At 32.3% G+C, this 64646-nt stretch overlaps 1 protein-coding gene across 1 annotated transcript; it reads right to left on the reverse strand.

The window, feature by feature from the left end:
- Positions 1–786: 786 nt before the first annotated feature.
- On the reverse strand, positions 787–48849 carry LOC143239442 (uncharacterized). Its single transcript, XM_076480500.1, has 12 exons — positions 48290–48849; positions 46050–46094; positions 43188–43422; positions 38906–38935; positions 29669–29768; positions 28609–28726; positions 26443–26566; positions 21204–21274; positions 16281–16329; positions 7977–8304; positions 4390–5008; positions 787–968 (listed from the first exon to the last, which is right to left on the reverse strand). The coding sequence occupies exons 3-12, from the start codon at positions 43207–43209 to the stop codon at positions 903–905; spliced, it is 1527 nt and encodes a 508-aa protein (XP_076336615.1). The 5' UTR covers positions 43210–43422; positions 46050–46094; positions 48290–48849; the 3' UTR covers positions 787–902.
- Between the last annotated feature and the right edge of the window lie 15797 nt (positions 48850–64646).

Below are 64646 nucleotides of genomic sequence, written 5' to 3' on the forward strand. Positions count from 1 at the left end.
ATACAGTCCAAGTTTTATCCACTTCTTTTACAAGCCCCAACACTTCCATAACTTAATTAACACGTCCGACAAGCTTAGAACTAGACTACGTATAATTATGATGTGTGGGCTTCATCTGTTCTAGAGCAATTAATCAGAAGTCAGCATTGTCTATACAAATATCTTGTGATTGTTGGACGGACAATTTCACTCACAACTGAAATCCGAAAACTGACTTAACAACTTGCAATGAACCGATTCACTTTATTTCCCGACAAATCTTAGCGTCAGAAATGAAAGTCCGAAGCTTTGACGTGAATGTACACAAGGCTGAATACATTATATTGGTGTTATTTCGAATATGCAAATTAGCAAAGTACAACAGTAGATGTAAAGTTGCGGTAGAACGCCATTAATCAAAACTATATTTGGACACTGTTCGGTCCGGGTGATACCACTTTGATAAGTGTAAACGAGTCTTGTGTCTTTTGCTACCAGTGAATGGACGAAAAAATAAAAATCCAAAGTGGTAAACAGCATGTCGTGAAACACTTGAAAGGGATATGTGACAAATGTTGGATCCTGCGTCACGAGAGAGTTCGGGACCAGGAGATTGGATGTAAAGGTCAAGATGTATTATAAATATTATCACGTCAACGTTTTGTACCTTTTGTACCACACAAAACTACCAGTTGTGTGTGGATTTTAATATTTCAGTGGGGTATGGGTTTACTAAGATAATAGTTCCATCAAAGCTGGTGTTCAACTGTTGCTTACTTCAAATAACTGGAGAAACGAAACAGGTATTCATGATGGTTCATACAAAGATAAACTTGGTAAAGTAGCTCAACGCAGTGCTACTGATTTGTATACAATCAGACTATTGAAACAGGTGCTAAGAACAGTCATCCTTACATGGTAATTCAGTTAGAGCCTTTTTCGCAATGTAAACCACATTGCACGACTGCTGTCGAGGTGATCGTACATGACTAAACGTGGTGACAGACTTAAGAACATGGTAAGACTCAAAAATCATCTTAAAGTAACACAATATCTCCGTACCTTTTTTTTTTTACACAAGTTAACACCTGTTGCAAATTACAAACAGAGAGAACAACAAAAGAGAAACTGCAATTCGAACCAGCGATTTATCAGAAATATGTATAACTGTTCACTTACCAATACTTAATATTCTTTAAAAGATAATGTCATCTTGGAGGTTTATAATTTAATGACTAATTGTATTGGACTGTTAACTGGAAAAGTGCATTGTAAAATGTGTGTTATGTTTGTTTTAATTACAATCACAAACTAAAAAGTGGTAAGTTGCATTCAGTAATAGTTAAATAGTTAAAGATATAATTATATGCTCGAAAGTGCGGTTATTTTAACTACAAATATGGAACTAGAAAACGTTATATTGAGTGATAATTTACTTGTGAAAAAAAATCTATGTTACAAGTTCAATAAACTATAACTGTGAGGTTTGATTTGGTTTGTTTTAAATTTCGCGCAAAACTACAAGAGGTTTATCTCCGTTAGCCGTCTCTAATTTTGCAGTGTAACACTAGAGGGAAGACAGCTAGTCATCACCACTCACTGCCAACTCTTGGGTTACTCTTTTACCAATTAATAGTGGGATTGAACGTAACATTATAACGTACTCACGGCTGAAAGGGCGAGCATGTTTGGTGTGACGGGGATTTGAACCCGCGACCCTCGGATTACTAGTGGAGTGCCTTAACCAGCTGGCCATGCCGGGCCAACCATGAGGTAGAAAGTGCTTTGTTTTAATTCAACTCAAGTTCTAAGAATGAACTAGAATATATTAGGTTGTCATCAGTTGAGTTATATCTGCATTGTTGAGCATAACCTACACCAGTGCTCAACAGAAATGCACATTTATTTAACAACGAACATTCATTATAAAATACAATGTTTTGTTAATAAGGGGGAGGTCTATGAGAGAAGTTAAAAAGTTTGAAAATTTTCTCTCTATCATGACAAATTTAAAAATCTACAATTAAGAGAAGTATATGTGGTTTGATGCAGCCACTGCCTGAAGTGTTATACTATTTTTAGTACAAATCTTATAATTTTCATAGTAGTAATTAAAAATAATTTATTTTAAAGTGGGTAATAACTTTAAAAACAATCAAATTTAATTTGGTCTGTTTCAAACCAATTCTTTTCATCTGTTATATTTTTTCTGCATATTCTACATAATATTAATAAGAGACGTCCACATAAGGACACAGAACTATTTCAGGATTTCTCATAGAGCTCAAGAGCAACAGTTCTGTGGTTTCTTTTCTGAGTAATTAAAACATTACCAGTAACAGAACTTGAGAGCTACACCAAGCTCAAATTTCCAGAATTATTTCTTTGTAATCTTTGTTTTCTTTATATCATCTAGAAAGCTCACAACAGTACCTGTCTCTGACACTAGAGAGACTTAGATATTACTGCTCATTCCTGTACATTTACATTGAAATTCTTAACCTGAATGCAACAAATAGCTACTTCTTATCTCCATATATTTTTGAATATAACATTCAGTGCTAACATTTAGTTTTTGATGAAAGTGATGCAAGATATTAAAGCAAAATGTGAGAGCAATAATACGTGGTATACAAAATTAAAATGTAATGCTAATATTTTTTATAAACTGTTATGCATCATTACGTGTATTTTTAAAAACATTTAGTAATAAGTTTTTGTTATCAGTGTGCTATTTTTCAGATACAGGTTAAGAATTATCATTATAGGAAACATAAAATCTAACCTTGCAAAATGATAAAACATTATTTCAAATGCTGAAAGACAGGTAACATATCTAATCAAAAACTGTTTTTAACGAAATGCTACAACAATTAAGGCTAGTCAACCTAGAGTATGTAATTACAAGACAATTTAGTTTTACTGTCATGAAACATTACTTCAGAATATGCAAGGTTGGTTGACAGTTTATTAATACAGTAGCTTTATTTCAATAGGCAGGTAAACAACAGAAATTTAGAATTCCTGCCTCATACAAAAAAAACAAGCAACAAGCATACACAACATGTTTTTTATACACAATCAACAACAGGTTGTTGTGGTTCTTATGACCTAATTACTTTATCATTATGAATGTGACTTCAGTAGAGTTTTGATATTAATTCTTGTTGATGTCTAGATACACCTTTTCATAGTACCAATCATAAAGTATTTCCACTCTATATAAATACTGATAGGTTTGAGTTCCTCACCCAGAACTGAGTCATTTGTTCCAAATTAATAATCTGCAATAAACACATACTGATAGGTTTGAGTTCCTCACCCAGAACTGAGTCTTTTGTTCCAAATTAATAATCTGCTATAAACACATAAATTCTAAAAAGAATTTGGAGTTATAAAGTGGATAAGATGAGGAACTTGGGCCTAACTGTAGGTAACACATAGAACATACTAAAATGCAGCTAGCTGCAAGCCAACCACAGATCAAAGGATCTGGGAGCTGACCAACAATAATACAAGTGACTACTTTACCACTTTCTTTTGAGCATCTAGCTGCCATACCTTTCATCCTATATCTCTGACATTAAGATCTGCCAGTATCATCAGTTTCAATACAGTTCAGTTGACCCAAAAAAGTTTCCATCTTGTCAAACTCTTAACTTGTTTGATGTTTGATTTGCTTTCTATCAGCCTCTTACTCCCCCTAGTTACACATCTGACTTCTGAAGCCCACTTAATGATACACACTGCAACCCATTGAAGCTTTATATGACTTTTGAGAAAAACAGCTTTGTTGTACTTTGAGATACAGAATACAGTTTCAATTCCTAGATACTGTGGTTCTATTTAGCATTCCACATAATATTATATACAACTTACTTTCAACTCTTTGTATGGTAAATTCTGTAGGAAAGAGTTCATTTAGAACAAAAGTATTGTGATAATTATTATAGATTCTTAATGTTAACAAATTATAATACTGATGTAATTTATATAGTTTACCTGCACTCCCCAAAACATTATGGGAGTAATACATGTAGTAGGTGTATGGAGTTATTAGTACTTGGCACCAACACTATCAATGAACGTATACCTAAATTAGTATATAACTATATAATAAAGATTATATGTGAAAGAAGTGGTGGGTATATACAGCCACTGAGTGTTAATACCCAACATCAACAGTAACAGAGTTTATTTTAACTGATGTTCAACAATGTTTTTCAGTTGAAGATAGACAAATAATAATTATTCTTTCATCTGTTAAAGGGTATGAATCCAACAGATGAGGGAATATACATACATATATATACTTGCTAAATGATAAATTATTATATTCTCTTTATATTTAGCACCAATTCAATGGAATAATTGTCACAAATGTGAGATTAAGAATCTCGCTAATCTTACCTCATTAAGCTGGTCGATGATTTTATGAAATGCTGTTAACCACCGAACTTTAGCCTTTGACATCATTTCTCCTTCAGGCCTAGAATCAGTCTCTATAAGAGTTATATTATCTGTATCTTCTTGTTCCTCCTCCTCCTCAGGAGACACTTCATCTGGCTCTTCAAGTGTTCCTGGAGAAGAGTGCTCAGGAATGAAAGGTTGCTCAACAGAACTCCATTGTTCAGGGACAGGAGAACCACTTTCCTTTGTCTCAAAAGAATGGAATTCTTGATCCCAAGAAGGCCGAGAGGAATCATTCATCACTCCTCGCCATTCTGGAACGTTAGCACTTTCTGCACTGTCCTGTCTGTAAGCATCCGAGCTGTCTGGACTATGGTAACCTACTTCAGGTTCTTCATACAGTTCATTCAATATTTCCTGGTCAAACCCACCCTGTCGCTCCAAGCTCTTCCTCCGACCTATGTCTCTAGGTGTGTTAGGAACTACATCATCTGTACTTCTGTCATATTCATTATATACAAGGTGGTCATCTGCATCAAATGAAAAACTCTGGTCACTTTCATAATCAGGACCATTACTGTACCCATACATTCCCCACCTTCGTGATGCTGAAGGAGAACTAAAGGAAAGAAAACATTAACAAACATGACTTAGGAAATCGATCACACAAACACACACAATAGAAAATTGGTTTATTTCCCTGTGTAATACATTTAATACATAAAATATACTACTTTTGTATTCTTCAATAGTGCACAAACCTTACTCAAATTGAATTACAAAGGAGGACATCCTTAAAGAAAGAGAAATCCTTGCAGTTTTATCACAAGTACATTAAACAGCAGGCAAAGTATATTATTAACAAAAAATTACATCCATTTAATCATAAATGTTAGTGTTCAACATTTAAGATCTATTTCATTTTTTTAAAGAAACACCTTAACTGGGTTTGTCTTCTCAAGACCAGGAATACATCTCAGTGTTTGTTCACATCAAAATTTTGTTTGTTGTTAGTTGTCTCCTTAGGATCTTAGGTCCTTGAAGAATTTGTTTAAAGGAAGTCCTTAGTCATTATTATACATCTCTTGTATAATTTTTTAATGTAATCTTTTCTTAGTATATTGCAATACATTTTCATTAAATCAGGAGTTGAGTGTTTTAATTACAAGACATTATGCTTACTAGATGAAGGGAAAAGATGTTTTAGGAAAAGGTAAGAAAAATTATGAAAGAATTTATTTGTTTCCTGCAGGTAAATTACCTGTATTTAACATGTACCAAGAAAATACTACCTAAACTTGGAGTAAACAACAGAAAATACATTCCTAACTATGAGCAAAGTTAAAACATGCATTTGTTAAACATTTTAAAGCCAGAAAGTGAAGGTGAAAAAAAATCTCTACAATTTCATCTGATTGTGAATCAAAGCAGGTACTAATACATTTATATATACATATTTACTAAATACATAGATAAACAAGTACAAGAAAACAGTAGCAAAACACCATATTGAACTAGGTTGCAGAGACAAGTCATTCAGATACACCAGTAATAACAGAAGCCATAAATGATATAATCATCTCTAGAATGGTTCTCATGGTTCCATTTGTTTTAAAGAAGACAAAAGCCATAGAACTGATCTTCTGGTTATGACCTTAACCCTGCCATGTAATAGATATGGTTTTACTATGTTCAAGTTAAAAAATCACAACAGTACATACACAAAAACCTGTGTATGTTACACCTCAAACTGGTAGGAAGTAGTTCAAAAACCAAAACTGAAAAATCCAAATTTAAGAACACAGAAAAATGGATCAGAGCTACACTGCTCTAATAAAACAGGTAGGTGACTGATTGCATACACAGTTGGTTTAATCAGTTATTAGCAATCTTTTACAGAGTTTCAATAGCAACAGTTACAGAAACATTTAACAATATTCTGACTAGTGACTCCTAGAAGCTTAATACCTCCATTTTGTTACTATGTTGCAATATATAGATGTTTTGATCTTAAGAGTTTAGGATTTTCATCTGAAAACAATAACAAGAATTTGACAAAACAAAATATAATGCTATTGGTACTAAATGGGAAGTTTTTACAGCACTATATTCTATTTTTTATATCTGATAATATAAACTACAATTTGTCACTGAAATTATTTAATAATGCATATTCTTTGTAATAAAGATATCATTGATGGATTGAAAATTAAACAGGATTATTTTCAAAATATATTTTAATTTAGAAAATAAGAAAGAACAGGTGCTTCATGAAATAAGGCCATAAATAAAGACCATGTTTGGATCAAGTTAGTGCCATAATCATGTACAAAGATTGTAAGTAACATGACAAAACTAACATTTCTTTGGCCCTACTCTTAACCTCTACTACCAAATCTTAGTTTCTTTGATATCGGAGAACATTTCAACTCAGTCAGCAACAATGTATCATTAGCCTTGTACAGATTCATTAAAATACTGCTTACAATGTATACAGGGTTTCATCATGGGTAGTCTATAGATGGGTTCAAAATGTCAACAAGCAAGGAGATAATTTTAATGCAGCTCTGATAATAAAACATGCTTGCATTAAAATCTTTAACAAGATTAATAGCAAAGAGCAGAAACCTTATATCATCAAAGATTACAATAGTTAAAAAGAAAACAAGTTGCTCTTTTTGCTTAATATTTGATCTGATTTTCTTCAGAATCAACCAAACCCAACTAGCCCTTTCTTTTAAAATCTTCTCTGTTTAACTTTCTTATATGAACTTAAAAAAAATCTCATTTGCTCATATGGCAAATAAGAAAACATGTTTTACAATTAACATTTTCCTTTTTTTAAGGTAACAGAATACATACTGTTCGTGAGCAGTTCACCAATTACTTATTTCTTTTCAGTATGATATCACACATGCTAGGTATAATAAAAATCATGGGTTCCCTTCTTTATGGTAAATAAACTGCAAAGACAAACTGTTACTGTTAGTTAATTCCTGGCAATATTTTACCAAACTTTTTCTGCAAGTTGCACCAAAACATGTGTCCATAACACAGCAAGTTTATATATAAAAAAACAATGTTGATCTTAGAATGTGTCAGTCAATTATTGGGAACACTAAGACTATATGATGAAGTTAATTTTTGTATACCAGAATTATAGGAAAACAGATCTTGAAATTTATTACCTTTACAGCATTTACACTTGCTCGTACTAAAATGGTCATGGAAAATTAAAAACAACAAAAAGTGGTGGGCTCTGTATGTTCAATGTAGTGGTATAACTTTATAATACAGATTTGCATGGACGTAATACTTGAAATAAGTGTCATTCTTCCATCTTAAGGTATAGATTCAGGAATTTCATGTATAGTTAAGCTCATTTCTCTGAAATAAATGTATTGAATTTTCTGGTAAATATTAACATGTCTTTTTTCTTTTATAATACAAAACAAATATTTTACTCATATAATGTAAATGTTATGGGTTTTGCATACATCAATTAACATATATCTGTTTTGTTTTTTCAATAACAGTACTCTAATAATACAACACACTTGATAGAGCTTGTAGAAAAAGTATTTTACCTATTTCTCTCCTTCTGCATATAGCGTTCTGGTGGTCTGCTGTTGTAATACAGAGGATCTGATTCTGAATCACTTCCCTTCATCCAAATATCTCCACCTTTAGATTGGGATACTCTTTCATCATACATATCTTCATCATAGTTGTCTAGCTCATAAGAGCCTTCACGGTCAAAAGAAAAGTCATCACACTGAGAAGCTCTCCGGACTAAATTAGAAGCACCACCAAACTGAGAAGCTGAACTGTTGGGGTGGTGAATTGAGGCACTTGGGTGTTGGTTAGCAGGGTATCCCACATCACTAGTGTAGTCACTGTCCTCAGATACAGTAGCTGGAAAATTGACCTACTATTAATGTCATTGTCCGAGATACATGTAAACAGCTACAATATAAAGTCAATATTGTACTCTGTATTCTTAAGTATATTCAGCATTCTTAACAATATTACCAGGAGTGTATCCTACAATAATAAAAAAATTCTTGTGTTCAGATAAAAAAAAAGTTAATAGATTAAACATACAAAGATAATGAGGTGCCATGTATATACAGTATGTTACATCAGTTTTCACTGCTTCCAGATAAACATAAGGCTAATATTATGTCATACATTACTTGCTACTTTATTATCATCAGATATATTGAACCAACAAGTAAACAGAAAGCTATAAGTGTATCCTGAGTTAATGGTGCATTCAAAAACTTCAAATCAAAGTAAAATAAGCTTATTGTTTTCAACCACAGTTAGTAGATAGTTTATTTATATAAAATCAGTAAAATATGTTATGCATTAGTGTAGACATATTCCATATAGTGTACTGCACAAAAGTGTTAGGATAAACTTAAAACTTAGATTTCTGGGCTTTCTTCAAAGAACAATGGAAGATAAATCACAGATGAAACATCAACATTTCAGCAATCTTCATACTTTGTACAACAGAAAGTTACAGCAAATATTTTGTGTCCCCATTTAAATAACTGTAGACAGTTTTTCAGGAATTGTTGCAATATATTCCTTTGGGAATTTACTCCAAATGCAATACACTCCCATAAAGTTTCTTTGGAAGTAATCTCCAATTCATCAAGTTTATTTTAGAGCTCTGTGGGGTCAATGCTTAACTTAAATGACTCCATCAGTTCTCTCTTAGGATGAGTGTTTGGGGGTCATTATTTTATTGGTAGTAGAGTCCTTTACCAATAATATGCAAACCACTGGGTATACCATGAAAGATCAGTACCTGATGGTACTTGTGCTGTCACATTATTCCATCTATTTTACAAATATATCCTGTTGCCTCAAGAGCAAACCATCACACTGCCTCCTCAATGCTTCATAGTAGGGTACCATGCATTGAGGTTAAGTATCTTTCAATGAATGTGCAATTTATGCTTTCAACCAAATATTTCATATTTGAGCTTATCTGTCCATAACACCCTTATCCAATTATTAACAATACAGTTTTAGAACTTTTAAGCAAGTTTCAGTCTTGTGACAATATTTGCACATGGAAGTAAAGATTTTTCAACTGCTATACAACCAGATATTTCATTCTCATTGAGTCTTCTCAATACTGTAGATCTGGACACTTCTGTCATTTGGTATACAGTTGTTTATCTCATGCTTGAGATCAATAGCAGTCTTTCTTCTGTCACAAAGGCTACATAAACAAAGATAATTAACATCGCTATCATTGAGTTTGTGTTCTGCCTCTTTCCTTCTTATTTTCAGATTTACCTGTCTTGGTCTAGCAATCTATGGCATACTTGATAGTGTTTGTGGAGTATTTCAAGTCTGAAAGTCCAACCAGCATCATGTCAAGTTTTTATGCAAACTTCCTACTCTATTGACAATTCTGTACACTTTTGGGACCATGACATGAAAACAAAACTTAATATAAAGTGTTAAACACTGTCTTTATCAAGATTCATTTGTGGAGTGTTATGAAATTGATTTTTTTCTATCATATAATGGTGCCATGTGCTAGCTCCTTACTGGCCAATTTCTGTATAATTAAAACAATGCATGGGATGACAGTTACTTCAATCCTAAATTTAATCAATATTTTCATTCAAGCAGAACCTTTATGACATACCCTTGGTACAAGTATCTGGGAATTCTGCAGAATGATAAGCATTCTCACCCAGGACCATTCAATTGTCAACAGGGATTAGTGGAGCATTACTATAATGTTGAAATTTACTTCATGTAGTGGCATGGAAGAATTAGCCCAATAGAATGAAAAGAATGACAAAATATTCTCTTGTCCTAACACTTTTCCACAGTGTTGTATATGGAAAGAAGTCTACGTACAGTTAAAGCAATACCCAAATCACTTACTGTTGCATTCGCCTTTAGTGAGAAAAGAAATATTCAACAAAATTTGGCAGAAATATCCTACAAACTTGGTATAATCCCTGTCTTAAGGAAGAAGTGTATGAAATTGTTAATACAGTATCCTGTATTCTTTGTTCTAAGAAAGGCATTTGTTATTTTTACAACCTGAAAGTATTTTATCACACATACAAGGTAAACAGCTGGGATAGAGACCTCTAGGTACAGACATATTCATGGTTGGTTTAAATCTACTGACTAATATTAACTGAATAGTGTGATTGACTGTTATGGTTTTTAAGACTACCACACTTGAAGATGTGACATGTGTTTAGTAATATGTTCCAGCTAAATCTTCCTCCCATAGCCCAAAATGCTAAGTACCAGGCTAAGTTAAGCCCATCTTAAAAGAAAACAAACAAAAGTTGAAAAAATAAACAAATTAATACACTGTCTCATATCTTTAATATAATTTCTCGTAATAAATAATAATTGGAAAATAGAACATAAAATAACAGGGTATCCAAAATCCTCAGCATTATTCTTAAAACTAAGAAAGAGAAGAAGAGACTTTTCAAAAAGATAAACCAAAATAGTAAAGTTCTCATAACTTTAGTGTAATTATTGCTTTAAGAAAAAGTAGTATATGTTGTCTTTAGAAAAACACATAACTGAAAAACACTAACACAGGAGTATCCAATAATTTTAGTATAAATTTCTATTTTGGGTGGGGAGAAGGATTGGGGGTTGTTAGTACAAAACAGTAAAGTGTCACATATTTTTAGGGTAATTTCTACACTAAATGTAAAGCAAAATTATCATGATACTTGATATCAATAGTGTATATACTGCCCACCAATACATTAGCTGTACAAAAATTACCATTTTGCCATTAATGATAGATAGATAGTGTAGAAATTATTCATTGATTCACAAGATGAGAAAAGTCACATAGATAACAGAGAAAAGTAAAGTATAAATACATTATTTTCATGATATTCATAGAATTATACCCAAGTATTACATACATATTTATGGTGTAAAATACGTATAGTCTACTTATGCATTTGGGTGCTAATGAGAAAAGAAAAATTAACTGACACTCATACAGATAACATACATTGAATATAACTGGCCTAATATTCATGATAAAGATCACTCAGTTGCTCTGAAGTTACATATATAAAATTTGATGGAACAGGATAAAAAAAAGATGTTTATTAAAATTTGATTCTGAATAGAAAGAGTGATCACAGACTCAAGGAATATTAATTTATATAGCTCTTTAATGCACCGACCTAGATATGCAGCATCTGATAATAGTTATAACAGTGGTATTCAGTGTTTAAAAACAATTACATAATGGCTACCAGATTATATGACAGACTGAAATAACCAGACTCTTAAACCCTGATGAAGTTTCCATGTGTGTAAACCTTGGTGAATGTAATTATGAAAACACGTACTGTATTAAAAAGAAATCTTCAAGTCCAAAATTTTTAAGCTTGAGACTGGTTGAGCCTCTTTATTCAAAACCTGGAATACTTTTATATAATTGAAGAACCCACTTAAGTTTTATTACTGTGATAAGGTTAATTTTATTAACCATTTTTAATGAGATATATACATTTCCACAACCCTTTCTTTTGGTGTGTGTGTAAGGGGTTGTAAGAAAACAGCTTTGTAATTTACATGTACATAAACCTTGGATTAGCTAAAACAACCGATTCTTTATGTCACAAGGATAAAATAAAGTTTCTTTTCATAAGAAACACCTTATTGATCTTTATTGAAACTTTAATATGTCAATACACTTTAAAAAGAACTTAATATATTACAATACCACGTTTAATATAAAATATTATGCACAAGGTATGAACACCAACATAAACATTTAAACAGTGCAAAGAAGTTCTTAATGGAAATGCTTTAACCAGTACTGTTGGTTACATTTAGCAGGATTATTACCATTGTTATACCATCCACAAGCATCTAAAACAAGATATTCCAAGAATTCCCTTACCTATCAAGTTGCCTAATACCAGTAGATAAGAAAAGCAAATGGAAAAAGAAATTATATAAGATGATACATAACATCTAACCAAATATTAATTAAGTTGTATTTTAGAACTTGAATCTTCATTATAGTGTATTGTCTCTCAGGTTATACGTCTTGTTGAATGCAGTAAGACTGTTACGTATACTGTATACAATCACGAAATTTGGAGAGTGGGAACAAAATATGAGGCAATGGAAAATATCTTAGACAGTTGATGAGTTGTTCATTTTTAAAATCTTAACTATGGTTAATATGAATACAGCTCATATAACAGAGACTACTGACAAATAGGCTGAAGCAGCATTTCAATCAGACTAGTTCTACTTAAAATTAATGTCAAAATGTCATAAGACACAACCACTAAAATATACAAAAGAAATTACTGGCATTATTACTAAAACATGACATCAGAAGAAGATAATATGTTATATGTACAATTTGACTGCTGGAAGACAAAGTAACTGAAAAAGCCAGTATCAGTTGCATCATATTAAATAAAATTATGTCTATGTTTATGAAAGTATAAAGATACAAAAAGTTTAAGTAGTTGGTAATTAGAAGTATTTCAATACACACAAACACATGTATACTAACGTACAAAGATGATTTAACTCAAAAATATATAACAAAAAACAAACAAATCATTTGCATAGCTGCAATATTCATCTAGAGCAGGGGTTCTTAACCAGGGGTGCGAAGATGATTCCCAAGGGGTGCGAGGATGCCCATGAATAATTAAAGCAAATCTATATTTTTACATAAGAGTATGCTTTATATTTCTCCTAAGAAGAAACATTTTTGCTTCAGCAGTGTTCCGAGATAAAGTTAAACCTAAACCTGATTTCCTAATGAAGTGGTAAAGTTGCATCAGATTCCAATACAGGGTAAACAAACGGGTATGTCATTTGGATAGACGAGTAAGGGACGCGTACAGGACACGTGCGCAACACGGAAAGAGAGGGAGGTTATCATCACGTCTCAGTCCACACCACCCATCCATGCCATCAACACGTGAGTTATGGTCTCCCTGTTTCAATGTTATTTTTTTTTCTGATGCATAACAGTAGGGTGGAAGATTGGTTATGTATTATTTCAGATTTTGCTTTCTACACATTTATTTAAATGAGCGATGGGTTGTTTACATAACATACATCATCACTGTAGCAGTGTAGCCGTTACAATATTTTCATAGAATGTATTGTCATGCCTACAAATCTACTGATTAAACCAAGTATCTCAGTCTCTCCATCACATATTTTAGAGATAATTCATAAAAAAAAAAGAAAACACCTACACATGAATGTGTTTCTTTTCCAGATTTGTCTGCAGTATGTCGAAGAAACGAAAGTGGAATGACGAATATGTCAAGTTTGGTTTCACCTGTACTACAGAGAAGGATGGGACACAACGTCCACAGTGTATCCTGTGCAGCACACTCTTCTCCAATGCGAACTTGAAGCCACCAAAGCTTGATGAACATTTCAAGAACAAACATGGTGGCAGGGATGCAGGAAATGACATTGTGACATTAAGGGTCAAAAGAGCTAGGTTTGATCAGGTTGGCACATTGCCGACTTATGGATTTTCGCCAACAGAGAAACCTTTACTGCGTGCTTCTTATGAAGTTGCATACCAGATTGATAAATCAAAGAAACCCCATACAATTGGTGAGGAACTGATCAAGCCATGTGCCCTTGAAATGGCAAAGATTGTTCTTGGCAAGGAAGCTGAGAAGAAACTCCAACAAGTGTCTTTGTCAAATGATGTAATCCATAACCGAATCATCGACATGAGTGTTGACATACTGGAACAAGTTGTAGCTGACATCAAGGCTAGTCCAGTTAAGATTAGCCTACAAGTGGATGAATCAACAGATGTATCCAACTGTTGTCAGCTATTGGCAGTAGTTCGTTACGTGAAGGAGAAAAAAGTGGAAGAAAGTTTCCTTTTCTGTCAGTCCTTAAAGACAACTGCACAAGCTATAGATGTGCTTAACAAAATACAAGAATTTTTCTCAAGAAACGAACTTCACCTTGACAAAATTGGTTCAATATGTACAGATGGTGCACCAGCAATGCTGGGCAATCGTTCTGGGTTTGCTGCATTAATGAGGAAAGAAGTTCCTAATCTGAAAATCACTCACTGCTTTCTTCATCGTCACTCTCTTGCAGCAAAGACATTGTCCCCAGATCTCAAGAAAACTCTGGATATTTGTGTCAAGGTTGTAAACTTTATTTGCAGCCGAGCTTTGAATCATCGATTGTTTCAGTCACTTTGTGAGGAAATGGGTCAGGAACACACTGTTCTTTTGTACCACACTGAAGTGAGGTGGTTGTTACGTGGTCGTGTGCTGTTTCGTGTGTTTGAACTGAGAGGAGAAATTCATCAGTTTCTCCGTGAAAGGGTACAAGAACTGGCTATATATTTCAAAGAACCTACTTTTGTTCAGATGCTTGCCTATTTGGCTGATGTGTTTTTAGCTCTCAATGAACTCAATCTCTCTCTGCAAGGAAGGGGACTCAACATTGTGACTGCAAGTGCGAAATTGGCTGCATTCAAAGAAAAACTTGTCTTGTGGATAAAGCGTGTGAAGATGGGGAATTTGGCAAATTTCCCCTGCCTGGAAGAGACAGTCACAGAAAATTCTACCCTGCATCCAGACTTTGTTGCAAAAGTTGTTGAACATATGCAGATGCTGCTGCACTTCATTTGAGGGTTACTTCTTGTGTGGAGAGCTGCAAACCTATGACAACTGGATCCTGAATCCTTTCATGCAGAATTTGGAAGATGTCAGCGGCATCAAGGAAGATCTCATCGACCTTAGACACAATCATGAAATCCAAATGGAGTTCACCAATAGTCAGCTGGAACACTTCTGGGCTTCTCAGCTGGAAGCATACCCTGCATTAGCGAAGAAAGCTCTTGAAGTGCTGGTACCATTTGCAACTACTTACTTGTGTGAACAAGGATTTTCTTGTCTACTTCACATCCAAACAAAATGCAGAAATTGGCTGAATTCTGAACATGACATGCGAGTGGCACTCAGTACAAAGATGCCAAGATTTGATGCCATCATAGAGAAAAAACAGCAGCAACGAAGTCACTAAGTTTACTGTGCATTACAGGCTAAATAAAAACATCATTGACAAAATTGAAATTAATTTTTCATTATGTACCCTGAATTTTTGTCTTGAAAAAAGGTATGCTGTATGTATGAAGATTAAAAAAAAATTTTTGATTACATCAACTTTGTATTTTTAGCTTTTTTTATATTTAAGTTTCCAGGGGGTGCGAGAAATGATTACTGATTTGAAAGGGGTGCAAACACTGAAAAACGTTAAGAACCACTGATCTAGAGGAAGTGTAACAAATGTTCTCTAAAATATTTTCTCAGTATACATGTTATTAAATTTTATCTGTAAAATATATAGAAAAAATATTAATTACTTTTAATCTTTTATCAGACTTAATAATACACTTGAAACCTGGATCTCTTACAATTAATATCTGATGGGTGGTTATTGATTTATACAATTACAGTTTATTAAAATTCACTTACATTAAATCTTTACGGTCCATAACTGCTAGGCTTTTTTCGTTAAGCTGCGATCTCAGTGTATCAAACATTCCATTAGAAGTGAGATTTTATCTTTATTAACCATATTCTAGTTGTGCATTTTTTTTCTTTTAAGTAACAGAATTATGTACAAAGACTGGTGAACTATAATTGTTTAACTGTAACTATATTTTTATTATTGTTAAATACAATGTACAGGTAACCAATTTTCATAAACTGGATATATACACTGCATTAAACAATTTGCACATTTTGTAATTTTTTTTGTCATAAATAGTATCCAATTGATAGTAGCCAGACACTATTTTAATGATACAGTGTTTAACAAAATACTTTACTCACAGTTGAGCTGATATGAAACTTGAGGCTGGTGTTCTCTCATCGCTTCAAGCTAGAAATACACAAGAATTTCTACTGCAAGAAGAATTTCTAACAACTCAAAGGAAAATACTAAATGTTCTTTTTCACTTCAGAAAAAGCCATTAGAGAGACAGAAAAGAAAGAATTTCAAACATATTCTTAAAATATGTTTACACGTGTTCTTCAATCAATTAAAATCATATCAAAATGTTAAACAGAGACAGTTTATGATCAATTTTTAAATATGGTCAAGAATACTGACTGAAGAGCAGGAAATACTCAAAATCGCTAGTAAATAACAAATCATAAAGCTGTACATTAAATTAAAGAACTCTAGAACATGTGCAGCAAATAACTTCTCTAAATAAAATGAGTTTAACATCTTCAGTATTCAATATTTAAGTAACTTGGCACACAGCATAAAGGCATTCCAAAGACAACTCAAGTAAACTGAAGTAAGCATTAGTATATATCATGATATCCATTACAAAAATATGTGTAGTTCATGTAGAGGATAACAGAAATATTTTGTATAAACTGCCAATATCAAGTCAGTGAAGTAAAATCACACAATGTCTACATTAAATATTAATGTTTCCTTGAGCCATCACAAAACAGTGAATCAAACTGAAATACTACACTTGAAGTCATCAATTTAACCCATTTGACTTTGGTGTTTTAAGTACATGTGGTTTTGCTTATTTTAAATTTTGCAAAAAGCTATATGAGGGATATCTATGCTAACTGTCCCTAATGTAGCAATGTAAGACTAGAGGAAAAGAAACTAGCCTTCACCACCCACTGCCAACTTTTGGGGCTACTCTTTTACCAGTGAATAATGGTATTGACTGTTACATAATAAAACCCCCATGGCTGAAAGGGTGAGCATGTTTGATGTGATGGGAATTTGAACCAGCACTCTTGGATTACAAGGCAAGTACCTCAACCACCTAGCCATGCCAGACCTAAATAGGCATGGAAATTTTGTAAGCTGTACACTTGCATTAAAATGCCAGAGATGGATCATATCATATATGGCAAATCAGCAGTTAATGGGTTAAGGATGCACAATTAACATGAAGCTCTGAAACAAACCTTATACATACACATGTCTGTTTTATTCAATAAATTTTTAACAGCTGAATGATTTTACAAATATATATCTAGATTTCCCATAAACCATAAGGAAAATGAAACATCATATAAAATATATCACTACAGTACACATTTTCAATAATACCCTTGCTATGAAAAACTTATTCATCAAACAAAATTTAACAACTGCCCAATATTCACGGTTATGCACGGTATGTTTCCAAAACATTCAAAAATAAAATTAGGTGTATATGTAAAAGTTACATCAATAAGCACAGTAAATATCCATACTCTAGACATACAAGTTTTATGTAATCAATTATATACAAAGAATTAAGACTAAAATTCTTATAAACCTTCAAAAACAATCATTACTGCATTCTGTCCTAATAATGTCAAAAAACGCATAAGTAAACAAACTGTATTCAACAAACATGTATTTATTCTACCAAACATACTGTAAAACCTTGAGAAAATTCAAAGTAAGTTCTAGACACACACATGGATTCCATCTTACTCATGGTACAAACCTGAACTAAATTCAAATTGTATTCAACAAACATTAGTACATTCCATCCCATTTATGACAAACCTAAGGGAAACACGAGAAACTATAACTCACAGGATGCATTAAGTCCATGAAACTTAACAAGAATACAGTGTCTATCCAGCTCCCACTGATAACATGGGCTTATATGCAAAGTCAAAGAATAAGGGGTTGGTAATATGTCGTGTAATTTTCTAGGAATTTAATAATCATAAGACAAATTATAGGACATACAGGTGTGCTATAGATTTTGTTCTATTCTTTTCTTATTATTAGCATGTTGGTGATGGGCTTGGTATAATGTACAAGTGTGTATACAAATTTGCACATATTAAGTAGTTATACTGTAACGTATGATGAAGGACGTTTATCTTTAAACAATTTGTTAGACTTTAAATACAAATTTCAAGTTTTTTAACACAAAAATTAGATTCTTTAAATTAAGTATTTTTGATAAAGATTTGTTTGCAAAAATATCAAGTCTGTTTTGTTAGTAGTCCAAGTACAAAGTGATTTTCACGTTATGGTTAAAAACTATTCTGTCCCAAATATTATTTGTGTAATCTCTAAAACCTTCTAAGTACATTTCACATGTTTCTGTTCATTAAGACTATATTTTACATGTTATATTCTATACTCTAACTATGTGGAGTCTGTAAGTTTGACAGAGCTCACAACCAAAATAAAAAATTGGGTATTGAATATGAATTATGCTATTTTCATTCTAGAATAACAACAGATTATAACACGAAAATACAAATGTTTAGTATATATAGCTAGTCTCATAATATTGTATATTTATACATATTTATTATGTTTCTCTTCCAATTGTGCCTAACTAATATTACATAATCTGTATTGACACAGTGCATGTGCAATCACGTTACCATATTTAATAATATAAAGCACTTTTAGTCTTCACAAAGTGTCCCCATCTTTGCTGTGTTTTAGCAGAATAGTATTTTGCAAAATACAGTCACATTTCAATTATTTTACATGTACACACACACGGGGGTAAACAAAGGAAAAAAAAGTCCCCCTTGAAAATGTTGTTAATTTGCTATATCTTTTATTAAATAACAGAAAAATATATAAAACTATATGCTTTTTGAATGTACTTGATGATATGAAACTCTAATTTTAACTCTGTCTTTCATAAATACCTAAACTTTCCATAATTTTAGTTACATTTTCTCATAAAAAGTGTTGTGCATCTGCTGTAGCTTCTTAGATATTCTTATTGCAATTAGCCTACAAAATGATCAAACAAGTTTCTCCAAAATTGTGGAGTTATTAAACGATATCTTATAAATAAAACAAATTGATGTTATAGAATGGTTAAGTCAATCACCTGATATTAGTCAGAGTGAAAATTTATGGACTGAGTTAAACCAAATAACAAAAATCACAAACTAAACACGAAAGATGAGTTTTTTGAAGTATTCAAAGAAAAATGGCAGTCAATCACTCAGGAAAATCTGCACAAACTCACTGAAGTACGCCACATCGATGTGAAGCAGTACTGAAGTCCAAGGGAATGCTGACCAAACACTAACATGTGAAACTGGTTTGTGTTATCTTGAGTTTCATTGCTTTGTTTGATTGTAGCAGAGAAACTTGTTTGATAATTTTATAAGCTAAATGGAATAGGATCTAATAAACTACAGCAGGTGCACAACACTTTTTGTGAGAAAATGTTACTGAAATCATGAAAAGTTCATGTATTTATGAAAGCCAGTATTAATATGAGGATTTGAAATAACACTTGAACAGATTTTACTGAGTGCATTCTAAAAACATGTAGCTTTATATATTTTTCTGTTATCTAATAAAAGATAAAACAAATTAACAATATTTAAGTGGAGCCACATTTTGCCCTTCCCCTGTAGATTATTACTATTTAGTAATAGTTTATTACTATTATTTTTTCAAAATATAAAACAGTAAATAGAGAATTAAAGCAAACAACTGTCTCTTCTAGCTGACCTTTGTATTTGGTTGCTGCTTGACATAGGTTGCTAAGCTTTTTAAAATTTCGCATGTAGAGGATATGATACAAAATTTTTTTTTGGGTATTATATGCAGATATAATAATAAAAAAAATCATAAGTTACTATATGAATACCTAAGAATTTCACTAATAACTTACCAAGCTTAGTAACTAAGCCGTACCTAGGTCTAAAATAATATGAAATTTTGAGCAGACTAAAGACAGCTCACTTACTTGAAACCTTGGTTTGCAAGAACAAAATGGCTTTTAACACATTAAAATTGCTGAGAAAAATCACAAAGAAGACATTCTAAGCTGTTGATTGATTATTCACATGTCATATATTGAAGTAAGTGTATATAATGTACAATTTCCAAAAATGGAAAGAAGTGTACAGGGCCCATTGTGTTTGATTCAGCATGTAAGCCATATCTCAGCAAAATTAAGATACGAAGTTCTGATTTTATATTCTAGCTTGATAATATTAGTAATTTGAGATCCTAATTTGTACAAAACTACAGATTTGTTATTTTGACATCACAAACATCTAATTTTAAACAGTGCTGCATTCAACATGTCATGTGACTCACTAAAATATGTATTTACATTTGTTCTTTTAATATTTACTTTGAAATTAAGAAATAAACAAACTAACACTAACATTTGTAACCTACGTTTTGACATCAAACTTACTGATACAGATACATAAAATAGTATTACAATACAATTTTGAATGGAAGTCAACAAACAATGACATGGCCTTCGGCTCATAACCTGTGGCAACTGGTTTATAGTATTGAAAATAGTTAAAAAGACATACAAGTTAGAAAAATATTCAGGTGGCACACAGACTCTTCATTTAACAGTTGTGGACCAGAAATACCTCACAGCCTGTGCAAGCACTTGCTGTCTTTACTCAGCTTGTTTATTGAAAAGTTGCCCCTCCAGTAAAGTGAAACTATGTGACAAACTAATGTATTTCTTCCTAGTTGCAACATAAATCTGAAGTATACTGCTTAGAAAACATTAATACATTATATTTATACCATCACATGCAACAAAAATTTGAAATGAATTAACAATGTTTATAGCAAACAGTGTATTACCCCATAATCATTACAAAAACACTTAACAGTAATCATGCTCAACAAAAATTAGCATGTTATTGACACTAACACACATCACAAAATATTTATATATACAAAAAAATGTTTATAACATTTGTGTGAATTTCAGATAAGAAACAACTAAAACACAATTTAACAAGATGTACCTTTTCATCCATTAACCGATTTAGAATTTCTAGTTTATGCTGAAGCTCAGGAGAATCAGTGCCTTCTAAGTCTGTAAAAAAACAAAGAAACATTAATTTATGTAGAAAATGTTTACTGTAATAATCATTTTAGGATAGGTAAACAATTAAGATGCATCCAGGTGAATGACTAAACCTAAAATCCACACAGAACATTTTAAAAATATAGATGTTGTCTTAAGAAATAAGAATACAAAAACATTTGAGGAGGAAGTTCAGATGGGACAGTCTTTCATGAACTAATTAAAATGGGGCTAAATTCTTACATTCTAAAAAGTATAGTTTGTGCAGTAAATCATATCAGAGAGTTTTAACGGTACAGGTTGTTTCAATCTAATGAGAATCTGAACACAAAAACAGTATGCATTATGACTATATTTTAACAGATTCTAACAAATGAAAATCTGAATAAATTTTGATGTATTAACCACAAAATGATTTTCTATTGCTGAGAACTTATTGCTTAACCCATTGACAGCTGATTTGCCATAACGAGTATGGTCTACCTCGGGCATCTGAATGTGAGTGTGCCATATACAATGTATAGGTTGCAAAATTTCTGTGTATGTTTGAAGAAGATAGTCGTGAAAGAGTTAAGAAAACATTATGTAAATAAGTTTGTGACAGTTGTACTCCAAGTTTGTTCACTTGTTTTAAACCAGAAAGCCACACAATGAGCTATTTGCAATCTGCTCACCATGGGTATTAGAAATCAACTTTTTGGGTTTAAGCCCTCTTACTATTAAGCTACCCAGGTTGGATGGTGTAGGTCCCAAGAAATGTTAGCTTAAGCAACCCCAAAGCTAAAAACATTTTGCACGTTATATAATTTGTTATAGAAAAATTACAAATAAATGTTAGATGGTACAACTTACTGCAAGACAATAATTTTGTTTGTTTTGAATTTCTCACAAAGCTACACGAGGACCATCTTCGCTAGCAGTCCCAATTTAGCAGTGTAAGACTAGAGGGAAGGCAGCTAGTCATAACCACCCACCACCAACTCTTGGGCTACTCTTTTACCAACAAATAGTGGGATTGACTGTCACATTATAACACCCAACAGCTGAAAAGTGAGCATGTAGAGTGTGACAGGGATTCAAACCTGCAACCTTCAGATTATGAGTTGAGTGCCTCAACCACTTGGCCATGCTGGGCCAAGCTAATAAGGATGTGATCAAATTTTAAGCATAAGAAAAGCAACTTCTTATGAATTAGAATATGTGAATAAATTCTAACAAAGTGTTTAGCAAGTACAGTTTGTTATAAACTGAAAATAATGTAGTCTGTCAAGTTAAAGAGTGCAATATGTCCCTGCAATAAATACTGGGCTTGTAATTTGTTGCTTAGGAATATTTTATCAATGTTTGTAGACCTAACATTAATTTATGCTTCAATGTCGTATGAAAGTGGAATGGTTATTATTGCATCTACCATTTTTTGTCATCTACAAACACAATTTTTGCACCAAAACAATACGAGCATAAACACTTTGATGCATTATTCATTATTCAATGTTAACGTTGTAACTGACTTTTTTGTGAGTAGAATGCATGCAGTTAGTGAAATAACACATACAAAATGTATTTATGCTATCAAATAAACATGAGTGAGGTGCTACGTGTATATAATATGCTAATGGCAGATAAACAGTGAACTACAACAACATTCCTTCAAACAAGTTAAAGTAAACTGGCTTATGTATCATGTCTTTATATTATATTGAATGCATTTTAGAATCTCACCATTAGTGATATAAAAAGAAAGTAATATTAATTGAAATAAAATGAGAGCTACTGTGTTTATAATTATGCATTTTAATAAACTAATAGACTCTTCATTAAGAGATTATCAACTTGTACCAACTAACTCTTAAAATGATATTAAGTTATTCGTGATGACGAGAAACCCAGTTGAAGTGAAAATATATCTCAGGATAGCTGTTATGGGTATTAACACTTTTACAAATAATCCAGAAAACAACATTTCGACCTTCTTACGTCATCCTCAGGTCGAAACATTGTTCTCTGCTTTATTAGTAAAAGTGTTAACATACATACAAGCTGTCCTGAGATATATTGACATTAGGTTAATATAATTGCATTGTCAAAATTTTCATATTTTAATGGCAATAATGAAAGAAGCAATCACTCTTGCAAATGAATTTCCCAGAGAATGATTTTGAGCTGTTACAAATTATTTATAGACACAAGTGACTGAGAATGCAACTATTAAGATTTCACCATCATTTATAGATGAACAACTGTACACAATACACACTAATAATACTTACTTCAAAATATTTCTTTTAGATATTGGTAAATGGTATGAAGAAGAATATCCATTTTTCACAGTGGTACAAAATTACAAACTACATGTCAATACTGTATGGCTGGACTCATGCCAGTCAGAGTTAAAAGATACAGCTTCTTACAAATTAAATAAAGAATGCAGCTAAATTACAACATAGCCTAGAAGATAAAACTTTTTTTTGCATCTGAATTATTACAAGCTATTTAATTACAATTTTTGGTTTGTAAAGTATTACTCCAGGTTTTTTGTTTTTGAAAATTTTAAAGCCAAAGTTGTTATTTTTTAGAAACCTAGAACTGTACAGACAGTGATAACTTTGTAGGTATGGTAATGACTCTGAAGTTGGATCTTTTTTTTATTAAGGAATATCCAAAGATATTTAAAGAATGTAACTCTTGTTTACAAAATGTGGCATGAACAGGTGATAATTTTAAAGAATCAAAAGTGAATTCAAATAAAAAGACTTCCCTTCACAAATTACTGTATCAATCTTCCTGTCCTTCCCTCATCATTTGTGTCATAAATGTATATTAGCAAACATTTTCTGTTACAGTACTCAAAATAATTAAGATACTCTGTTCCTTTTTTTTCAAATATTCTAGCCATGAAAAGGTACTATTGTTACTATTAAATAATGCCCTTTTCAATTTGAGTTCATTTTTATGTAATAACAAGTGCCAATTCCTAATCATTTCAGTGATATATAAGGGGAACACACTGCTTTCTCATTTAGCAGTCTCAACAAAAACGGTATGTGCAAACAGATCTAGAATGAAAAACATGACAGAAGGCAACAAAAACACTTCCATGATACAATTGCAAGAGAATGGCTTGGAGCTTGTCAAACACAAGTTAATGCAGAGTAGCTACAAGTCTCATAAAGAGTAGTTAGCAGGATGTGGACTCCCCTGCAGAACATCAAATCAGTTGTCCAGAGAACTGTAGAAGATAAATATTTACCAAGAACTTCACAAGAAGATCTTTGACAATATGATCTCAGTGCAATCAGCAGCCCTCAGTCAAGCAGCAGTTCAAAAAAGCAACTGGGAGAGAAATCAGAAAGCAAATGATTAGAAACAGGCTTTGTCGGACTGGATATTATGCCAGACATTAAATAGCACTGTTTTCCTCTAATCTATTACTACATTATCTTCAGTGATGTCAAGAACACATTGACTGGTTTAAGAGCGTGTGGGTGAATGTCTTGTTCACAGATAAATCATACTTCATACTCAACCATGTGTAAATATTTGGGAGTGGCTGAGATCAGAACTTGTGCTAATTTTCATGGGAGAAAGACACAAAACAACAATGGTGACATACTGATCTTGGAATAGACTTGTTCTGAAGGATACACTAATGTTCTTGTGTTATGAATGCCACACAATAAAGCAATGCAACTCTTACAGCCAAGAGCAATTGGTTAGAGGTTTCTCCCAAAAGACAACACATACCTATATTATGCATAACTGGTTACCTGTGAGAAAAAAAACAAATTAACTGATCACGAGAAAGCTCACCAGTTAGAATCTGGATGAGCATGTATATGGGGTTTTAAAATACATATGACAACATGAATACTTATCCTTACAGATTTGGTGAACAGGAAGAAACTCTTGATGGAAAAAGTGGAGTATATTATTCCAACAATTAATTGATTCATTCATTTTAAGTATGCAGTATCAATATCTATACAAGACATGAAGGAACTCAAGGAAATCACGTCTTATTAACAAACATTTCTTTTTTTATATTTGATTAGGCTATAGTCTTTGGTATCAAACAAGTATTTGTGGACATTGACATATGCATGTAACCACATAACTCACCATAGGGTGCATGTTTGATATTAAAATTAACTCACTGGCATCATTGATATTATTTAATAATGATAGTTGCACCTTGTCAAACCTAGAATATTGTAAATTCTGTTAAGCAGTATACAAACTTGAATTTAAATTTAATTCTAAAACTCATGAATTATAATAACATACATTTGGAGAGGCAATCATATACAAAATGCAGAGTACTGGTCTGTTATCTTATTGCATACACCAGTACTTAATATTAGGGTTGTTATATAAGATCAACAGCTAATAGTGCTATTGGCAGTGAAAGTACTGTTGTCATAGGGATGTTTGTCTCTTGGTATAAAACTTCAATGTAAAACAGTATGTCCACAGTTTTTGAACTGTCCATGTCACCTAGGCTTTCAAAGTGTTACTGCAGATCACACAGAAAGAATATTCTGTAATACACACAAAACAATGATTCTATTAAGTGGCCAAATTGGAATCACCCTGATAAAAACAAAGTAATCTATCCATATTATAAGTGATGATAACACACAATAAATCAAGAAAAGGTGATAAAAAATCTTATATATTATTTTCTTGTAAATATTAGGGTGGGGTGATCAGAAAACAAAAACAAGAGGAAATCCTTAATAGTTCCAGCACTTAAAATTCTCTTCAACAGGATTAAATTAATCTATGGGGCTTTTTTTTTTCCTTTTAATTAGATATATATTTCTGTGCACCATCAATATCAAGCATCGGACTTGTATGTACCAGGTTCAATTTTATAACTCCTAGACAGGATTAAAATCTATATACAAGACTTTTGACTTGGTTAAGGTACACATACAGTAAGTTAACTGTAGAAGATACAACAGAATGTAACTAATTTAATCACACAGTAATTCCACTGATATTTTCTTTTTCCTTGTCTCCACAACATTCAAACACTCACTATCTGTTATTACTGTACAGATATATTATTTAATGTGTACAAGCAGTTCAGAGGATCCATAACAACCAACATGTAATGATGTGTATGAGCAAACCTTTTCATTCTATTTTCAAAACATTGATTAAAAAGCACTTACCAAATGGAAGCTCAAAGTGAGCTTCTACCAAAATGCTGTGCCCAGTTGGTGTTTTTGTGCCAATTATATCACCTTCATTCATCACCAGCTCTGCATCCAAAGATAGCCACTGGCCTTCCCCTACCTAAAACCATTCACCCAATCAGAAACAGTGAACAATGCACATGTACACTCCTAACAAAGATATTTACAGGACAGAGAAGAAATTCAACAATGCATGTTACATATATTCACCAGATCAAACATATTCCTAAACATGTTTATTAAACATTCTAATATGAAACAAGTGTTTGTATCACCTATGCATCAAATTGAAAAATGCATTCCAGTATTGATAATGGTGAGTGCTGAATCAGCTTAGTACAAAGTTTTTGCAGAAGATTATATTAAGTGAATTATTTACAGTCATTAATATTTATTTGATGAGGTCTCATGTTGGAATAACATGTGAACTCTCAGCAACAATCCTGTAATGTTTCATGTGGGAGGCTAGTTTGATCTAGGTATGCCATGCTTTACCACAGATGTTGCAGGTTTACTCATTTATTGGCAGTGGTATTAAAGATACATTAGCTGTTTAGTATCTTGAAACCTTCATTGTATACAGTTTGCCACTTTGTGCAAGAGGCCAACTCCTCCCCACATACTTTAAGTTATACTGTATACTAATAGGGTCTTAATAACAACATATTTTTAGCATTTGGGGGTTTCTGGTGTTACCTTTTACCTGTTTTCATCTGGCTATACAGCAGAGCTTTAGAAATTAGTTGGTTATTCATGTAAATCAAATGCTCTAAACTGCACTTTTATAATTAAGTTTTCCAGGCCAGTGACCGAGCATCTCTGTAGAACCTAGATGCTTGGCATTTTGCTTTGTCATTTAACACTGCAGATTTGGTATACACTTACAAACAATAAATACTACTTACAATGACTGTTAAATGATACTGGTAACATGTTTGTTAATAAAAACTGAGCTGTATGAGGAAAACAATTTCATATAACAATTCATACATATAAAGTTTCCCGACCTTTACCTGTAACTCATAAGTAAATTAATACACTTATTAGCCCTAAAATTACTGATGGAACCATAATGACATCATCAACTTTTTAAACATTTCTTAAGCTAGTTAGGCACCAATTTGATTGTACATTGATGAATTTGTTACTTATAGGATCTCCTATGCATATTACATATAAAATAAGGGATTTTCTTTAATTTTTAGTCAGTTCTTTATAATTAGAAGTATATATAGGAACAAATATTAATCAGTATGAGACAGCATAGGGACCCCACTGGTAGTAAATGGTACATAAACAAGTCAATTTTAGGGTTAAAGTCATAGACCTCCATACAGATAAATTCTAAAATTTGTAATACTTCAGATTATTAAGCCTAATTTTACAACTTAATCTTCTAGACTATTTTAACAACAAGATACGGATGCATAACTATAACTAATCTTTTTATAAGTTACTCACTTCAGTTAGTATGTAGCAATTATAAACGTTTGGAAAAAATGTTAACATCCTTTTTTTCTCTGACCTTGAATTATGTAGTTAGCTTAAGTAAGCTATCCTAAACAATTATGGTTTAGAGTTTAGTTTATGTTTAGGTTAAATTTCCATTTTGTCATTACAGAATTAAGAACCTTTACACAAAACTATGAAGGTCTAACTTGAGAAGTGAGGTCTAATCTCACAAAGTGAATATTAATTGCAATTTACCAAATGTATTTATTTTCAGGTTAAACAAAACCTGAGTCTAAATACATGAGCTCTGAAATAAACTGAAAACTTTGCACTGACAATTTTTAATACTTCAAATTAATCAGTGAAAAACCAAACATTAGGTATTTTCCAAAATTATTATTTTTATTACATTAGAATATGAAGAGTTCCTTACAGAATGAATAGCTAATGTATTAGTTAAAACTTGTTGGTTTAAAGCAGGTGTACAGTCAGTGGACAGGAACTTCATGAACTGAAGCATACTGTTGGGTTAAAGTTCGTTGACAAACCTTAAGTTTAATATCATACAATATACACATTCACACAACTTATTTTTGGTATTTATCTCTGAATGAATGCAGTTAGCACAAAAAAGGTTAGAGCGAATGTGAACAAAACCCATCACAAAACAGTTGGGTGTTAGTTACTCACTTCATTTGAATACTGAACACTCATAAGAGGGAGCCACTGACTTCCCATAAGTTTGTCCCACAGCATTCCTTTGTTCCAGACTTCAATAATCAATCCTGTGTCCATCCGATTGGTTTCACTAAAATAAAATGAAGGTAAAATATGTTACAGTAATCTGAAAGATATACTCCTACAATACTTTTGCCCCTCTGATATAAATATCTGGTAAGCTATCAGTCATATATCTTTATATGTGCATGTCTACCAAACAACTATCAAAGCTACTATTACAAAACTAATTCACTGATTACACTTAACATGACATATGGTAGAAAAAGTTTGCTTCCACAGATCCAGCATACATATGTAATAAATGCAGTTACATGGAACAGAGAAAGTCTGAAAATGGCAAAATCTTATTTTACCATGAAAGTTAAAATACAACTGTAGCAAATAACATATCTTACAAGAATTTTACTAAAAATATACACCATTTGAATTTGTTTGCTTGGCTTATGTTGAAATATACTTACATGTAGAAACTAAAACTTTATGTATATTTTCAGTCCCTCATCATATGAATAAGAATTGAGTAATTAATTTGACTCCTTTGATCTGCATTACAGAATGATTCATTTGAAATATTTTTATTAGATCTCAAAATTTATCTTGATTTTTCAATAACATGTAAATGAGTACTTGGCTCCAAAGGATTAAACTAGCAAGTTTTTTTTTTTTTTCTGGGTAACCGATTTGCAGATGAGAGATGCAACATTGCTGAGATTGCATATTATGCACAGTTACATGAGTAGATCAGTTCAAACATTAAAACTTCACATAATTCATTTTTGTTGGTAATATTTTTCAGTTTCTAATACACACACATATATCCTACAAAAAAGTTCTTCAAAGATACTCGAAATAGACTCTCCTATGAAGCTTTGGCCATAAAAGTTGTCTTTTTGAACCATAAGGACATTTTAAACAAGCTCTCTCATATTTTAAGGTTTCATATAGATATTCAACACATAAATATTATAAGTACCTCATTATACATGATAATTATAGAAAAAATTCTTACAACATGAAATCTTGCTCCCAGCTGGGATTATTTCCCTTGACTGCAACAGTTGTTGATTTCACATTCTGTAGCTTTAAAGTCACATAGCTATTATACTGACCTGTTGAAGGAAACAGACACAAGTTATCTAATGTTATATATTAAGTACATACAACCTTCAATGCCTGTACACGTGTATTGCGTGTTTGTAAGAAAATGTTCAGTATAGATAATACCATCTAGTTTTCTTTTAGATGTATATCAATAGACAATCAATCATTCAGTGACATTGTATCCCACATTAACAGAATGTTAATCTCGAATACATGTCTAAAGATAACTAACTACCTGTACACTACACAAAATGTGGGCCATTCTTTGTTATACATTCAGCCCAGATCCCACATATGTATAACATTTGTTACACTACAAATTCCACATAACACACAAAATACAATTGTAACAAATATATCTGAAAAACAGTTTCAAAGAGAAACATCACCACAAACACAAATGTATGCAAATGAGATTCTCTTGTAGATTATTCTTACAGGAATATTTGTACAGGAAGAGAAATAATTTTGCAATAATAAACAAACCACAACATTTTACACACATTACTAATTTTGTATACATCCCTAAACACAAACATGTCCTATCTTTTTAGTAACATTAAAGTAAGCCTAAAGAAACATTATTAAAAGTGAAATTCTGAAAAAGGTACACATTTAAGTAAGTTTACAGTGAATTTTCCTAATAAAGATTTATCACTATAGTAAAACTGTCTGGAAATACACAACTTAAGTCAAAACAAACATTGGTTTTAACTTGAAACTGTATTAAAGTAAAATATATGCTTACAAGATTTTAAAATGAATGTACAAGTAATTCAGATTTGACAAACAACTCAGGAATTTACACACATTGTTTAGAAAAAATATACAAAAGTTTCAGTATGTCATGATAAGAAATTTGGAATAACTTCAAGAAACAGAACATAAAGTTCAAATCTAGTTTAGGTTCCAATATTTTAATATTAAACACTGTGCACATTTGTTTAATGAATATCAATATATGTGTGTGTATGTCTAACATATTAAAAGGCAAGTCAACAATAACAACGTGCATGTTTAATATATTTACAATTACAGTGAAACTTCTTTTGAGTGCATTTGATAACAGTTAAAGGTATACATTTCTTTCTCTCTTAAGCAATATCCATTTCTGCTCTTGTTCTGTAATCTAGGAATACTTTTCATCACATATCAGTAAACAATGGTGAAATTAAAAACCACATATCAGTGAAAGTATATGCACTTTACTGTTGTTTGAAACAGAAAAAAGTAAAAAATTTATAATAATAAAAGAGCCTGTGAGTGTTATGGCTACAAAAGGAAAAAACACAGATTCAAAACCTTGCATGTGTACTAAGGGAATTCTAAGGGTGTGCACCTGGGTATAATTTTTTTCAATTTCACTCAAAAATTTGGGACAATTTTTTTTTTGCTCTGTAGTCCTCAAGCCCCATAATTCTGCTATCTGAAGGTCAATAGAAATTTAAAAATTATACCCAGGTGCACACATATTCTTATGTTTATGTTTTTCCTCCCATCTTTGTGTTTTTAAAAAAAGTATTTGTCAGAAAGCCTCCATGTATTGTTCATTCAGTAAATAAGAATTAGAAAAACAGTTAAATCGAAATAAATTTGAGAAATGGCAACAAACAACCTGAAGAAAAACGTGAAACAGAGAATAGTGGAGAATGAAAAGAATTCCAATAAAATCACAGGAAGGAGGAAAACAAACCTGAGAAGCTAAATTAAACTACTAGGTTTTAAAATGAGTTAAAACAAATTAACTTCATAAAATGGTCTGTTTTGTTTTGAATATTGTGCAAAGCTACATGAGGGCTATCTGCACTAACCATCCATAATTTAGCAGTGTAAGACTAGAGGGAAGGTTGTCATCACCCATTGCCAACTGATGGGCAACTCGTTTACTAACGAATAGTGGAATTGACCATCACATTATAATGTCCCCATGACTGAAAGGGCAAGCATGTTTGGTGTGACAGGGATTCAAGCCTGCGACCCTCAGATTACGAGATGAGTGCCTCAACCACTTGGCCATACCAGGCCCTCACAAAATGGCAACAAACAAATCAATTAAACTGGCACACTGTGGTAGCTACAGAAGTAGTTAAGATAACGGAGATACTTGAATGGTACACTGATGTCTCTGTGAATCAATGAAAGGACCTTACAATCCAATAGCAGAGCATGGGTATTTTATGCTAGTATGTAAAATTCATGTAGGTATATGGCATGCATACAGAATACATTATTCTGTATCTAATAAAAGGATTTCCAATTTATAAGAAATAACTCAACAGTTTAATGAAATGTGGCAGCAAGAGGTATATAAAAAGTAAACTCGGGTACTGCTACACCTTACGTGTGATGATAAACCTTGCCTTTATTAAATAAAAAACATGAACAAAGTCCAAAGAAATTAAAAATAAATTTATCATCAATAGAAAGAATAATGACATGGCATACATGCTGAGGGTACAATTTAAATAATATACAATAAAAACAATGGACAAATCAGTATTTTAAGTAGAAAGACCAATATTTATGACGTAATGCAACTGGGGGGAGACATATCAATTTCACACACTTTCACAAAAACAGACAGATAAAGAACAATTTATAAACTTAATGAAAAATTTTATTAAACAATGGAATACACTATGTTTCAACAAAGCACTGGTCTGATTTCATGTATGTTCAGTACTAAACAATATCAGGTTTATATCTCATTACAAAGATTAAATACACAGGAATTGAATGTGACAGAAATGGTGACTACAGGTTATATATAAAGGACAAGTCTGGTGAAGTGTATGGACCTTGCCAAATGCAGCTGATGTTGCTATGGTCATTATCACATTATCACAAACTGTTTGCTAAACCATGATAGTGACCCTAGCAGCATTAGCCATATTTGGCAAGATCTACTCACTGTTTAGACATTTGACCTGTGTTTGTTGTTTTGTAATGTTACATAAATATTGGGTTGCTTAGTACTGATCATACCTAAAGACAGATCAATGTCCTGTTGAAATAATATAGTATATTCCACCAAACTTTTCTTTATGCTTATAGATTATTGTTTGCCTACTTATTATACTAGCATAATGTACTTTCTTATACAAGTTTCATACACTACTGTTTAAAGTCCAACAAATATATTTCTAAAATATTTTTACAGTTAAATTTGATAAAATGTTGTCTCAGAGCTCAGAAAACAATTTTTTTTTCAAAAGCAATTACAACATATATTTAATGTAACACTTGTTTTCAAGCTGTGATATACCAAGTGTTTTACATAAATAATAAGCAATATGATAATTAAATATTTTGTTAAATCAAAGACAAGTATTTTTGTCACTAGAGGTACTACAACTCACTTCCACAGAAAGGTTTTGTACCTTTGTATCTCAAGTAGAAAGTAAAAACAAGATATATTTGCAATATTTTCATTCTATGTCAGGTTTCAAGTAAGAGAAGTTAAAATAACAAAAACATAAATATTATACATATTGCAACATTCAAAATATTAAATTGTATAAACACAATTCCATTTCCAAATACTTAATAACTTCACTATATTTATTTAAGGTTTCATGAAAACAGTTCAGTGTTAATAAGAATACCCATTACGTTCCAAGTAGCAACCAACCAGAACATCTTGCAAAAGCAACACTTAAAAGGAAACAGCTTTGTATTTTAATGTTACTTGAAACAGTTTGTTGGATCTTTTTATTTGTGGTTTCAACAATGACAATGTTACCAAGCAATTGTTTTGAAGAAGTTTTAAGACTTTTCTAAGCCCCAACACCTACATTATGTATATAACTTCACTAGTACTTTCTTGGTAAATACAAGTTAAACAGACCTGAATTCCTTCTGCACAACCTACATTTAACATGTGTTTACCCTAGAACTTTTCTTCAAGTACAATACAACTGTACATGCTTGAACTCCACCTACATACAATGTAACCATCCTATATGTTAGTTTGCAGTTTATTTTACTACCATACACATTATATGTTTTATTGGCATCAACCTGATTCTACACCTGCAATGCATGCATGTGTTCAAATTGGCAAGTCTCTAAGGATAAGGAAGTGACAACTTAAAAGGTATGTCATTTATTCCAAAAGTTAATTATACACAGGAGACAAAAGTTCCTGTATGTACATATCATTAACATATGAAGCAAGAAATGGTTAACCTACTAATATGATAGTTTTTTCACAAGCTGTTCAGGAAATGACCATAATATTTGAAAACATCATAAACTACAAGAATATCACCTGAGTCAGAAACTAAAGTAAAATATAAATACAAGAACCTACACAGCAATCATAAGTCACAAAACCTTCTAAGAATAATAGCATCTAATCACACATTTCAACAGATACAAATGTGACAAACTGGTATACTTCATGCAAATGCATCATTTTCACAATTAATTACAAGTAACAGCACCAATATCCAGTATTGTAATGTTAAAAAGTATATGCTACAATTTATGAAGCACAAAACCTGTTGAAACATCACATATTTAACTCCAAATTACCTCAAACACATACAGAATGTCAAACTACAAAATCTTTCTAACAATGTAACCCACAGCAAGGTATCTCCTGACCATGTAATATTTACAGCAATATCAGAATACTACATTGATCAAAGGATTGAACTTCTCCATATTTTTTGCAAAACTCAATTACACCAACTACCTCTATCCCTAAGAAAACATGTATTGAAATATGAAATATTTACCTTTTCTTTCAATAATACTTCTGAAAATGCATGAGAACTATTTAGTACCAAGATGAAAAAATTAGCACTCTCCATCTTCTATAAGATATGATAAATATCCTCTTATCTGAAAGGGGAGCTATCAAAGAACTTTCCAAAAACAAAAATATCATCATCCAACCAGACAAAGGAAATGGAGTTGGTATCTTCATCAAAACTATGTTAAGCAAATACCTGACATTCTTAACAACCATAATAAGTTCAAACATATAAAAAAAATAACCCACACTTTACAACTTGAAGGGAAAACCTACAGAATTCTTTGAAACTTAAACAAAAAAAATATCACTTCCGATAGTGTTAACAATAATTTATATCTTACACACTCCCAACCTAGAACATTATATGGTCTGCCAAAAGTTCACCCCCCACACACCTATACATTTTGCCTTAGGCACTCACAGTTATAATGTAGCTAAATTCATTGTTCCATTCTTATAACCTGTTGCTAAGAGCAAATTTACAATTGACTCCTTTCGATTTTTGCAAGAAATCATCTTCATCAAAATCATTTGACTAGCTTTGATATTGCTCTGTTTTTATTACTAATATTCCCTGGGAAAACCATTAATATCACACTGCCAAATCTCTTTCCTAAAAACACTCTTATTAATGGACTTTCTAAATCTGATTTCAAATCTATGCTTGGACTTTCTTCTAATCTTTAATAATACCCTTTATAAGCAGATAGATGACATAGTTATCGGTTCCCTGCTGGGTCCTACACTGTCATCACGAATAGAACTGGACTGACAACTGTCCTTTAAACTTCAAGCCTGTTCTCTAAAGAGGGTACATTTGATAACATTTTTCTTATTTACTGATGTGTAGATCATATTCAATACTTTCTTGACTATCTCAATTTACACCACCCCTCTATGCAGTTCACTAATGAAATTGAGACAAATCACTCTATTTCCTCTTTGGATGTTCTTGTTAACCATGATGTTAATGGCTTTTCAACTCCTGTAAAACACCTTTACTTCTCTTTTAACTCAGTTTGACAGTTTTATATCCTTCTCTTTCAATTGCAATCTCATTCTCTGTCTATTAAATAAAGCCTAAAATCTTGCCTCATACTGTCACGCTTTTCACAAATAAATTACTTTCATACAAAACATTATCTTTTGAAACAGCAACCACATGCATTTATTGGAGAAAATAACTTACTTTCTCTTAGTTAATTTGTTGTTAAACTACCTAGGATACCTATTTTACCCTAACTTCCCTTACACAGCTACTTACCATATCTCAGGAGACAAACTTCCTTATCACAAAACAGTTTTAAATTTAAAAGTTATTCAACACTTAATTGACCTGAAAGTTTTTAAGAAACTGAATTTCAAATTCAAAATTTTTCATCTTCAAAGATCATTTGCTGACTGCCCATTGTTCACATCTGGTCTACTTATACACACATGCAGGGACTGTAAGGCCTCCTATATTGGTGAACCCAAACATCACCTTAAAATACGAACATGTGGATACATGTGCATATCTATAAAAACTGGAAGGATGGTTACAACTCCTCCAAACTCTGTTACCTATTAGCACAGCCTTAACACCTGACTCTAAAATTATCTTAACAGCCAAACATGATACTGAACTCCTTATAAAAGAAACATTATACATAAAAACTCTCCTTCCTTCCCTAAAGAAGAATAAGCAATCTTCACCAGATTTAAAATTATTTTAACTAAATCAGTTGTGCCTCATTTGTGTTTTCCTTACTTATATTTGTTTATTCAAACTGTTTATTCTCATGTATATATTTCCATTATAGTTACAAATATTGTTTGTTTTTACCTCTAGATTACTGATGGTGGAATTTAATAAATGTTTCCAATTATCATGTTGGTGTTTTATCATTAATAAAGAGTTACAGTAAAAAAGCTAGCTATTCCTAATTAACGTTTCACTCTTAAGCAAGTTTATATTGAATAATAGGCTTGTCTATTTCTACACACATAAAATCACATTACTACTTAATGTGACTTAGAAAAAATATTTTTTAAATTTTTGAAGACCATAGTAGGCATGTTACTGATATTTCTTAATTAGCTTGTCTCTATATTTCCAATGTGAGAGGGCCCATAATGTTGTACATCCCTTTTTATATTAAATACTGGATCACCCATAAAACTGCCCACTTATAAAAATCAGTATATATAATTGTTTGACTCAAAACTGAACCATTTCTTAAAAGATTTAAGAATTTAATAGTCACATGGCATCTTTAAGTAACTCGAGCACAAAAAGACTGTAGTTTCCCTATGTTATTTAGGTTTTTCTAATAGCGCCCATTGTGTGAAGTAGAGCATGCTTCTGTTTTTTGTAACGAGATTTAATGTTCTTTAGAATATTTGTTTCATATATTTGGAATTAGTTTAAATCATGTTATAATGAGCTTTTAAAAGTAAAAAAAAATCATTTTATTTGAAATACAAAAGTTCATAAAACAAAATCAAGCACACTTTTCTAAATCTATAAGCACCAAAAAAACAAACAAGTTAAACAGTATATTTGCAAAGTTATTTTTGATTTTCTGTAAATATGAATTGAAAGAAAGACTTGTATGCACTTCACGTTATTAAAACTGACAATACAGTACATGTACCTACACAAATTCCAAGCACGTTTATCTATAAAAAACTTGAAAAACTTAGTAGTTTAGCAACCTATTCTCAAAATTTAATTTTTTTTAATATTGCAATATATTAGGAATTTAATCTTACCTAGATTAATTGTAGAATTAATACAATTAATTATTAATTGCAATATATTAAGAACTTAATCTTACCTAGATGTAATTTCCCTTCCTAAGGCACATCATAATCAGTCAGCTTTGTTCTTATACTTTGTAATACATCACCTAAATCTCAAACTTTGCTTTACAAGAGCAAGTCTTTTCTTAAAACAATTACTGAGCTTTCACAATGATATCTGTATTAGATACTCTGTAACCTCTACTAAATGTATTGTTAAAAGCTATAATTTTCCAAATTATAAAAGAAAATATCATTATGCATTTCAAACAAGCATTAAAAATTGTATACTTTACTAGAGTCTAACTGTTTTACTTAGCAGTTGGTAATGTAATACACTTCTATAACATTTTATGTCAAATAGTGGTTTAGATCTTTCTTGTTCAAGATCTGTTTTTATTATAACTCCAATAATTCCTCGTAACCCTTTCAATGCTGCAAAGCAAATCTTTCCTCAAAAACTATAATTATTTACTGTTCAATTCACTACCAAAATACCTTGTTATATTCAATTTACTGTTTAAGTTTCTTCAAATGTATCAAAGGTTATTCTAAATAAGCTTCACAAATGCCTTTTGTGTTAAAATATATTTTATCATAAATTTAAAGACAGAAAAGTGAACCAAATGACAAAAAATACATATATCACTTCTTTCATAAACACCCATGAAAGACAAATGTATTACAATATTATCTACAATTTTATTTTCTTTGAATAAGATTAAAATCTCCCCAAATATCAAGTACATAAGTCAAAACAATCCCCCTCACATCATTCAATATAACTCACAATACAGGTGTACTAATAATAGCATATTCTACAACCTTACAGACTACTTACTCGTACAAACTCTACATGTCAATGCCCTTCACATATCAATGTTTTGCAGTTCGTTCACACACACACACCTGCTGTGTGGGTCGATACATTTTGTTCAATAAACTTTAACAGTTTACCTAGAATGTTTCATGTCATTACGTTTCTCAAACAAAAACCAGACACCATATACAAACACTGGGTATATATCAAAACTTTTAATATATATTTTCACTAAACAAACTGAAAAATGACAAAATTTGTAGATTTTACATTGATTAGAAAAATTATACAGATTCCTGTAATGTTGTGTAAACTACCAAAAGAAAATTCACAGAAACTTGAACAAATTAATGCTCAAAAGATATTTTGAAATTGTCCAGATTAATTAATGCCATATATTTTCATTAACAACAAAAAAACAGACATAACTGAAGAAAGTAATATGTAATATTGTATAAAACAAACAATTCTGAAACCTTGGTGACTGTGAGAAAAGTGATTCATGTGGGTCAGTAATGATCTTAATTGTAAGAAACTCAAGATAGTACTCCTTGCTTTGAAAATATTAGATGGTTAAATAACATACGAGTTATGAAACAAAATTGTCCTACCCAGATTAAAAAACATTTGTGAGAATTTTAAGGCTTCTTACTTTCACCAGGTATTTAAATATAGGCATATATGTAAGGGTGACAATTTAACTACTTTTATATTAGTTTTCAAATATTTCAGAAGATGTAGCTCTAAGCATTCAAACAACTATAACAAAATTTCCTTACCACCGTATCCTGCTAACCTTGCTCTTCGTACTAGAAAGAAAAAGAACTTTATTTTAATAAAACACACACACACACACACACGTAAGTATCACACTTGCACAAACAATAGTGGGAAATGAAACAGAATAAGAAATTAGATGAATCACAGAGTAAGAAACTGAATAGTCCAAGTACTTTTGAAAACTGTCATTTAAAAATGCTTGGGTTACACGTGGCTTCTTATTTTGTGATATGTGTATGTATATATTCATATGAAACAAAAATAAAAGTGTAATGTTTAAAGAATCAAGACATACCAATTAAAATAAAACAAGTTGAAAATTTACAAATATGAATAAGAGATTAGAAAAATGTTAGAAAAGTCATTTTTGAAATACAAATGTAATAACTAGTAATTTTAGAAAGCATTATTAGCATTTCATAGCTTACAATTCAGGCAATGGTATAATTTCTTACATTTTCTCAATTGCTTCCTTTTAATATAATTAATATTAGGCCCTTCTAATATTTTCTCTCTTAAGCTGTTGACTGTGGCTGTTCTAAGAGCATGCAGAAGTTTTTGCAAACTGTAAATCACATACAACACACACTATATAATGAATAAGCAGCCAGTGAGTATTACAACATTAGAGAGACAAGGAGTCCCCTTGCACTACTGTGATGGTCCCATTCATTTCATCAACTATCCACCTGATTATATCAAACTGACTTTTTAAGCATTCCTTATATCTTTTCATGATCTCTCTTGATCTTGTTGCAGTTACAATAAATGGAGACAATCAATTCCAAAGTATAAAGTATAGCCATTATATTTAGACATATTATCTAATTTCAGACGGTTTCTAATCAGCCAAATCAAAAGTATACGTTTCCTAGTCCTAGCACTCTTAACTTCAAACACAAAAATATGATAAATCAATCCTACCTATTCCATTAATAATTTTGACCACTTAAATCAGTTCCACTCTATGCTTTCTTTTCTTAACCTGTTGACTGCCAACTATTTCAGCTGCTACAATACAACTCTAATGCTTCTTCATTTTGTAACTTTTTCCGTGACGCCATTTTGGATTAAAAGTGAAACAATTTGTAAGTAGGTCAAATGCATGTATGATGCTGACATGTAGCATTGAAGTTAGGTATTATTGAAAACGAATTAACTTGTCCATGGCACTGTGTTACCAATCGGCTTGGACGAGATATCTCGTCTATGACACTGAACAGGTTAAAATAATTTTAATAGCTTTAACCTGTCCCCATATGACAGCAAGTGCCACCTAGGAATCATCTTATTAGCCTCTCTTTGAGTCCCTTTCAAAAATGCAATTTCATTTTTAAATTTAGAAGCCCAAGACCAAACCCGATACTCCAAATGAGGCCAAACTAGTGATCTGTACAAAGAACTGATAACCTCCTTTGACACAAACTCAATATTTTTTCAGTAGAACATAAATTAGTATTTACTTTCCCAATGAATATAGTACACTGTCTGGAAGGCTTTAAAAACCAAATTGACCAAAACAAAGTTCCTCTTATTCTATAACACTATTGGCTTGATTCCCAACAAGATGGTAGTTAAGTTTAAAATATTGTAGCTCACATCTATTATCTTGCACTTAGTATAGCTACATTCAATCTACCATTTATTACCCACTTCAGAAGGTGACCAAAATTCCTTAGTACAACAGTACCCTTCTTCTCAGTCAACTACACCCAAAAATTAATAAAATCAGCAAACCTGACCACTTTGTTCATCAATTGCTTATTAATATTGTTAGAGCATACTAAAATGAATAAGTAAAAGATTATAGGAAATAAGATTAAATACGAAAAATGAGCAAATGATTTTGTTGGTTATATAGTATACAACCATGATAAATGAATGATACTCAGATAGTTTGGTGATAGTAATAGAGAAATAGTTTGGCTTGTAAACCAAAATTCTAAAGCAGTTGAAAAGCTGCATGTGGGCGTTTGACAAGTAGAAAACTATATTGTGTTTATGATATGCCTGTAATCATACATAAACAAGTTTTTCAACATATGTTTAACTAGTTTCAAATACATGTTATTTTGAAAACAAGTGAAGCGAGTGGTATTTGTTTATTTCTCTGAATTTACTGCCAACAAGTCACAGACACTTACTGTACAAGAATGTAAACCCAACAACACACAGTATGTATTTACCATTACCATACATACAGAACATTTAATTGACAGACACATGCCTCTACTTGAAGACATATTTTTAGTTTTAGTAAGGGGCTTATTTTTACAATCTTTAACATAAATTAATAGCCTTCAAAAAACGTTATCTGGACTAGAATTATTAGAATTTTTTTAAACATCTCTAAATTTTCTTTAATTTCAAGGTAATGTATATCTGTTGACTGAATCTGGAATTTTATTTAGATCTTCTGTGAAAACTAAAGGAAAAGTAACTTAGACAAGCCATCCCATAAGCTTTTGTGTTAACTCTTTCTTCAAAATCTCTCAAATGTCCAATTTACATTTCAACATAATGCTTATCTTTAAAAACAAGACGCATTCGCTACCCTAGTAAAAAACATTCACTACCCTAGTATAAAAACAAACACTTTCCCTACTTTATATAAAACGAGACACGTTCACTACAGTAATGTAAAAACGAGACACATTCGCTACCCTAGAGTAAAAAATGAGACACATTCGCTACCCTAGTATAAAAACAAAGACTTTCACTACTGTAATGTAGAAACGAGACACGTACACTACTGTAATGTAAAAACGAGACACGTACACTACTGTAATGTAAAACGAGACACGTACACTACTGTAATGTAAAAACGAGACACGTACACTACTGTAATGTAAAAACGAGACACGTACACTACTGTAATGTAAAAACGAGACACGTATACACTACTGTAATATAAAAACGAGACACGTACACTACTGTAATATAAAAACGAGACACGTACACTACTGTAATGTAAAAACGAGACACATTCACTACTGTAATGTAAAAACGAGACACATTCACTACTCTAGTATAAAAAAAACAAGACACATTCACTACTTTAGCATAAAACAAGAAACATTCACTACTTTAATAAAAAAAACAACATACATTCACTGCTTTGATAAAAACACAAAATACATTTATGACTTTAGGAAAGAAACAAGATAGATTCATCATTTCAATAAACCATATATGTGCACATGATTTATGTCACATTCACTACTCTAGTATAAAAACAAGACACATTCACTACTCTGGTATAAAAACAAGACACATTCACTACTCTGGTATAAAAACAAGACACATTCACTACTCTGGTAAAAAATAAGACACATTCACTAATTTAGCATAAAAGAAGAAACATTCACTAATTTAGCATAAAAGAAGAAACATTCACAACTTTAATAAAAAAAACAACATATATTCACTGCTTTGATAAAAAAACAAGATACATTTATGACTTTAGGAAAGAAACAAGACAGATTCATCATTTCAATAAACCATATATATATACACATACATGATTTATATCATGATTTCAGGCATAGATTTTAAAACAAATTTATCTAAATTGTTTATGTCCTAAGATTGTTTTAAGTTCATGATTTTTTTTAAGTTAGTGTTTGATAACCTGTAAAACAGACAAAAATTACCATTAATTTTGCAAATGATCCCACTAACTACAGGTGTGGTTTTCTTTATAGTTACAATAGTAAATTTATGATTTTTCTCCATTTGCTTGGTCAATTCACTATTGAAGTGTTGTAACAGACAACACCAAAAACAACTTAATGTGAAACATTATATGGACCCTACAATTAGTGAGCAATACAAAAACTAATCAGTAATTCCGAGGGCTCAAAATGTTAAAGTTTTTTTTTTTAGTCCTTGTAACGTACAAATCATGCTAGTACCAATGTACATGTACACAAATAAAACTATATACAATGTTCCCAATATTTCAAATTGTAATTTTTCTTTCATATTTCAAATGCTCTTAAGAGAATAATGTTTAATAAGCTAGCCATATAAAAACAGTAAGGATAATACAGTATTTTAAACTTTTATTTCACATACTTCTATCTTTTACAGAAATGATTTCAGCTTTAATATACCAAATGAAACAAGGGAAAAACCTCAAATTTTTAGTCTACACTGCTATGTTAATTGATCATACACAAAAATATCCTTTCAAAAATTTAAACATCAATTTAAAAACAATTGCAGTTTAGCATTTTTACATTTGTAACACAGAAGTTAATGTACACTGATAGAACCTACCTGTTACACAAAGAAGTGACATTTTTTTGCTAAGGCTACTAGTGCTAGAAATCCAAGTACAAAAGGCAATTAATGATCTTTGTAGATCCCTACAACAAAGCTAAAACAAAGAACTTCAGTTGCTTCTTCTCCAAATGTTTTCTGAGAACAAACAGTTTCTGCTTCCAAAATTCATATTATCTGGTCTTCATTTGTAGAAACTTTAATTCGGGTCAATAAATGTTATTTCTTCAAGCTGAAATGGATTAAAGAAAGAGAAATTACATTGAACTATTCAGTACGAAGTGTACTAATGCATGTAAAAGTATATCTATTTGTTAATCTTAGATGTTCATATATATTTTAATATACTTTTAAGAAAGACATAATGCACATACCCACAATAGTTGTTCATACATTTATACTACGTGAGGAATTGGCTAGGATCTTATTTTCTGACATCTTCCATTATGCACAATATTTTTGTCAAATTAGATTCTTATATTTTTAAAAATGAAATACATGGGAGTAAAAAGAAGACAATTTGCTCCCGAGGAAAGCATTCAGGTTATAGGTTTTTTTTATTGTTTTGCAAAAAAAAAATGATGATGACACTGTGGTTCAAACATGAAATACTGAGAAAGAATAATCTTATTCTGATAAATTTTCAAATAATGAGAAAAGGATTTGAAGGAGTTAACCAGTATTCAAACTAATAAAATAACAAGAATGTTATATACAGTAAAGACTGAATACAGGAGTAGAGATGGCATATAGGGCACACACACGTATCCATCAGTTACTGAATATTTAGGTCATTAATTGAATATTACTACATTAACAGCTAGTTTTCAAAACTGCATTTAATTTAAACAGAAGTATGTGTAACAATATAAATTTGCTAAACATTGCTGCTAAGCAACAGTGATCAACTACAGAAAGAAGTATCAATCTTTGATTATTGAAAGCCATGCTAAATGCTACCTTGTGATGCAAGTGCTAGATATTTACAATCACTTCAAAGATATGTAATATGTACATTTGACAATCACAAAAAATACAAACATTAAACATACACAGCTATGAAACATTATTCATATATCTAATGCTATAAATTATTTTATTTTGAAGGAATGTGAAGTGCCCACAAGTCATAAATCTCTCTTTATATATAAATATGCCATTAAAATATCAACTTTAGCAGAATTTTTTATGATTTTTTTTAAAACAGAAATTTAAACCTTGTGAGTAAGTAAATGAACAAAGGAAATTACCATGAAACACATTAATTACAAAATCACATAGACATTAACAGCATGAAGAGTCTGGCCACTGAATTTCCACCTGTGAATAAATAGTGCTCTCACATGTCTCATCATGAAAGAACTTCAATGTTTCTATCAACATGCACATGTAACAAATGACAAATATTTAATTAAAAGACAAACCTGAATAAATGAGTAAGGTAAATGTTGCAATAAACCAGTAAACTTATAACACTAAGGTAATGTATGGAATGTTACATTTGGATATTAAGGAACCATCTGACATACATAGACTAACCAATTTTCTACCATCACCCTACTTCACACTACATATAGAAGCCCTGATCTATAACATTTTTCAAACCTACTTTTAACCTCTTTCAGTGTTGTAAACTATAACATTTACTATCACTGATATACAGTGATTTAATTTACATCCAATAACTAGGAAGCTTTATATTTAACTTTTAAAATTCTGTTTGATTGTTTTTAAAAGATTAAAGTAAGAATAAGCATAGTAAAAGTGTGGTAATTTTACACATGTACAACATCACATAAATATACACCATAAAATATTTTGAATCTTATTATTTTAAAACATGAAGACTTCTAAAGCATTAAATAAATCATATTCATACAATTACTAAAGACATAAGCACCTTAAAAATATATGTAAATTCTTTAAACTCTTAAAGATACTGGCTCACACAACATTTCATATAATTGTGGCTTTACATATTAACTACTATGAAATATGTGAAGAGTTGAATGTGAGGGGGGACATTAGAGAAAGTGATCACTGTACAATTATGTTTGATGCTTAACTACATGTTGAGATATAAAGAAATTAAATCAATACAGCATATTCTGAGGTCTTAAGACATGATTTTCAAGTTTTGAAAAGAGATGAGTTAAAAGATAATATAGGAAAAGTTAAAGAAATTACTAAAAATAGTTCTTTATTGAAGATAAGCATATTACTAAAAGGAAAAAAAGGTTAACACTAGATTTAACTTCAGTGGCTTACTAAAGACATGGAGAAAATTATGGAAAAAATATCAAGTTTAAACTGACAGGCAGAAGATTTATACAACTTAAAACAAGAACTGAATTTGTTTAAAATAGAAATCATAAAGAGCTTATGAGAAAAGGCCAGTTAATGATGTTAAAACTAGCAGCAAGAATTATCTATGTTAAAGGTTAGCAAAATATTATAATGGTAATTGGGCCTTAAAAAGATGATAATGCCAAAATTTTGTTGAATGTTAGCTATTAAATGTTTTCTTTGCTTTTACTAGAGTACGTATTAGTAATGTTCCTCACCATTAGAATTAGCCTGAATCATGTGTTACATCCTTTATGGCAAGTAACAACACTGAGGGTTGGAAGATAAACAAAACAAGACAAAGCACATAACCAGACAAGGTTTTTTCCAGGGTTTTAAAGGTGGTCAACAGATACTGAGTTGTTACTTTAGGACTGAAGAGTTACTTACATTACTCTTATTTCAAAAGTGGTTATTATAATGGAAAAAATTATAATAATAGAAGACTTACAAAATTATTTAGTGGAATACAATATCATGAAACAAACCCAACATAACTTCAAGATATCTTACCTTCCAAATCTATAGTTTTCTTCTTACAAGGATGTTACTTGTTCCCTGAAGGATAAAAGAATGTAGCTTTAGTGCATTTAAACTTTCTAAAAGAATACCAAAAGCAGATTAGCTAAGAAAACCACATTGGTGTGGGTTGGAGAATAACTTATGGATTATAAGGTGGTTAGATGAGACAAAAGGTTGTTATGAAAAGGGATTCAGTCGGACTAGATCCTTATACTAACAGTGTCTCAAGAGCCAGTGCTCAATATCTTTTTCTTGTTTACATCAGTGACACTTAATTTTATACAGACAAAATTAGTATATCTGTAAATTCTGTGGATGACATTAAATTCATGCATATTTCTAGTTGTATTGAGGATGTTGAGGTCAGAATGACTTGGATTAGTTGATGAGTTAGGAAAATTATAGCAAGTAGAAGAAATTGCATATGGGTTACCATGATTTAGACCAAACGTTTAACACAGATGAGAATCCAATCAATAACATGACTGAAGATGTTGAGACAGTGTTCTGTTTCTAGTCTTTCAGCTCAAAGAATTTTAGTGCACATTTATAGTCATAGTGATTATAAGTCAAAAAGAGGTAATTATCTCACTATACAAATTACTAGTTAGGCTTCACTTAGAATAACATGTGGAGGTTTCTCCTCCTTATTTGATGATGAATAATTACTTAATAAAGGGTTATAGGAGATCTACTGGAACAGTGGTTTCCAAACTTTTGTTTTCCCACTGATAACACCTTAACCCACTCATCTCAATTTTCACAAAACTCTATTACCACATGCAATTTTTTTTTACCTTCTTTATTTTTCATTCAATTAAACTTTTACAACACCTTTAGTAACTTGTCATGACAGAGTCTGGAAACCACTTTACTAGGATGACTCCAAGGATAGGTCAATATCTCTTTTTTTTTAATGAAAAATAGAATTAGAGATGGTTTTATTGATGTCTACTAGATTATTGCATGGAATTTATATGATAAAAAGTTTTGATATATTTCTTTTGTGTATGGACTACAAAAGGAATATGGGAAAGAAGTTTCAAATTTGGAAAGGACAGGCTAGTGTTCACTTACTACAGTTTTTATAACAGCATAATTAAGTAATGTGATAAACTGTCATCATTATTAGCATACACTAGAATTATACAAGGCTTTAAGAAAGCAATCAGTTATTTCCTGAAAACTAGAAGGTGGATTTAATTTTTTTCTTTTCTCAACAGTGATTGTTATCTGTAGATTGTGTTATTTTATGGAAGGTTTAGACTATGTAGCACCCTAAAGTTTATTAAATTAAGAAGGAACTCAATAAATTTTAGGCTGCTTCAAAATGAGTATGTAAGTATACAATGGACAACAAAGGATCATTTGGACTTTTATTCCTTGCTTACACATAATCCCAAGAAAAGTTTATAAACCCCCCTTTATTTTTTTTAGGAAAACTATATTTGTTTTTTTTAAACTTAGGTATAGTGGCAGCTTCCACTAATGTTGAAGGTTACTCATTCTGCCACCAACAACTATCTTAACTAGAACTTCATCTACCTTTTTTAAACCTTAAACTTTTGTCATCTTTCAATTCAAACAACAAAGAAAAACATGTTATATAACAATCCTGTGTGTTCAAAATTCATAAAATGTTTGTTTTCCTTACTTACATAGCAGTTTTGATAAAATATTGGTAGTCCACTCAAGTTGACCTAGTTGCTTTCTTTTTAAATTAATGACTGTATAAATATATTATCAGGCAAAGAGGAAAAAACTGTCATGCTCTGAGTAAACAGAATTAGAAAACAAAACAAATTATTTATTAACCTGAACACACATTTTTCTTCCATTCTAATAATTGATTTACAAAGCATTACACCAGCTACTATTCATGTGACAGTGACGCATTTAAATCCATGCAATGTCTTTCACCACATAAGATTAGAAAACATAATTATACTATATTATGGAACTTAAAAATAAATCTAGTTATTACAAAACGTAACATAAATAAGAAATTTCTAATTACTTTGAAGTTTATTAAAAAAGGATGAATAAATATACATAAAAATATTTTAAACTCTAAAATTTAATATGCTGAACACCACTTTAATTAACATTTAATGAACATTCTACCACTTAATCTTTGTATCCTCTAATCGAATTATTTCAAAAAAAATGTTAATTGTTACAACTTGGATATATATTTTCCACGACAGGTCTACAGAAATAGATGTCTATACCTGGAATATTAAATAAGGCTTCAAGCTTCAGTTCCACTGAAGAAATGTTGAAGATGTTTTGTTTCTACAATTTACAAATTACGAAAAAGAGCTCAGCAAACAAGTAGCCGACTAAACGCAAATAACAAAAACTTGCAAAAGTTCAAACGCAAAGTTGTCGAAAGTACTTTGTCAGGATAGGTTTAACACTAATTTCAGGCTTAAAGCTAAATGAATGGTGGCTACAAAGATGTAAGAAAATTCGATTAAATCCACTGGCACACCCAAGCTTAAATATATGTTTCTTCTGTGGTACTGAATGTGGGGCATCTCATATTTATCATACTTGTAGTACTTAGGATAAGGCCTACTGTTGACGTTGACAATAAAATGTGAAACCCTTCGTTTCATACGAGAAAAATACATTCTATAACACAAACCACAGTGAAAAACATTCCGAAATACCAAGCTTGCAATACTGACATTCAACTACGGTTTATCGCCCATCTTAACTAAGGTTTAACACATTTATAACTAATCAAAGACTAAAGTTCCTCGTTCGATAGCAAACTAAAAAAAAATTGTATATTATTATGTAGGACGATTGACGTCAAAGCCAAGCTACTTGTAGCGCCACCTGCACATCCATAATAAAGTATATAAAAACTGCTTCGAAAATATAAAAGAGTAACATGCATTTTACGAAAAGATAGCCAAAATTTGATCTATAAGTGTTTATGTACATATATATATATGTGGAGAAAACATTTATTAAGTTTGGTCCCTAGAAACAATATCATTCGGAAGACTGTTGATACTGAAGCAGAAATGCTTTAGAAACTGTCAAATCATATAAAAATGATCACAAATTTCCATTATTCTCTTTTCTGCTCAAGGATACTTGTATTTTATATGAGTTCTGCTATTTAGTAAATTGTTTCGATCAAATGACACAGTAAATATTTAATACTTTTGCACATTTTCATACTCTTTGTGCCTGATTGTCAGTATTGGCATTTACCATGATAGTACATGTAGGTTTGGTTTGTTTTGAATTTCGCGCGAAGCTATTCGAGGGTTATCTGCGCTATCCGTCCCTAATTTAGCAGTGTAAGACTAGTCATCACCACCCACCGCCAACTCTTGAGCTACTCTTTTACCAACGAATAGTGGGATTGACCGTAACTTTATAACGCCCCCACAACTGAAAAGGCGAGCATGTTTGGCGCGACCGGGATTCGAAACCGCGACCCTTTGATTACGAATCGAACGCTTTAACACACTTGGCCATGCCGGGCCTCTGACAAGTTGGAGTGTAAAGTGATGTATCTTTGAAGGATAAATATATTTTGTCCATTGTACAATTTGCAAATTACACTTGCATAACCTTTCCTAAATGCATATTTACACTTTATTGCCAATATCCCTGTCTATATCGCATTTACTATTTTCTCTACTATAACACCAACTGTTGTGAAAGAATTAATATAGCATGAAATGCAGTTTTGATAAATCTGACATATAATGCATACCATGTTGTATAGCTCTCTGTACAAGGAAACTACACTTAGACCCCAAATCGTACACTTAGGAGTAAAGGCTGATCAGTTGGTTATAAGAGACATTTTCCCTGTGATAAATTGAAGATTGAATAAATTAAAGTGAAATAATAATAAGGTAATTGTATTTAAAAAAATTAAATGAAAATCAATCTTTTTTTGAAATAGTGGAGAAACTCTTTGGCTGTGAATAACCAAACGAAAATTTAAACTAGTTGAAGACTTATAAGACTGGTTTCAATTTTAACTCTCTCTACAGCAGACCTACCGAATAACTGGATCACTAATTTTCCAAAGGCATTTCTGTTCCATGTGGTAGCCACTCAGCAATGCCACGTTTATAAGGTAATGAACGATATAACTATTCCATGAAATAGCAGGTAGCCTCCTTGACTGAATCTTGCTAAAGAAAGTAGTACCTATAGTTTAATTAAACAAAGGCATCAACCGGACTCTTTCCGTGTTTTTAATTAGTGTTTTAGAAAAGTTTTTGGACTTTGTAATTGCATTTTATATACAATAGGAGGGTGAGGTTGGTGGTATTTGAATACCATATTATTTTATAACTGTAAGATAAAAACTTAACTGGAAATTCGACATGTCACCTCAAGTGTTTAGACATTTTCTCAAATTGAAACTCTTTAAATTATATATTAGTATAATGTTTATAAAGTTTTAAAATACAAAATAATTAATTCCCTTTAAAACTATATTTACTTACGAAATAAATTACATTTCAGTTCAGTAAAGAAACATTAATATCTGTAATGAACAACTAAGAAATACAAACAAAAATGTTTTTTTAAGAAATCATAACTTGCCAAATCTGTATTCTTTTATAGTGTTTTACAATAGCCAAACAATTCCAGTACTTTTTATCAAACGCAACAAGACAAAGTGAAAAATAATGGCAGTTCGTTATTCATAATTAACTAAAATGTTAAACTGTGTTAAGTGTTACTTCTCATAAACACATAAATAAAATAAACATTAAATGGGCCGTATCTGTTATGTTTCTACTTTTTTATGAAAATTTTCATTTTCTGTTATTCTACTGCACAAGTACTATCTCATTAGAGAGTTAAAATTTTAAATTTACTTTTGGGCTTAGAAATTCGTAAGATGAGGGGGTGCATTTTGGTTCTTCATAGAACACATCACTTGCTTGAATAATTGATGTTATTCTGCAAAGATTGATCTGAAATATTTTCTGGCAGGTGACTGGCAGTTTGTCTGCAGTTTTACTTCAAGCGCTTGATCACACGATGATCACTAGATGTTTGTGGTCCAACTGTAGCTCCCCAAGATGTTCCACAGTTTGGACAAGAGATGAATCATCAAAACATTATTTAAAACAAAATTAGGTTTATGTGTTTCGGAGAGGACAGTATCATCGTGCTAGTGTTTGACTGCTGACTAAACACTTCCACCATTGTTCAGGAAATATTCTCATTTAATATTTATTGATATCATTGGATACATTTCACCCAATATATGGTGTGCATATCCCAATCCTTCAAAATTTCCTGCATTCGTGAATAGCATGGTACATAAACTTTATGTGTGTCTGCAGTAGATATAGTAAACTCATCTAGAATTTGTTGTTAAGATGATTTTTCTATACTATCCTTAAAAACACTGCAAGTTATATTATATCATTCTTTAACAACGTTTTCAGTCGACAGGATAACTTTCAATATAGCAAAGATTTGATTTCTAGTGCAATGCTGTGGAATGGACTATCTGTATAATATAATAACCCCTCAAGAGTAGCAAAGCCATGGTAATATAAGTTCCTTGGCATTTTTTAATAGCCTTGAGGCGAGATGATTTGCATCACTTTGCGGTCAAACAAAAAGTTGTGCTCCCCATTTTGGTTCGGTAGGTACGTTGTAAAAATGACAGTGAAGTTCCTCATTCGATCTGACATCAGTTTCCCAACAGTTGCCAGTGGCTGCTGTTGATTAGCTGCCTTCTCTTTCATGTATCATTTAAAAACTAAAACCTTGCACTGGGAGCTATAGTGTAGTTATGCATAAAATGAATCAAAATAAATGATCTCGGCCCGACGTGGCTAGGTGGTTAAGGCGCTCGACTTGCAACTTGAGGGTCGCCGGTTCGAATCCCCATTACATCAAACATGCTGACCCTTTTAGCCTTGGGGGCGTTATAATGTGACGGTCAATCCCACTATTCGTTGGTAAAAGAGTTGCCCAAGAGTTGGTGGTGGGTGGAAATGAGTAGCTGTCTTCCATCTAGTCTTACACTGTTAAATTAGAGACGGCTAGCGCAGATAGCCCTTGTGTAGCTTTGCGCGAAATTCAAAACAAACTAATAACATTTATATATCATCTTTAGTTTTAACTTTAATTTATAAAAGAAGTAGGATCTCAGATTATATTTATTTGGTTAACGTGACTTTGTTTAGGATTTTGCTACATGTAGTTTTACTTATTAATTGAAAACAAAATATTATAATTTTCATATCTTTCATACATGTTTCTCTTTACTTCTAATAAAAGTTGTTTTTTTATTAAATGTTTGCGATAAAAATATCGATTTTATTAGTGTAACCACAAAGTTAGAAACATTATTGTAATAAACAATAAGTTTAACTTTTTAGTTAATCCCGTGTTTTTGCCTTATTGATGTTGTTAATTGCGTTGAATACAAGCCCTGATATGCCAAGCGATCAGAGTATTCGACTCGTAAGTTGTCGAATAACTGTTTTGTTTTAACCTATCACTTTAAAATTAGGGACGACTAGTGCAGGTAACCTCGAGTAGCATTGTTTTCGAAATTCAATAAACAAACAAATAAAACTTTTGAAAACGTTTTAGTTTTGTTTCTCTCAGGCCTTTTAAGATCAAAATGTTTTTTTTTTCAGTAAGAAATAACACACACACACACAATGTAATTACAAAATCGATCATACCATTGTTGATTTTGTATGTCATTTGAAATGTACTTTCCTTAGAGCCTTTGGCATTCTTGGATCACTGAGGAGAAGTTTTAAGATAATGAAATCATCGACTAACTCTGATACTTTTAACACATACAAATAAACTGTTTTCTTAAAACCACTTTATATTTCCGTGAGAAAAGTAACACATGTGAAAGAAAAAAGTTTTATACATCAGTTTAGTATCGTAATAATATCAAATACGTTGTTTCAAGTTTGAATTTTTTCTTCATATGAACAGCCTCCCCCCTCCAGTCGTCTGCAGTACTTTATCTTTCTTTTTTTTTTTCAAGAAAATGAAATATTACCAATATAAAATCTGATTTTATCTTTTTTAAATTTAACTAAGAAATCCATCTCAGTGTCGTTTAGCGAGATCTTTTCTGTAAGTGTTCATTTTGATTTTACCGAATGTTTTGGTAATCAATGCTTGGTAATTCCGTAACAAAGCTAGAAACCGTGTTGGGCGGATAGCGAATTCTGTATCTTTGTGCTTAACTAGAAACAAACAGACTTTCCACAGCTTTTTTGGTAATTCTAAAATTGATCAAACATGATAAAACGTCATCGTGGAATTATTTCAGCGTCACTACATATATATATATATGATGATTGATTAACATCAGTTCACTCGTGCATTTAAAATGTGTAATACACTTCAGCCACTTATAATATCTGAATTAAAATTGAGAAGATTTCGGGTTTAATTTGATTAATTAATTAGCGCTGTACTAGTCATTGATGGAGTTTTGTGCAAGATAGAAATTCTGCGCCCCTCCTTCCCTCACAAAAATCTGATCTATCCATGCCTTAAAAAATGCTAACTCGGGTATTCCTGTAGGTCGACGCTCAGTGTGGGTGCACCGTTCGTAGGACCCTTGGTACACTTCTGAAATTAATAATTTTTTTCTAAACAAGCGATACATTTACAATTGGCCTGGCATGGCCAAGCGTGTTAAGGCGTGCGACTCGTAATCTGAAGGTCGCGGGCTCGCATCCCCGTCGCGCCAAACATGTTCGTCCTTTCAGCCGTGGGGGCGTTATAATGTGACGGTCAATTCCACTATTCGTTGGTAAAAGAGTAGTCCAAGAGTTGGCGGTGGGTGGTGGTGACTAGCTGCCTTCCCTCTAGTCTTACACTACCAAATTAGGGTCGGCTAGCACAGATAGCCCTCGAGTAGCTTTGTGCGAAATTCTAAAACAAACAAACATTTACAATTCCGACATAAGAAATCGTAATTTGGTAAATTTTGCACTTGTAGACGTGAGCGCTCCTGGCTCAGCGGTAAGTCTAAAGGCTAAGTCGAAAAATTTTGATTTCGAGATGTTTGGTTTTGAATTTCGCGTAAAGCTACAGAAAAGCTATCTGCGCTAGCCGCCCCTAATGTAGCAGTGTAAGACTAAAGGGAAACAGCTAGTCATTATCACCCACCGCCAACTCTTGGGCTACTCTTTTACCAACTAATAGTGGGATTGATCGTGACATTCTAACGTCCCCACCGCTAAAAGAGCGAGCATGTTTGGTGTGAGGGGGATTTGAACCAGCGATCCTCGGATTACGAGTCGAATGCCTTAACCACCTGACCATGCCAGGCCTTGGTATTCGATAACTTCATTGATAGAGCACAGATAGTCCATGTTATAGTTTTGAACTTAAAAACGGATAAACAAACTAGACACAAACACAAATTATAGTTTCGGCAGAATTTTGTGTGTATATTATACTTTTATTTAATTTCTGGCAACTATTAACAAATTAAATATTTTATTAATTAAAAATATTATGACTTTCTAGACAATAAACGAAGTTAAATTTTTGTTATTTACAGCCATCGAGATAAAAGTTTGGTTTGATTTGTTTTGAATTTAGCGCAAAGCTACCCTAGGTTATCTGCGCTAGCCGTCCCTAATTTAACAGTGTAAGACTTGAGGGAGGGCAGCTAGTCGTCATCGCTCACCTCCAATTCTTGGTCTTCTTTTTTACCAACGAATAGTGAGATTGACCGTCCCATTGTAACGCCCCCACTGCTGGAAGGGCGAGTATGTTTCGTGTAACAGGGATTTGAATCTACGGCTTTCTGATTACGAGCTGAGTGTCTTAATCACCTGGCCATGCCGGGCTAATGAGATAACGTTGACTTCTACGTGGATAGTAACAATGAAATGTAAATATTTGAAGCACTTTAGTATTTCATTTGTTTATTGTACTGAATATGAAACTTTAGATGTGTTTTCCTTTTCTATTGTCTCAGAATATATATTTACGAAAATACTAGAATATTAGACATTTTTTTCCTGCTTTTGTTAATTTATTTTAACGGTTTCGTTTCTTCAGAGGTTACTCTTCACAATAAAACTTCTCAAAGAATTTATAATGAAAAACAAACAAACTGAAGATAAATAATCTAAATCAAATTCACGTACTTTCCAAATGTACAAACATATAATATAATAGCCCATGCACGAACTAAGTACATTTCAAATGTTCAAAAATAAATAAAATTGGTCAATATATTTTCCTTCTTAAATTTTACTATTCGTATGTATAGGTGAATCCTACTGATGTTTGGGTTATACATATAAATATCGTTGTACAATTTTTCGGGACCCTCCAGTAACATAGCAGTATTTCTACAGACTTGCAATGCTAGAAACCGGGTTTTGATATCCGTGGTAAGCAGAGCACAGGTAACTCATTGTGTAGCTTTGTGTTTAATTGCAAACAAACACAAAATACAAGCTAAAACGTATGAAGGACGAAACCTATAGAGGATTAAAAAACATTATGGAACGTCACATTAATCTGTAAATGTTTCCCTCCAAATCTTCTGAATCATATTAAAAGTAATCGATGTTTAGCATCGAGTTTTGAAATGTCTTCCTAAATTAAACGTAAAGAGACGGCTTGCCCTAAAGAAATCAATGTATGTTAACGTGAACACACATCACGTGTTTTCTGTCTTCTTTAGTGGTGCAGAAATTTAGAAAAAAAATCCGTTATTTAGTTTTCCTGCAATAATTATAAATAAAGCACGGCCCAGAAAGTCGTTAAGATTACTATATTACAGTTTCTCTGTTTTTATTGTGAGCAACTTCTCTGCTACCTGAATAAATACTTCGATAATATGTATAATATCTGGGTCTAAAGAATTGGAACTGGATTATGACATAAATGAATGTTACAGCTGGCTAATACTGTGAGAGAACAAAGGTCACAAGATAACATCGTCGATTAAATAAAGAAAGCGAGTATAGGTTGACTTTAGGTGCGCTAGTCAGTTCTACTAGGAGATCGTCCATAGAGCACCATAAATCAAAATTTTCGTTTCTGGTCCAAAGAACATTTACTGTGAATGAGTGTTTTTTGTTTTTTTTTAATTTCGCGAAAAGTTATACGAAGGCTATCTGCGCTAGCCATCTCTACTTTAGCAGTGTAAGACTAGAGTGAAAGCAGCTACTCATCACCACCTTCCGCCAACTCTTGGACTACTATTTTACCAACGACTATTAGGTCTGACCGTAACATTATAATGCCTCAAGGCTGAAAGAGCGAGCATGTGTGGTGTGACAGAGATTCGAACCCGCAACGCTCGGATTACGAGTCGAGTGCCTTAACCACATGGCCATGCCGGTCCTACTTTATGTTTCCCTCAGCTGTTTGCTTTATACACAGGTAGCGCTAAATGCTAGCCACATTATAACACCCCCACGGTTGAAAGGACGAGCATGTTTGGTGTGACGGGAATTCGAACCCGTGACCCTTAGATTACGAGTCTAGTGCCTTAACCACTTGATCATGCCTAGCCTACTCATCCGGCACAAATAATAATAATACGTAATAATACACTAAGAGGTCATAATTCAGTTGTCTGTTATAGAACGTTCATTTTATTTACTGAAATGGTCTGCTGTTACTGTGGGTTAACCTCTCTGCTAGTTTTTGAAAAACGGGCTTACTTGAAAATGCCACATTAATTAATAGGCTTAAGTACCCTTGATTTTACTTCTTCTGTTTGCTATATATTTCTAATTGAGGATATTCCATCACAATGCCATAGGATAAGAGAAAAGACTACAGTGAGATACAGCTCTAAATTAATCAGAAAACAAAATCCGCTAAACTGTTAACAGAGGCACATGCCAACTTTTAATCTAATTCTTTGTTTGTAATATATTTACTCAGGGTGAACATAGCACAAATAACCCATTTTGTAACTTTGTGCTTATCAACAAATAAAATTAATGTAATATTTTATATTTTGCTTTACATTTCATTATTTTGGATTATATTTGAATTAATTCTTGACTGGTGGATACTGTAAGTAAAAAAACAACAAAAAAAACCGAGTTAAGCCTATTAAAATACAACTTCCAGTTTAATTTGGCCACAAGTTACTACCTGACATTACAATAAGTTAGGTAGCCCCCTGCTTTCCTGAGATCGAATATAGATATATACCTATTTGTGGTACACTTTATTTTATTTTTAAATATAACAGATACGTTATTGTAGTTTATTATAATAAAAAAACAACAAATGACTTAGGCTATTCTAACTTGGTTTATTATTTCAAACTTTGCTTTGTTGCAAGGATCTTCAAAATTTAAGCCAAAAAAAAAAAAGGAAAATTACAGAAATTTTAAAAGTTAAAAATTACACCAATTATTTTTGTTGACGGTTGTTTCACTTCAGTTTCGAAAACCAGATTTTTCAAACAATGTATGAATATCGTGTTAAACTGATCACAATTAATTTGTTTGTACAAGTTCAAGCGTCTAATAAACAAACAAACAGGAACCCGAGTTTCCAAAGACTATTTTGAAAACCATCTGAGTAAACATGTAAATTTTATGTATACTGGACTCTGAAATGGCACGAGTTGACGTAAGCTGTACGTTTATTTTACTTTTCTGTCATAATAAGTTATTGAATCTATTTAAAGCCGTTTATAACTGGGCGACGTTGAACGTCTGCAAGTCTTTTTTCACGGTGACTTAAAATAACAGCAGATTCGTGCTTTTTATTCGCCTTGCACAAAAAATCAATATTGTAAGCTAAAAAAAGAACAAAGAAACGTCGAGTTGTAGCTACGTTGTTTCATCACGGCTATGTTACAGTTTTCAACCGATCTAATGACTTTTTCTGTTCAACTTAACGTTTATTTTTGCTATATTTTAATTACCTCATTTACTTAAATGTTTAGGAATTATTCAATTAGGGGAACCAGGGCAAGTAATTAAATTTACTTAGTGGAATGAAACTTTTGTATTTCAGGTATCTCTCAGTGGGAAATCGTTGTTATTATTTCTTTGCATGCTATCTTGCTTGTGCGACACCATAAAATATTACACTGCTGTACCGCTTTATGGCTCGTGAACTGTCACTTTACAATTTTAGCTTCAACTCTAAACACTAGGCCCGGCATGGCCAGGTGGTTAAGGCACTCGACTCGTAATCCGTGGGTTCGAATCCCCCTCACACCAAACATGCTTGTCCTTTTAGTTTTGGGGCGCTATAATGTGACGGTCAATCCCACTATTCGTTGGTAAAAGAGCAGCTCAAGAGTTAGCGGTGGGTAGTGATGACTACCAGCTTCTTTACCTCTAGTCTTACACTGCTAAATTAGGGACAGCTACCGCAGATTGTCCTCGTGTAGCTTTGCGCGAAATTCAACGAAATCAATCGTAAGCGCGTGCAACACAACTAAGAGCTGAGGTTGGCACTGTAGTACATGTCATAAAATGACCGAAACTTTTGGAAATATAAAACGTAGTCTATTCAAACCAAACATTCGTGGTTAAAAAGAATACAGAATCTATCTATACACTTCTAACGTGAAATACCATTGAAAACAAAACAATGTGTTGTTCGTAATAATCGTCTTAACATTGTACCAGATTTTGGTGTGTTTTCGCAACAATTAACCATAAGAGAATACCTGAATTTTTATATATTGTGCTGGTAGAAGTAGGCCGACTGGATGTGTCACGATGAAAATTAGATTTGCCATACACAAAGTAATCTGTAAGTGGAAGAAATACAAATAAGAGCATTTTTATATGATTGTCATGTTAATAGAGATATAATATCTTATAGACGTTTTGTATGTTGAACTGGTATCTCATGTCGAATGTATTCAGTCGATTGTATTCATTCTGTTAGGCAAGAATATTGTTCGGGATCTATGATAACAATTTGTATGTCCAATCACCTGGACATTCCTGAGGCTCGTGATTAGATAAGTTAAAAGAACTGATCCTCGTTTTGTAAGTGACTAAAATTGTTATATTTTGAACGATTGACATCACAGTTCTTTCTTGCGCAAAGCCCTCCTATTCCGAAATTTCGAGTACATGAGGAATACGAAATTTTAGGGTTTCGAATAGGAAGATATTTATAATGCCGAATTATTTCTGGCAAATATATATAAAGTGTAATTTTAGTGTGAAAAAAACAACACAAAAAATAACAGTCTCCTCCATGACCAACTACACTGCCCAACAAAGTTTTTGCTTCTTGAACACTGTTGGGTGTTCCTTATAGATTTTTGGCTGCTGATCACGAAAATCACATCCAAATTTTCCCATCACGTATCTTTTCATCGAAATCTTTAATTTCTCCAGGACATTCCTATAATGAAAAAACGATATCAGGGAAACTGGAATCCGTCAATGCTTGCTGACTACTGTTGGACACTGCAATGTGATGCACCGGACATTGAATACAAACAGAAATCAGGAGCAAAACACTTTTAATTATGTTGAACTTAATAGCGTATTAGAAACATAAACGCAATTAAATACGTTATTGCCGGTAAACTGTTAACTGTCTGTTTCTCGGAGTTCCTACGTGATGAAGCAAAACCAAAACTATATTTGTGCATACCCACCAGGTACCTGTCACAATCAGCAAAAACTTTTCAAAAAATTGTTGTGCAGCGCTATCAGTTACACATTGTAATTAGCAAAGAAAGTTCGTCATAGAAAATAATTCAAGAACATTGTGGATAATACTGAATCTATTTAAACTGTCGGTAATTTTATTTTTATTTTTTAGAATAAACTACAACAACACAGGTTTTGATACCGTGATGGGTACACCACAGGTAGCTCACAGTATATATATCTGTTATTAACAACAAGCAAGCAAACCATTTGAGCTGCAAAGAAGATAAGTAGCCCAAGCCAGGACAAACATGCTCACAAACTTCTCTAAAAACAGACAGATGAACGGAAGACCAATTTTAGAAAGCGGTACAAACGGTAATTGGAATACGACAACTGAAAGTATATTAGATGAAAAGTAGACGTAGAAAGAAATAGAGAATTGGTAAGGCTACAACCACTAGTGTGGTGGTAGTGGAGTATGGAAATTAATGACACCAAGAACAGATGAGCATCAAAATTCGCCATTTCTTTTGAGTGGAGATGAAAAGTTTGAGAAACGCTAAAGAGCATGCCATAAAAGACCTTCTATGGATTTAGGGCGGTTTGAGGTTTCAGCTGTGAAGTGTTAAGGAACTCCAATATAACTTTTACATACTGTTAAACTAACGTGCTGTGACGAGGGTCACCTAGAGATTTTGCGGGCACTGGGAAGGATTAGTCCAATTTTTTCATTTATTTTCATCCCCTTGCAGGACACCAGGGGCGAGAAATTTTATCGTTCCCCCCTCTTAGTAGACCTGTTTAATACCGCTGTCCTTCAATGTGATACCATATTTGTAGGATAAAGTTACACAAAGTCACGTATATTCAGGATATACCCTCTTTTACTTAGTGTAGTTTACAGCTATATGCTTGTTTATATTTTATAACAAGTTTGCAAACTTGGAAAAGCAAAATGTATGATGGAGTTTATGATAAATGTGCTTGTTATTGAGTGTGAGATCAATGAAACAGAAGAAGAATGAAATGTAAAATTACGACATTTGACGACAGTTAATCGTAATCCGAGGGTCGCGGGTTCGAATCCCGGTCACACCAAACATGCTCGCACTCCCAGCCGTGGGGGGCGTTATAATGTGATGGTCAATCCCACTATTCGTTGGTAAAAGAGTAGCCCAAGAGTTGGCGGTGGGTGGTGATGACTAGCTGCCTTCCCTCTAGTCTTACGCTGCTATATTAGGGATGGCTAGCGCAGATAGCCCTCGAGTAGCTTTGCGCGAAATTAAAAAACAAACAAAACGACAGTTAATTTGTATGTTTGAAGTTAATCACAAGGCTACATATTGAGTAATCTGTGTTCTGTCCACCATAGAAATCCAGTTTCTAGCGTTGTAACTCCAAAACGTACTGCTGTGCGTTGAGGAGCGTTACACTATTGGAATATCCCATATTGCCGACAAAAGAAATACAAGCCAGAAATAGACAAACTTTTTGTCTTGTGACTGTTTTTTAAAATAATTCTCTAGACTTATTTGGATATTATATAACGAAAATACAAAATTTATAAGATACCATTCACTTCTTAACCTCCATCCCAGCGTCTTTGTAACATAAACTACTTGAGATAGCAAATCATAGATTCGTTAAACTCACCCTAAAACTCCCTTTAAAGTTTGTTGTTGAGTTTAATAGAAGATGAGATTTGTTACAAAATTTGCATATTGATATGCAGCAATTAAATTTCATGGACCATACGGGTTTTCTTACGTTACAATGTACTAACTAACGCCAAATACTTCCTGTCTCTTTGTTTCTTTAAGTCCTCATTTGTTTCAATAAAGGCTTCATATTATGCAATATATGTTTGTTACAGAAGCTGTTAAGGGGTTTCTTCCAGTAAATAATTTATCGTACACCGTTGAGGTCTAAGTAAGTATTCTTACAGCCAAATTCTATTGAGGTTTTGAACATTTTTACAATAGTATTTCTCAAATGAGGCGTATTTATTGTCAGGCTCTGTGAAAATGTTCGAGTTTGTTCGAAACTGCTTTATTTTATGTGCTGTAGTAAATCTATTGCTTAGTACAGATAACATCTGAAGAAGGCAGACCAATGTTCCTTTGAAAGGTGAAGTATGTTCCACCATCAATAAAACTTTTCACTATGTTTATAGATCACCGTTTGACTGGTTATTATTACTTCTTAGCTATTGACTTGTTAGAACAAAGCTTTGGTAGTACTCTTATGCTATTGGCTTGTGAAGCCCATAATCTGTTAACATCAGTTTGGTTTTGAGAGAGAGATGAATTATTCTTTGAACTGTAGAAATGGCTAAGAGTAACACGTTACCCTGCATGGTTAAAATCTGTTATATAAAAGAGTAACCAATGAGTTGGTATGGCAAATTGTGGATTCGAATACCGTTCACGTTTCTGTATTATTAGAGTAGGACGTCCACTTAATCGAGTGCGTATTTATCTGTTTGTTGGCAAGGCTGCTGTCATATTTGAGAGTTGTGTCAAACAATCCTTGATGAACGCTATTGTTCTCATAGTTAAATTAGCCTTTATGATTTGTTAGGTAATGCGGTATTTGTTTGTTTTTAATTAACAACAAAGCAACACAATGGGCTATCTTTGCACTGCCCACCACGGTTATCGAAACCCGGTTTCTAGCGTTGTGAGTATGCAGACATATCGCTGTGCCACTGGGAGAGGGAGCAGGTATCACAGTCAATGTTTGCTGCCTAAATCTTTGAAATTTGTAATACGTTAACGTAAAACTAGTTTTAAAGTCTCTACCTTCAATGGGTGGCCCACGAGTGGCTTGTTGGTAAATCTGAAGACTTATAACACTATATACTGGAGTTCGATATCCATGTTTGGGCCAATACAGAGAGCACATTGTGTAGCTTTATTCTTAACTACGAACAAACAAATTCTTGGTAACTCATTTTAGTTTGATTTAATGGAACTTATAAGTTTTTTTTTTGTTTTTTTTACTTTAGACCTGACGTCTATATTTACTTTGTATTTATACAGTAATTCCAAAAAGTACCGATACTTTTGAATTTATCATTCTAGCTTCATATACATATATATATGTAATAAGACTCTGGTTCACCAAATTTACTTTAATCGTAGTCCCAAAATCCACTTCGTCTTTGAAAATCTCAGATATTACAGTATTTGCTTTAACAGTGATGACTTTTTATAAGATCATTTTAACTGCTGCTTGTGGATTCAGTTTAACATGACTGACGGTACTCACAAGTGTCAACGATGTACCAAGAGCAGAAAAAGTTAAAATATAAGAAAAGGTTACTGTAGTTTAAACAAACTACCATAGAAAAACTTTTGATACTATTTTGTGTTTATTTATGTTTATTTTACCAATATTTATATTTACTGTGTGTTTTGTCACTATAACTTCCCTAGGAGAACAAACCTGTATTTCAGAAATGGCTTCGCTGAAATATGCTTATCTAAATATGCCAAAATATATTCAATATGTATTACGAAAATTCAAATTTTTTAACATTTATTTAAAAGGATGATATATCAGTTTTCCAGAGATTTTTACTTCGTAGTTATATGAACTTACCATGGTCTCAAATTTGCTGGTTTTTGAATTTTGCGCAAAGCTACACGAGGGCTACATGCGCTAGCCGTCCCTAATTTTGCAGTGTAAGGCTAGAATAAATGCAGCTAGTCATCACCACCCACCGCCAACTCTTGGGCTACTCTTTTACCAAGGACTGACCTTATTATAACGTCTCCACGGTTGAAAGAACGAGAATATTTGGTGTGACTGGGATTCGAACCTTCGACCCTGGGATTACGAGTCGACCACTATAGCTACGTGGCCATGCCGGGTCTCTATGGCCTTAAAGATTTTGTAACTATCTTATGAGTACATTTTATATAAAGTATGTATAGATAAATCTTCCACACGTTATGTGTATTTTATTCTTACGCTAAGCTAGTTCCAGTGATTCAATAGTATGCCTCAGGCTTATGACACTAAAATTTGGGTTTCAATACCGACGATGAACTGAGCACAGATAACTAATTGTGGAGGGTTTTTTTCTTGATAATAAACAAACTTATGCATCTAATTAGCGAATAAGAGAATTTCAGTGAAAGAGAAATTAGTATTTAAACGACGACATTGCTTTGTAATACACAGAATCTATTTGATTGTTAAAACAAACAGAGTCACAGAAGCGCTTAGAGACAGTGGCTGTCATGGCGCCCGATGAAAACTTCACTGGCTCTCTATGAAAAGGGTATTAGGAAGAATGCCAGAATTAAGTAATAATTTAGCAATCGCTGAAGCGGATGCACCTCGGAGATCATCGGCTTTCTTATGAATCCAGGTACTAGACTAATTGACCACAACATGGTCAGTCTACGAGTCTGTGCCTTTTAATACGTATGGTGAGAGTAGTTGCCCTTTTCTCACTAAAGCGAATCTAGTGGCGTATTTAGGTAGGAGCTAGAGAGAGCTCCGTCCCAGGCCCCATTGATAATTTTATTCTTTGCAAAATTACATGGGATGTAGGGTTTACAAATATTATTAGCCCCTGGGCTCACACAGCCTTAAATTCACCACTGAGTGAACCTGTAGTAATATAGGAGTTCAAGGATATTTAGTATTGATGTTACTAATATATATATATATATTGTTTTTGGAATTAGTCATAAGACAAGCTGTTTAAAAAAATAAAAATAAATGCGAAGCCTACCATATCGTTTAATTAAGTTTGTTTTTGTTTGTTTGTTTTTGGAATTTCGCACAAAGCTACTCAAGGGCTATCTGTGCTAGCCGTCCCTAATTTAGCAGTGTAAGACTAGAGGGAAGGCAGCTAGTCATCACCACCCACCGCCAACTCTTGGGCTACTCTTTTACCAACGAATAGTGGGATTGACCGTCACATTATAACGCCCTACGGCTGAGAGGGCGAGCA

Source organism: Tachypleus tridentatus, chromosome 13 (genome assembly GCF_004210375.1).
Source record: "Tachypleus tridentatus isolate NWPU-2018 chromosome 13, ASM421037v1, whole genome shotgun sequence".
NCBI lineage: Eukaryota > Metazoa > Arthropoda > Merostomata > Xiphosura > Limulidae > Tachypleus > Tachypleus tridentatus.

Excerpts from the sequence above, each read along its gene's own strand:
- LOC143239442 (XM_076480500.1), bottom strand. The coding sequence starts at position 43,209 with ATGTCACTTCTTTGTGTAACAG. Across the intron at positions 29,769-38,905 it reads AAGGTTAGCAGGATACGGTG|GTCAGTATAATAGCTATGTG; the intron begins GTAAGGAAATTT and ends TTCCTTCAACAG. Across the intron at positions 969-4,389 it reads TCATCGACCAGCTTAATGAG|TCATGTACGATCACCTCGAC; the intron begins GTAAGATTAGCG and ends CACCACGTTTAG.